At 45.3% G+C, this 72,089-nt stretch overlaps 2 protein-coding genes and 2 long non-coding RNA genes across 4 annotated transcripts; all 4 read right to left on the bottom strand.

The window, feature by feature from the left end:
* Positions 1-19,905: 19,905 nt before the first annotated feature.
* LOC142897608 (uncharacterized) lies at positions 19,906-45,624 on the bottom strand. The gene is made up of 3 exons (XR_012928466.1): positions 45,574-45,624; positions 38,899-39,001; positions 19,906-20,243 (listed from the first exon to the last, which is right to left on the bottom strand). It is a non-coding gene; the product is annotated as an uncharacterized LOC142897608 (long non-coding RNA).
* An 8,657-nt stretch (positions 45,625-54,281) lies between these two features.
* On the bottom strand, positions 54,282-55,287 carry LOC142897492 (uncharacterized). The gene is made up of 2 exons (XR_012928460.1): positions 54,655-55,287; positions 54,282-54,486 (listed from the first exon to the last, which is right to left on the bottom strand). It is a non-coding gene; the product is annotated as an uncharacterized LOC142897492 (long non-coding RNA).
* A 1,382-nt stretch (positions 55,288-56,669) lies between these two features.
* Positions 56,670-63,895, bottom strand: hoxd3a (homeobox D3a). Its single transcript, XM_076039917.1, has 4 exons — positions 63,644-63,895; positions 61,651-61,710; positions 59,005-59,578; positions 56,670-58,499 (listed from the first exon to the last, which is right to left on the bottom strand). Exons 3-4 carry the CDS (start codon positions 59,468-59,470, stop codon positions 57,754-57,756), a joined length of 1,212 nt encoding a protein of 403 aa, XP_075896032.1. The 5' UTR covers positions 59,471-59,578; positions 61,651-61,710; positions 63,644-63,895; the 3' UTR covers positions 56,670-57,753.
* A 4,032-nt stretch (positions 63,896-67,927) lies between these two features.
* Positions 67,928-71,567, bottom strand: hoxd4a (homeobox D4a). The gene is made up of 2 exons (XM_076039918.1): positions 70,185-71,567; positions 67,928-69,783 (listed from the first exon to the last, which is right to left on the bottom strand). Exons 1-2 carry the CDS (start codon positions 70,666-70,668, stop codon positions 69,491-69,493), a joined length of 777 nt encoding a protein of 258 aa, XP_075896033.1. The 5' UTR covers positions 70,669-71,567; the 3' UTR covers positions 67,928-69,490.
* Positions 71,568-72,089: the final 522 nt, after the last annotated feature.

Genomic DNA, 72,089 nt, shown 5'->3' with positions numbered 1-72,089 from the left:
AATCATTTCTGACTACGGTAATATCCCAGTAACCTTTTGACATAGCCTGCATTCAGTGGGGGCTCACTAAATCACCGCGCTCGGCACTTTTCACTGTTTGCTAATGGCACTTGCTGAGTAGATATTAACACGTGAGGAGCGAGTGCACCGGCTGTAAAGAGGGTTGGGGTGGTGGGGGGGTTGGGAATCCCTGGACAGGACCTCCAGGTAGGCTTGCACTACATGGGCCACACTCCCTCTCTCCCCTCCACCCCCGACCCCCAACTACTACCAACTCTTCTCTCCTGGCCCCGGCTACATCTGCTCCTCATTAACACCGTTATAATGAGCCACTGCACCTGAGGTAAATAAACCTCTCATCTGGCTCGACTCGTTCGGGCACAGTAACGCCTCTGCCGTGGCCGACACTGGAACTACTGTTGTCAAACGGGCGATTCAGGTGGAGCCCTTCTTTCCAACCAGCCTGATATTTCTTTTTTGGGGGGGTTAGGGGGGTGCAGGTTGTGAAAGGGACATTAAATGTGGTCAGTGAAGGAGCTACTGGCTACAAATAACCCCACCTCACCCCTCCACACCCCCACAAGTTCTCCATTCACAGCCATGGCCACAAAGCGGATAATGAGTTCCATTAAACTGTCAGAGGGGGCGGGGTGGGGAGGAATGAATGCACATCGGATACACCGACCGTAATTCAGACGTGCCTCTAAGTAGCTGGAAGAATGATAAGGAATGGCTTTCTCTGGCATTGATCAGACCGGCCGCAGAAATATTAACGCGGTAAAGCCGCGGCAAGAGGCAGCAGTAAGTCTCCGACCTGAGGAGCGAGCGGTCTAGCGGCATTGCCTCCAGTGATCTGGACGCTGGCCAACTCTGGGCCTCGTTAATGCCAGGAGGTTAGATGCTCTCTCTCAACGCGGAGGTGTGTCCCAAAATCACGTGCTCCTGAATGAAGTAGTTAATATCTGAAGCGCATCAGTGCACCGAGTCACACTAAGGAGGACGTGGAAATTAAATGTAGGAAACACGCCCTCAAAATGATGCAAAAAAAAAAAAAAAATTCTATGAGTAACTATAAACACTTCGCACCCTCGATGAACACAACACTAGCTGCGTTTCCATTACAGTTTTTTGCAAAATAAAAGCGAAATTTCTAAAAATTTCAACAGTACAATTGTGATTTGCAGGTGTTTCAATTGAATGGCGTGAAGCACGTAAGTTTGTTTGCTGTCAATAATGGTTGCTATATTTTTCTCTTTGGTTACTTGCAAAAAAATAATCTGTCTCCTCCTCTGTCCAAATATAACGTGCCATTTTTACTTGAAGTGAACTGGTCACATGACCCCCGTACGTCACGTCCGGTATAAATGCGAAAAAAAAAGTACTTCCATTACACTTTCGTGATATACCTCTACATGGGTACGTCTAAAAAAAAAAAACGCCTCATGAGAGCGTCAAATACACCTTGCTTTAGTGGCACATTTTAATCAGGCTTTCCGTTTGGTTTATGTGTGATGAGCTCCACTCACTGTCTTCACTACCTCTTTGAAAAGCATACAACAAAGAACAGGAGTTGGTTCAAAAGCTGTCACTGTCACTTCCAGTAACTGCAAAACAGAAGCAGCGCAACTGTTTCCTTTGGACAAGTAAGTCAAATTGGCTTGATATACTTCATAATGCATTACTGTCCCGAAAAAGTCAAGCGCTCATTCTTGATGTTTGTCATCCAGCCACAAGTCCTGAGATCTGCTCAACCGCGCTCATGCTTGAATAAATGGAAAGCGGAATTCTTTGCGTTTTTGTTATTATTCTAACGTTGACATCCGAATAAAGGCGCTTGCCCAAATCTGATTTAGTTGGGCGTGAAGCGGCGGGCAACTTTGAAACAACGCTGTTTTGACAAATGAACATGACACGCGGGGGAAAATAATTTGACAGGTGACAAATGTTGAGCAGCGATACCATCTGAAAAGCAGGCCACCTGAAATATGACTCACTCTATTAAAATCATTCATGGAGGATATTGAATAGTTCTTTAAAGACTTATATATCTGATAAGATTCATTCTTATTTGATTAAATATTGTTATTATGCTTACAGTTCTCAGATTTGTGCTTACTGCTGCATTTTCTTCTTACTTTGCAATTATGGGGGTTCATCGTTGTAATAGAAAAGCGTGCTGCATTTTGGATTGATGCAGGAATTTTGTTTTCCTTGAATGTTTATTTTATGAAACTGGCTGTGATTAATTAACCAGACCCTGGATTTGAGTCTTAAGATGCGTCTCATCGCTGTTCTTCTGTTTCTAAGGGTCTGAAGGAAAAGAGGGAGAGAAGCATGAACTAAAGAAAAACATGTTAATAGCTGTTGCTTGTTTTTCCTCCCTCTGCCTCCTCATGAGTATAAGGAACCGAGATCATGCAAGCCTTTTGATTGGTTACGTATGTCCACCACCTAATTATAACCGCATCTTTTATGCATTAGCCTCTTCCTCCTTTTTCTCTTTGTTTTCCTCTCCTTTTTTTGCAGAAGTCAAGTGATTTACTGTTCATGAATTTATGCAACAAGGGGAAAGCAGCCAGCTCTGGAAGCCATAACTCACAGGCCAAAAGCCAGCCGTATTTACACTGTACACAATGCAAACCTGTGTCTGGTTTTGTTTTAAAGTCTTGTGTGTAAATCTTCACTTTGTAGCCGCCACCGAGGGACGTCGACTGTGCTTTCTCTAAGCTCCCGTCGCTATTAGAGCATTTGTAATGACATGCTGCACATTTGCTAAAGCAAGGATCAAATGGCAATTAAATTCATAATCATCATGGTCCCAATTTGAACACTGGAACTTTATCATAAATTGCAAAATCATCTCATTAGGCATAAAGTAATGTAGATGAGTCCCTAAAGTTTTTATTAGTGTTGTCTTTCAGTGACGTCGGTGGCACGGGAGTCTCAGTAAAAGACTCCTTCCTGAGGTTAATGGATAAGCTTCAGGTCTCTTTCACCCAAATGTTATTTTTATGGCCAACTTTTGGCAGCGGGCCTTTTGTTTTATTGCGCGGCGTCTTTATCATTTGTGCATTGATGGGAACACAAGGTTTTGGGGTTAGGGACATATTCTCCAAATGGGATTTCAGTCATTCAGCCACAGGGCAGGGCTAATAGTATCTGCTGTTCCCCTACTGTTTGGGAAGAGGGCGAGGCAGACAGCAGCCTCGGTTTTGTGGCAAAATCTGTGCACACGCATCGCCAGAAGAAATGCATTAAATATTTTACATTCAAACCCTTGATGGCTATCCATAAACCTTACAACAGCCTTCATAGATCCATAAAAGAATCTTTTAGTTTGTTTGCATTTTCATCCGGAATGAGCTCCAAGTTTCCACGGGCTATAAGAGAGAAGCGCGGATGTGTTATGTATTTTATATCGATTGGGCGGGCTTATTTAATTCAATTGCTGCATATCCTTACTTTGGAGGGGCCGGTGGAAATCGTTTGAGAATCAATGGGCGGAAGCAGGCAAGACAAAAATAATTGACTGCTTTCAAACTCCTGCGGGCGGCGGAATAACTAAGCAAAACAACTCCCAGGGATGTTTGAAATTGCTTTTTTGCAAATCCGTCAGCCGCGCATCCAAAAACCGAGAAGAATGGTAATACAGGAGGGAGGGAATCCATTTCAAACTCTGCGGAGCACATGAAGTTTACACACACACATTCAGCCGGAGAACGCCGCGGTCAGTGAGGTGTGGCTCTGCTGAGTGTGGTGGTGGTGGTGCTGGTGGGGGTGTTGGTGCAGTGTCTTGGCTGTGGTTGGGGGGTGCGGTGGGTGTGAGGTGCAGCTCTCCCCGAGGGGCTGCCCCTCCTGCGTGTCTGGAGGTCCACTTCCAATCTATTTGCTGTAATTGCCGTCAGAGCGAACACCTTGGAGTCCTCTAATTCCCTCTTTTATTTCAGCCACCATGAGGGAGACCATCTGTCCTCCCGCCCGCCTGCCCGCCTGCACTTCCAGCCCAGCCGGCCGCTGGCGTCAGGTCCTCTTCCCCCGGCTGCACGGAACATGAGCTCACACCAGCGCGTGTGCACGCAAAGACACAAACCCAGCATGGCCACATTCTTTTTCATTTTTTTTGCAAGTGGCTTTGATGCATCACACCTTTACCAAGCCAGGCACTGCATGACAGCGGCAGAGGACATGAGCACGAGAGGGCGAGATTTTTTTCTTTTTCATTTTTACGAGGTGCTGGTGACAATAAGCACGGCTCGGTGACTTAAAAGGTAAAAGATGTCAGGGATGAAAGAAAAGTGGCTTCAGTTTCCTTTGACCAAAAAACCTGGACCACCAGCACCAGCACCAGCACCAACACCAGCACCCACCACAGGCTGACATGGCCACACACCAGGCTGGCATTCTATCGTTTGATGGTACCCGTCATTTTTATTTCTCCCCAACCTCCTCCTCCACCCTCCCCCCCCAAGTCGCCTCCTGGGAGATCAGACCCAAGCTGTTCACTCTGCAGCGCTGACTCGTCTCTAGAGGTGGCCGGCCGCCACATCCTCTCTCTGTCTCTGGGAGGCGTTTTCCTCCAGACCTACATGGTGTGAGGCGCTTCTTGACCCCCGGGCGCCTCGATGGGACAAGGACAGGTGCTGTGCAGGTGAAAACCGAAAACCTTTACCTCAGCTTTTACATATGGCGTTTGTCCATCCAATTACTGTGAAAAACAAACCTTCTCTCTGCATCAGTTCCCGTTCCAAAGGCTCAGCGACAAACACTAATCAGCTTTTAGGCAAATAAGAGCAATAAGATGCCGCCGAGATGCTGGGAAGTAGAGCTTCCTGAATAATATGTGACATTTTCTCTGTCTGACTGCATCTGCGCTCCCTCGCCGTGTCTTTGTTTGTGATTTTTTTTTTTTTCTCCCCGAGACTGCAAAGCCACAGAGTCGGGGGTGCGACTGATTTAAATACCATCCCATCTCATTAACATGCACAGATAGAGCTGCGAGGGCCAATTACATTCATCTTGTCATGTGGCCGGGCTTCCGAGTCGTTAATATTTTATGGCAACATGCTCGCCCAGCCGCGGCAGCAACACGCCGGTGCTCTTACATTATTCTGCAGCCCAGGACGCCGGATCAGAAACATCCTCCTGAATACACACTCTCCCAGGTCGCCACGACGTAAGCATGAAAAATGAGGAGCAGAATCCAACGTGCAGTTATGTCACTTTTATTAAAACTGATTATTATCAACTTAACATTACGGAAAAAAGAATTCTATTAGAGACGACATGCGTGCACGTAAAGGAGTCTTTCTTTTCATGTGTCTACAGGTCAAGGAGTTGGATTTATTTATTTATTCTTCAATGTAAAGGTCCAACCTGAAAGAACGAGCTAATGTATAGGTAGATATTGGTGAGTTACAGTCTGCTTTCATACAATTAGAGGTCACTACATCTTACACACTGGGCGCACACTCTTGAATGTTTCATGCACGTAGTGCTGTGAGTGATTTGGTGACAATGTTCTCCAGACACTTTCATCAGTGACAATTTTTAAGCCGCGAATCCAATCTGGTGAAACAATCGTTTTCTGCCCGTGTGTTGGGAGATCTTCCAAAGTAAAGACACACCTTCCACAGAGAACAAATCTGAGGATTTGCAGTCACTGTGCGAGTCTGTCCTGTGAACAAGACGGTGCGTGCTGCCATTGAACATGCAGGGATCATCAAAGGGCAACTTTTGAATGAAGGCAGCAGTAATAAAAAGCTTCTTCTTTTTCCTTCATATTTGCCATACATATATATGTATGTATATGTTTTCTCCAATAAATATGAATGTATGGAAATTTTGAAGAAAAAGTACATATATACACATGCATGTACATACATACATATATGTGTGTATATATGTATATAGAAATATATACATATATGCACATATATATATACATATATATATTAATGTGTGTGTGTGTGTGTGTGTGTGTGTGTGTGTGCGTGTAGTGTACTGTATGCATGTTTCCTTTTTTGCAGGAAACATATCGGCGCTCTTCCTCTGAGGTCTAACTCAGCCTCTGGGGACCAGACTAAATTTAGCACACCGTTTCTTCAGCTTTCACTCCCAAGAACTTCAATTTTAGCCTTATATTCAAGAGACCACAAGGAAACCCTCAAACCACTGCTGCAAACAAACAAGACTAACAAAAAAAAAAAATAATAACAGAGGAATCAGGTTTCCCCTCTTTGATTCCAGTCGCTGCGTTTTCAGCGTTTCAGTTACACGCTTGACAAAATCCAAGCGCAGTAATCCCAGAATAATCTATAGCTGGGCCCCTGTAAATCCTTTAATGACTTTTCTAATGAAAGTGACCAGCCTTCAGAACGGCGACTGCAGTTTTTTTTTGCGGCTTTACTGCACAGAGCGCCGATGGCCTGAGGAGACAAACTCAACACATTTCTGAACAGCAGTCAGCAGCGACTCGCCTCCTGGCTCGGTGGCGACACGCGCCAAGATTGATGCGTGCTCTTGACAAATAGCCCGGACGGCCATTTATATGGGGGAGATGCTGCCTGGCAATGTGAGGGGAAGAGTCACTTAGCAGAACAATTTCCCCACACAGCATGCTCCTTTCGCTTCATCTTGCCAGAAGAAATTATATTCAGAGAAATTGCCTTGGCTTCAAACTACAGCGCTTCTGCACTGATACGGTCGCACGGATCTACAATGATATCAGCGGCGTGACGGGAAGCGCTGGCCCTGTGAGTTAATATAGCTTACAGTTATTAATAGCGTTTGAGAAAAGCAACATTTTGATTGTGAACTTTCAAGTTCATGACCTTAAAATACTACTTTCATCTCGAAAGCGATCAAATGTTTTCATCACTCCATCAAACGGAAAAGAAAACAAATGGCTTCTGAAATCTGGTGTCATGTGACACTGAGACCATACTGACATTCGGGCTGCAATTACATTGTGCAAACGCACAACAAAAGCATCAAATTGAATACATCATTGTTCATTGATGTCACAGCTGAATGCTGCAAAAGAATTTACGCTCCATCGAGCAGTGCAGTAAACATAACGTATTGCAACTCGATTGTCATCCCTCAATATATTTATTGTTGTCGATGGCACATGCGCAGAATGCTCATGGTTATTTATCGGTTTTAAGATTCAAATTCGATCCTTGATGCGACGAAATTATTTTCTCTAATAATCATTAAGAAATTTGGTTTACTGTGCGACGTTTACGTTGATCAACATTCTTTAAAACATACTAGCTCACATACAAATACAAAATTTACAATAATAAAGGGCAATAACAACCAAATCCTCTGGCCATAACTCACGTCTCTTATCAGTTGTATCGCAGCAATCTCATTTCTCAAACAGCCAGAAGAACTGAAGCGTGAGGTGGGAGCTACTCCACAGTTTGCATATCAACTATCTTGCTGCTGACAAATGTTAAGTTTAATTTAAAAAAAGAGAGAGAGAGAGAGAGGCAGCGAGGGAGAGAAATTGGCACGGGAAGAAAAGCCCACCAGGGCAGAACTACAGAGCTGAGACAATTTACCAGGAAATGAAAAAGGTTGAATTGTCGGCAGGAAATATCAAAATCATCATAATCATTTGTCAGGCACTGATCCTTATCGCCGACACAGCACAGAGTGTCTGCTGAACCCAGAGCTCATCTTCAAAACTTTTCAGACTGACTGTGCTCACAAAACACAACTGTTTTGGGTGTGTGTGTGTGTGTGTTTTTTATGACAAAAGAGTAGTTGAGCGAGTCCAAGACTGTAGTAGCAGATGCAAAGGTTTCAAATAGGTAAAGACTGAGCGATGGCAAGTTGTCAACGTCAGCATCAAAATCAGGTCTCCGCTCTCTTCCTTCTATTTACCGCTATGTCAATAATTGGGCATAAGGCTTGCTGCCAAGTGAGACAACAAGCGTGTCTATTCAGGAAAATAAATGCAGCTTGGCTTCTCCATTAAGCGAAAGATAATCAGGGCTGTCGCGAGTTACTGTAAATCCATCAGTCTGCACAAAACGCCCAAGACTTCTGCGCAGTTGAGAAAGCTGAGAAGACCAGCTCCCTTTCTAGCAAATCAAACATTTGGTAAATTCAAAGCTAAATTTTTAGTCTTCAAAATGACTGGTTGGATGATTTAGTTACTTTTTGTGGCTTGTCTACTGTTTTCACTGTATCTGGAGGCTTTGACAGGCAAATCTAAATGAATTTGGGGGGTAAAAAAAAGAAAAGAACTGCCGTTTGTTGTTCCCTCACCAGGGCTTGCTGACCAAATGGACGTCGACCGCACGGCACTGCACTGCACCGCCAAGCAGGCTCCCTTTCCATTTCTGCACACCAGGTCTTCTCCGTATAATTGCCATAATGGAATTAGGAGCTGAGTGTCTGTTGTGGGAGCCATCTGTGTTCCTGCTGCAGCCTCCGGTACGGAACACGAAAAAGGTAACTGATACCGTGCACAAAACAAATAACAATTTAACTGGCTGGGGGCATGTTTGTTGCAAAAAAAAACAAAGTTATAAAGAGAGAGATACTGAAATTGTGCTTTTTAAGGGGGGCGGAATATCTTTACCGGAATAAGAAAATAAGCAGGTTAAAAATCTTTGGGACGAGGAAAGCACGGAGCTGCGTGATGTTTATCAACTGAAAGGGTAATCCAATCAGAGAAGACACGAAGTGGGGTGAGGGAGGGGGAGGTTTGGTTTCAGTATTAATTATATCTTGATATCATCACCATCGCCACGGTCCCGACGCCTCCAGAGCCGAGCGAGCCGGACCCCAAGACCCCATGATGAGAGAGAAAATACAATTCCCCAACAACTCCCTCCTGCTGGCGCCTAGCCCCCTACACCACCCGCCGCCACTGAGCAAAGGACATGGTCTATTAGAGGGCAATATGCCAGGGGAGGCTGCTTCACTCTGATCTTTGATAGACATGGGAGAGAGAATTTCCCCATTTGGCAACAAGTGCACAGAAACCCCTGGAGTGATGTTGAGGGAGGAGCTGGATTTTCACTGCTACTGGAGCAGTCTGAGGTTTTCCAGAAAACATAATTCTGCCAAAAATATTGTCAGAAATAAAATAAAAGCTGCATTTTGACCTGGAGAACACGTCGTAGATAAAAATTTACCCAGCCAGAGGTTTCACTTTCGTAATGCACTTAAACCCAAATCCCTGGATGACACAGATATAGTGGCCATCGTTCCAACTCCTCTGGAAAGTCCACTCAAGCTTCCGAACTGGAATGTATTGGGGATTTTTTTTTACTCGCTACCGAGTATTCTTGGCTCGGAAAAGGTTATTGTTGGGACCGCCTCTGTCCGGTGTTTTCATGGGGACGATTTGACCCAGGATCCTTTCCAACATGCAGAACAATGCAGTGTGTGCTTTGGTTAAGGCAAGAAAAAGAAGAAAAAACACCCCCCAAAAAAAACCCTCCCAGACCAGATGAAGCCTGGCGCAGAGCTCCGAACAGACTGTTGTGTTTATGTGAAAGGATGTTTCCATCGCTGGCGTTTCATCTGGAATCCGTTCCCTCCGTACCTTCGTTCTGCTCCAAACCAATTAGCACTTGATGGTCTGTGTGAAGGTGGTTTCCAAGCCAGTGGAAAAGCCAATCAAAACAGTCAACACGTCCTCGGCTTTATGTACTTTTAAGTTGAATTCAACGTGAGACTGATCAACATTGCGGCATCAAGATGTTTGAAAGATTGCAGGCGTGTTTGCTCTGCGCAGACGGTAAATAAATCATCGATCAAATGCAACAACTGACGCACATCAGTGCAGGTTTATTTTCTCTCAATTTACTGTAGTTTGGTTTATTTTTTTTGCAAATATACACAAATTACTGGCAGGAGATCAATGGTGGACCATGACTATAAATGACTATGTATAGTAATTCGAGACTAGCATTTCTTCCCTTCATAAATAAATTACAGAATAAAAAAGGATAATTACATGCATACATACTGTGCAAATAAATGCATTTTCCAGGCAAACAAAAACCAAGGTGAGCCGTAGAGAATAAAACTGTTTCATCCACTGGCATCTCTTCTCGCCGGACAGCCGCTGATTTAGCGCGGGCGTCGATGGCTGCGGCGCGAACGACTTGATTATCGCCTCGTTTTGACAGGGCGAATGTATTATCGAAGGCAATTAAGGTGTCACCACTATTTGCGCCGAGAGATGGATGACGCTTTGATGATCATGATGAAAAGCAATATATTGACCCGGAAAAGAACTGTCATAGCAGTTATGTGACAAATATTCACGGGGCTGTTGCTGCCTCGTCCCTTATCGCCGGGAGGACGGAGGCCTTTTTTTTTTCTCTCTCTCTCTCTCTCTCTCTCTCTCTCTTCCATCGGGAGATAAGTAAACAACGCACGATGCGAACGCGCGATACGGCTGTTTACTGCGAGCCTCATTAACAATTAGGGGCCGCGGTTTTGACAAATGAGGGCTGCGTTACTGTACCAACAAGAACATTTCAAACAGCAACGGGGGCCTTTGGCAGGGGGCGCCGGGCACCAACTCGCAGCCTGATTGGATACAGACATGCACGCCCCAAATGTTCTTTCATGGGGGTGGGGGCTGGGGGTTGGTGGGGCACTTCCTCAAGACTCAGCCCCATGTAAATACAGCGTGTCTCCCATGACTTTATTTACAGTCAAAAACTCTTAAGCGTGTGCATTAGCGCGGGAGATTTATCACTGGAGAATGTTTCGTTTGAGAGGCGCTGTAACTCTTTCTCGGCCGGCTCTGTGATGCGAGCGGCGAAGGAAAGAGGGGGGAAAAAAAGAGCAGAAAACAAAAACGCATGGTAGCAGTGTAGTGTGGCGGTTCTAGAAGGAGGAGGAGGAGGTGAAGAAAGAGGAGGAGGAGGAGGAGGAGGAGGAGGTTCTGCGCCCTAATCCGGACATCTGTTGGTGGCTGATGCGGAAAGGGAAGTGTAGAGTAATGGCGCTGGTAATTGGGAAAATGGGTCACATGGGACACGAGGTGTTTGCAGGTGGAGCTAATGGGGAGGGACTGCGTTGGTTAGCAGCTAATACGAATCCACCCGTCATTTGTTCCAAATGCGCGTTCGGCGGTCCGGCTGGTCGCTCGAGCGGCCTGGGATTGATGGTTCTACACCGAAGTTGCGGTTCAACGCCAATAAAGCCCCTTCGCGTCCAAACGCCGGCTCGCCTCGCTTCTAAATCTCTCGCAGGAAACGAGACAAATTCATTCGTTTCTCGCTGGACCCTGCGTTGCGTTGCGCGTTGTGGTCAATTATTATTTCCACAGGAAATCCCTGTATCCAACTACCACTACCAAACCCCACACACACACACACACACACACGGAGGAGACATACACATATGCGGTATTGAATGCAGCTGCATCTCCCAGAGGGCGGGGGGTGAAGGGGGGTAATTTGTCCAGCTCAGAAATAAGGGTCTCCCCGTTTCTCTCAGCAGGATGATGAAAAACATGAAACCGTCGCCGCTAATGAAAAGAACACTCAGGATGTGTATTATTATTCCATCAGTCTCACCTAGCGAGCCCTGGCCCGTGTCCACTCTGGGTTGGTGGGGGGGCTGGAGGGGGTCACTGGCTTTCCCCACCCCTCTCTCTCTCTCTCTCTCTCTCTCTCCTCTCTGCTGCGACGGCTGCCACTCGCACGTTTCCTCTTCATTCGTCCATTCATTCCGCAGGAATTTGGCTGCCATTTCCTGCGCGCGGGAGAAGGTTTTCGAAAGCCGGGGCCCGGGTATTTATCTAACCGCACACTGGGATTGATTCATGTGAAACAAGCGCGCCCTGTAAACAGTCTCATTACTGAACTCCAACACTTCATTACTCAACGGGGCCGAGTCGCTGGCTTGGAGAAGGAGAAGGAGAAGGAGAAGGAGGAGAGGGAGGAGAGGGAAGAGAGGGAGGCCGCGGTTTTGAGCATGTTCAACCTCGATATGTCCGACAGGACACTGATGGATTTATCTCCGAGGTGGAACGATCTCAACGTGCCACGGATGTGTTTAACTGGAGGGCGGTGGGGTGTGAGGGGGCTGACCGCTCTCGGAGGGAATCGGGCAGGTCGGACGAGGCGTTTCGACTCGGACAGCGGGGATTTCGCTGCGCGGAGGTTAGCTGCGCGGAGGTTAGCTTTGAGACGATACCGCAGGGACTTTAATCCTGGAACCCCCGGGGTGCTGCGATGCGTAATGAAGGTGCTCAGACACAGAGCACTTAGCGCAGCGGCGCATTTGAACCTCCGATGAATCCGACCCCCACTCCCCACCCAACCCACCCCGCAGCAGCAGCAGCGCTAACCTTATATCCTCATTTGCCTTCCGCTCGCACCGTTGACACGACAATTTGCAGCCCTACAAATCAAAGTAATGTAATCCAATACTTAATAGGATTGAATCGTGACGAAAACAGACGTATTCATTGCTTCCTAACCGCGTTACGTTTATCACGGCGGGGGAATCACAAATTATTTCCTAATATCCTCTGTCGTTTAATCTCTCGCATTTTGCACAACAGGAGTCTGGGGGTGGGGTGAGGGGGTGTGGTGTTGTGTGGGGGGGTGATCGCAGCCCCCTCTAAATCTATTTGTCCCACCTTTCAAACTCACAGCTCGCCTCACGGCGGGTCACCTGTAATTTGTAATGTTAAATAAAGGGCAATTCATTTCCTGCGGGGCTGAGCAGTCGCCCAGACTAATACTGGATCAGCCTCGGATGTGAAGTCATTACACTGGAAGGCGCGGGCTGTTTGTGTCTCCTGTGCAGCTATGAATACAGCCAGGGCTTTTTTTCAGGCAGGCTCCATTCAAGAAGGTGAATGACGGCGTCAGCAAAGAGCTGCTGAGCGGGAAAACATCGCCGCCGACGCCTCCAGTGGCATTTACAGCTCCTGACTTTGACCATTGGCACAGTTTTGATTTTGACATTTACAGATGCTCATGAACATTTTTTTTTCCTCTACTACTTCTTTCTTCCTAAATAGAGGAACTTATAATACTGAGGTGAACTGAGAAATAATGCACTCAACACTTTAATTAGGGGCAGACTGCAAAAGCATTACAAGATGCTTTTTTAACAACTGCTACAAACATTTTTCCGAGTCAGCTTTGAGACAAGTGACCCTCTTTGTAACAATGGTCTTATATTTCTGGTAAGTATAACACTTTAGGATATAGAAATATCTATTCTCTATCAAGTAGTAATTAACGCAGATAACATATTAGAATATTGTATTTTTATCTGATTTTTGATTTCTTTTTTTTTTTTTTTCCATAAGGGGTTTTTGTTGTGAATCTCTCTTTAGTAAATTGTGCCTACAGTAACACATGAAGAAACATCTTGAACACATACTTCATGTGAGATTTTTTTTTTAATTAAATAAATGTCTACATGTTTTTTAAAAAGTGTCTTAGCAGGAAGCAGGAAGATAAAGCATATTTGTCACTGCTAATACAGAACCATCTGACATCTCTAAATTTAAATAACCTACTCATTGTTTTTTTTGGTTTGTTTTTACAGTCCAAACTGTAAATACAAGAGAACAAATGCGCTTCGGAACGGTGCAGTTTTGGGTGTTTATGTGCCGAGCTCTTACAGCCTCTTTGAGGAATGAGTGTCCAGTCGGACCTGGCCACAGCCCGAGCCTGGCCGCAGAGCGCCGGGGGGGGGGGGACCGTGTTGCTGTCTGGGTGTATTCACCTGAGCCAAACAAATGGCGATGTCAAGCTATCTCTGTTCATATACCCCTGCAGACGAGAGAGCTCCATTTTTCAGTCGCAAGCGGCTGGCAAACGACTACGCAGGGAGGTGAGTGACCCTGATGACTTCAGTGGCACGGCAACCAACTGTGAGACAGAAATTGATTTTGAAAATACATGCCGGGTGCCGGGAAACCTGCGGGGTGGTTTCAGGGGGCTCTGCAATCAGATCTACAAGAGGCAGACTCCGATGAATATCTTGAGTTTCTGAAGGCACGGGGGGAGGAGGGAGGGGAGAGGGGGGGGTGGGTTGGGATAGCAGGCATTTCAGATTCCAGAACAGAAAGCTGATTTGAGCCGAGAAATACTGCAAACTCCCGTTTTAGGACACAACGGAGAGAAATAAACTCGGCACGACTGTAATGTGAAACCATTTGAACTCACACAGACAGTAAACTGTTATATTGGTGTGGGAGTTCATAGATGCTCGAGGCCGTACCGCCAACACTTGCAACGCCAAGGCAAACTTCAGTACTTCCTTTGTTAATGAAGCATAAAAATTATTATTACAGACTTTTAGAGACTGGGGCCGCTAATCTCCCCGACCCCCCAAAAAAGGCTGAATTAAGCGTAAACACAGCTGTAGCATTTGACAGACACGGTGGAAGGTGGAATTTATCAGATGAAATGAAATCACTTATCCTGGATTAAATTAACAAATTATGTTAATTGCGCAATTTTTAGACATTTTGCATTTGACATCAATTTCATTTTTTTTGTCACTGAACTATAGGCAAATTACGCTTGATTCTTAACTGCTAAAGAGACTCTCAGTGTTGCCCATAGAATGTAAACACTAGGTTTCTTCCTGGACCTGATACTGTGAGCTCCCCCTGCCCGGCCAGCAGGCGGAGCACTTTCTGCATGACTCCAGCTTCATTGTCATGTCCAGCCTCCTGTCTGGGCTCTGCTGCTGCCTCTTGGCCTCTGTGACAGCTCTAAATCACATGAAAAGATGGTCAGGGAACCATTTGCATTCCACAAAAGTCCAACACTCCTGCTGCAGCCGTGCCAAATGCTCCAAAGCAAAGTTATGCACAGGATAGTCACGTGCGTTAAGAGACAAGAATAAACACCGTTTGATATGAAAATAAGAAAAATAAAAGCAGTAAAAACTCTCTGTGGCACCAAATGAAAGTTTCAGATTAGGGGTTTTCATTTTGCTGGAGAATTTTTTTGCATTAAGGTTCTTGCACAAAATTAATTATAGTGGATTTTAGAATGACATCTTTAAAATCATTACCTACATTTCTACAAGCTGAAATACGGTTGAAAGACTAATACATTTTTCACGCTGCATTTATTAGGTCAACTAGAATAACTGCCCAGTGATATATAACAACGCATTTGTCTCAAATGTCAACGCTCTCAGATGTGGAGCAGGCGGGCGGCCGAGGGCGGCCACAAGGTGGTGCTGCAAGAGGAGAATTGGAAGATTTTCACCTACTGTTGAGACAGTGAAAATGTTTCTTTTGTATCTGCTGTGCTGTGCTGTGCTTGTGCTGATGACCAAGCTGCATGTAATCTGATGTGAGGCTGACTGATAAAGGCAGAATCGTAACTGACTTTATCTGCAATTTCAGTGGAATCTTTCTTTTTATCTGCAAGGGTCTCCTTTGGAAAAAAAAGCAGCAACCTGATTGTTTGGTGTTTGATGAGCAGCAGCAGCAGCAGCAGCAGCGTTTACAGCCTCTCCGAGGAAAGGATACGCCGAGCTCAGACAGTGAAACTGGGCTGGAATGGCGACCGTGAACAATGCACGAGGGCGGCTGCCAGGTTTTACGGTCTGAGATCCTGCCTCCCAACCCCCCACCACTGGCTGCCTCTTCCTTCCTGCCGTGTACTGTAGTTTACACTTGAGCCACTGTGGAGCACATTTGCCAAGCGAAACGAGGCAGAACAATGAAACAATAGACTGTGGAGCGGCGAGAGGGTTGCTGGTGTAAAGCCACCCCCTGGTCTGTCACACACAGTATGTCGCCTTTCCCTTTAATCCCGATCACCTCCAGAATTAGGAATCAGACCGTACATTGTTCTGTACGTGACAGATTCCTTCTGTTGTGCTTCATACGCAATGTTTTCAGACTATAACTTGCTGTCAATGCTTGCTTCATTATTTTCATTTTTACACTAAATTATATTTGTAGATGTTTGAACGTATTTCAGAGCATACAAATACTGTTTTATTTGTCACCCGCTGTGACATAAAGACCGTTTTCAGACCAAGAAAGAAAACCCAACAGCATCTATCAGTGGTGGGGTTGATGCTGGGTTTTCTGGCTCCCCGGTGGCTCACTGACACAGATGGCAAACCTGTCAGAAGGAGTTATAGAGCTGCCAATCCTGGCACTATGTGGCCAGCCAACACTCATCCAATCAAAAGCCAACTTAAGCTATCTTCAAGCAAGAAAGAAAAAAAAATCACTCACTTCCACTGATGTCTAAATACTGTGTTGTTGCAGGAAATGTTCGACCACATAAAGCCGTAATTCCAAAATGTTACTGATGTTCGGTTTGCAAAGTGGTTCAACACATAAAATAAAAAATGCGAAGGATTTCACGGGATATGCCAGCACGCAATCCGTGACCGTGAACATTCCTCTCCGGCTGGCGAGAGCGCCAAGCTCGCCACAACACAGGACAATGCACAGCCACACAGTCATTTACAACTCCGAACTATACGACGGCAATAAAATGCACAGCAAATGAGGCATTCTGGGAGCCCCGAGCCAGATGTGGAGGGAGTGGTGTGCGTAATAAGGGCTTAATGAAGGGTTGGAGTTACCAAAGTGTCTGGGGAAACGAGAGGGAATAAACACAACATAAACAAGTGCTAAAACAAAAAAAAAAATTAAAACTTGTGAAATCAGAAACATGTTCCTAGAAAATGTCCCAGACTGGCAAAAGACGATGATGCCGCTTTCAGACAAAGCTGTATTTTTATTTTTATTTTTAAATCTTGATCAACAATCAAAAATCCTTGTAGCCTTTGTTCCTCGGCTCCTGAGCGGGGTGTACTGAGGACCACCGTGTTTTCAAGGTGACTTTGCGCACAATGAAAAGGCACTTCCTGCGCTGGGAGCCTTGCTGGTTTACAACTTCCTTCTTGCGGTGACAAACCCACCAAAATATGTGTCAGGTTGTTGAGCAAGAGCGATGATGTCCTGAGCGCCGTGCTGCTTCCAAAGAAAAGCCCCTTGGTTTTTTTCTAGCAAGGCCGAAGAGGAACTGAAGGTTCTGTTACCATGCAGGGCTCGTATCAGATGGACCAGGGGTGGGCCCACCAGTCAAAAGGTTTGACTGGTGGGCCACAATATGTTCTGAACAGTGACAGAGGGGCCAAAGCAGGAGCAGATGGATGGAGTGCTTTGGTGACCCACGTCACCAAAGCACTCTGAATATATCATGGGGTATGTAGAAAACAAGTGCTTTACTGTCCATTGAAAATAAACAAAAGCGTTTCAACAAAATCAATGTCTTTGAAGCCCCACTGTATTTTGCTCTTTATTGAAATAACTTAAAACGCTGAAAAAATGAATGAAATGCAGCTATTCTATGACTTACTTGCTATTAATATAATTTCTTTAAGTTCGGAGGGCCGGATTAAAAAGTTTAACGGGCCACATATGGCCCCCGGGCCATAGTTTGCCCATGCCTGAGCTAGACACACTGGAGAAGCAGATCTGTTGTTACTCCTGGCACTCGTTGGTCAAGGTAACGCCAGAAAATGCCTCCGTGGAACCTCTTCCACGCCGGAGACGGGAGGGTGAACGCCTCCTTCGCGCCCAGATAACACTTCCTTATCGGGCCGGCTGGCATTCTGAGACTCTGTGTTTGATGTTTGCATGGCTGCAGAGGGGTGGCGGCAGTAAATCAAGTTGCAGTGACCCGTCCTCGGCTAAGCCCTCTGGTTTCCAGCGCGCTAACGACGGCGCCATGACAACAGGAAGCGGCACCTCGGGGGGTGCCAGAGGTCCGTGTTGCAACGCTTGCACTTCGAAAAAGAGATGAAAATGAGGGAGGAAACAGCTGCACGGTGGTCTAGCGAGTGGGTTAGAGGGGGGCAATGCGGCTGAATGGGACTCGGACTCGCAGTTTGGTCCTCTCAGACTGTCACAAACCACAATGTGGTCCACAGTTTGCTGCCGAGGGGAGACATCCAGCTCATAACAAGACAAGACAAATTAGGGAAGGTTAAGAGACGCCGGTTACAGCAGCAGAGGTCTTTTCACTTAAAGTGATGCATTGCAAAAAATTGCTTCCCTATTGGGCGGAACATTTATTTTGTGTGACGGGTGTGGGCTCGCGGTGTCAGCGAGCGGGATTGCGTTTTTGTGCGTGGGTGCTACCTGTACTTTAAAAGGTATTTGTCTTGCTGGAGATTTTAATACTTTGTTGACTGCCACAGACTTCAGTGGCCTGAGAGCAGGACTGCTTTATACCAGGGTTAGTCATTTTTTTTGGACACAAGTCACAGTGAACTGCTGCAATGCAAATGTGACTTTTGAGTGTTCTGCTAACATAAATATTTTGTTGTATAAATTAGAATTGGTAGAATAGAAGGGTTTAGTTGACTTGGATGACTGAGAACCTTCACAGACATAGAAATTGTAGAGTTTGGCCATATATGACATATATGACTTATCCAACATGTCTTTGGATAAGTAGTCTTATTTAAGTTTAACATAGTGAAAAGAAGAAAACCACCTGACTGAGGGAGTTGCTTTCATAATTTTGGTCCAAACTGTGTGAAAGATCAAGTTTGCAAGGACAGATTAAAGTCAAAGATGGTTAAAGGTGTAACAAAAACAGAATAGTCTGTGTTTTCGTGAGGAGTCGCTCACTGTCATTCACTTGTTCTTCACTCTCACACCTCAGCTACTTGGAAAAAAAAGAAAAGAAAACCCCAAGCAGCTGAATGCTGACCAGCGTCTGTCGACCCTGATCCCGTGCAACCGCGGCTGGCTGATCAAGTGGCTGGGTGTGAACTGACCAATGCTGTGTCGGAGAGATAAGCCAGAGTTGGACTTCAGGCCTGTCCAGTTGGTCTGGTCACGACACCCGAGTGAGACGTGTGGGCAAATGGCACGCGGTCTGTCTCGCATTACCACTGTCAGGGAGGGGGGCGAGGAACTCTTCACCAACACCAATGCCAATTTCAGTGGGGGCTCCGCACACACAGGAAGTACCTCATCACCGCACCGTTGTTCCACTTCCCCCCAGCTGAAACGGCGGGAGTCTCTCCTCCCGAATTAACTCAAATTTGAGGGTGAATAAAACGTCTCTGTCTTAGCCACACGCACAGCAGCAGAAAATTTATCGGTGGAATTAACACAGGGTTTGTCTGATTTTTAATCTGCTCGATGTCACGAGCTCTGGGAACTCGTCCACCGCAAAGTTTTTCTCTCCGCCGATGGATCTTCAGATCACAACAAACCGTAAAAACGATAAATCACTGGGCCATGCGGCCAGGTTCTGCACACCGTCGCTCTTTCCCCCGGACCAAACCACAGTGTGTCACTAATGCGCAAGTCAGCCCGAGCTGGAGGGCCTTTGCCAGGTTTTTTAGTAGCCTTGTAAATATTAAAGTCTCCTTGTAAAGTTTCATAAAGTGCTGAAATCTCTAACGGCTAATTTCATTTACTGTCAGACTGCGAGAATTCTCGAAGCTGCAGCCGCTGATGTGACATCTTATGCAGACTGACAAGTCCTCTTATTACCTGTTCAAAGGCTCTGACTGTGGGCTGCGGCTTTTTTTTTTTTTTTTTACACCGGCTGCCTGCTTGCTCATGTGTCAGTGAGGAGGGGAGGGAGGACTCGGGAGCTGCCACGGCTCCGACACAGCGAGTCGCCACTAGAGGGCAAAGCAGCTTCAAAAATCTCTCAAGACCCCACATCGCCCTCAGTCGACTCAGAATGCTGAGCTACTGGGGATGAAAAAAGAGGACATTTGGCAGATCACTCATTCACTGCAGTGTAAATTATTAATTTCGGCTTGTAATTACATGTGTATAACAAATAAATCCTGCAGAAAATCAATGTCTGCTGCAAGGAACGAACGAGCCAATGCTTTTTCACTTAGGGACACTTAAAGCCGACAAATGCATTTAATTGACCGACAGTTTATTATTTTAAATTCACCTGCAAATGTAAATGGCTTTCTATTTTTAGACTGCCGCTGCTCTGGCCGCTGCACTCTCTTGTGTTTACTAACACGGAGGAAGTGGAATGAAGACTTGGCTGCAGACCCACAAATAGGCCAACACATGAGCTTCACTGACACACATGCAGGGCGCTGGGATGTATCGCATTAAGGGCTTTGTTGCTGTGAAGTTAGTTTCCACTGGACTGCAGCTGCTCTCATTGGCTGCGCTGCGCTCCTCAGAGAGGGAGAGACCGCCGCTCTGCTCCTGAGAGTCCGGGGCCTCGGGCCCCCGCCGCCACCTGGGCCTACAGGGGGAAGGAATGCGGTGACTTAATGATGCGCCGTAAATCAGAGGAGCCACACAGGCGATCCCGCCGCTCGCCATTGGACGGCCGCCCTGCCTCCGGAAGAAAAAAAGCAGAAGAAGAAGAAAAAAAGCAGGCCGGCCCACTCCGACCCTCCGGCCCGCCTGCGAAAGCCCGCTGTGTGCCATCCACTCGCAGTTTGCTACGGGGGAAGACGTGGTGCACGGCCTGGCCCGGCGGTCCAACTTCTTCAGTCACCTCTGCAGAGGGCGAGGAGGGCGAGGAGGGCGAGGAGGGCGAGAGTCCCAGCGAGGCAAGGCAAAGGAGCGGGGAGGGTTGAGACAGAGTGCAAGGAGATCTTCCACCCCCCCAAGGGCTGATGGGAAACTAGTCGGGGGCACTCGGGGGTTGAGGCACTGCCGGGGCAGACTGCCGTAAGTGATTGCAGCTGCCGGGGGAGGCCTTGAAGTTGGCTACAATAACATCCAGCCATGCAGGGCAGCCAGATGACAAGGTGTGAGAGAGGATCCTGTTTGTTGGGATTCCTGCCGTAGGTACCATCCAAGAGTGAGATGGTGGGGGAGCCAACAGAAACAAGGGGGCCATCCAGGGTGTGTTTCATCTGGAGACAACTGGGATCTTACTTTCTTTTTCTCTCTTTTTTTGAAAGAGTCTTCTCTTATTTTATATAAAGATTTTGGCAAACAGGCCTTGGACCTTTCTGTGTGGAGTTGCATGTTCTCGCTGAGTCTGTGCGGGTTCTCTCCGGGTTCTCCGGCTTCCTCCCACACTCCAAATAAATGCATGTGAGGTGAATTGGAAACTCTAAATTGCCTTTAGGTGTGCATGTGAGTGCAAAGGGTTGTTGTTGTTGTGATGAACTGGTGGCTTGTCTGGGGTGTCACCCTGCCTTCGCCCTGCCTGGCTCCAGCAGACCCCCGTGACCCTGAGCTCAGCAAGAAGCGGGTACTGAAAATGGATGGATAAAAGGATGGATTTTAAATGATAATTTTACATGTCTCACATCTGCCGTCAAGAAGTAAAAAGATGTTTACACAATTTACAGATGATTTCTGTTCTAAATAAAGTCTAGTTACTGTGTGCCGCATCTCTACGTTGCTCCAAATTGAGTGTCTGCCTCTCGGAGGGCATCTGCCGCACAAATGATGCATCTCACAGGGAGTTATTTTAATTCAGCACGCCGAACCCCTGCCTCTTCTCCTCAGGCAGCCCATTTCCCATCAAGTCCGACCAAATGTTGGAGCCCCACAGTTGCAGGAACTGCAGCGGCGGCGGCGGCGGCGGCAGAGATGCTGGTGGTGAGCGCGATGCTTCATTTTTCTCCCCGGGACTCTAACTTCCTCCACGCAGCGCGGGACAGGACTAATGACAGCCATGTTAATGATGTTGACACTCCCACCAGCGCCAGCCAGCGTACAGTAATGAGGGGAAGTAAATAGCAGGTAGCTGACAAGACGGCTGACTTCCGCCGCCGCACGACTAATGATCCCTTTCACACCTTTGCCAGCGCACATTGTAAAGATGACACCGTTCAAAGTGGGAATCCCCGCTCCTCCCGGGCCTCCAGCTCAACTCGTCAGCAGACGACGGCTCTGTTAAAAAACGCAACGCCGCACCGTCCGCTTTCCCAGCGTGGATGAACTACGTGCGTCTCCATGGCAGAGTTTCTCAGAGGGGCAGAAAAATGAGACGCGGTGAAACCACAACGCGGCTTTGTGGAGGTCGGATCTGTCATTTGGGATTTGCTGTGCGGAGACAGCGGGCCGTAACACTGCAACCTTAGAGGTTGGGTTACCACCGCCGGCCGCCTGTGACCACTGACAGAGAGCTTTGTCTGAAAAATATACTTTTTCCAAAAACCTAAAAAAAAAAAGGAACCACAAGAGAAAAATGACTCCTTTTGGAGTCCTTTTGTTTTCCTGCTGTGCGTCTCTCGTGCGCGTCTTCTCCGTGACCCGGCTCTGAACTCCAAAGTGAAACATTCGTTCACCTCGGAGCGTCCGCGCGGCCCAGCGATGATTGATGCTCGTGGCAGGATCCATGAGTGATGGTGTCAACAGCCATCTCGGCGGCGGCGGCGGCGGCCGTTATTATCGTCCCTGGCACCGAATGACACGGGGCCTAATCTCATCCCCAAACAACCCCCTCCGCCACCATCACCGCCGCGCAAAAATAATTTACATACTGAAATCAGTGGGAGCAGGAGATCCGCAGAATTAATGGCTCCGCTGAACGAAAATGATCTCCGCGTGGCGCGTTTGCATATCTCACGCAAAGGACGTGGTGGATGTCGCGCCGAGCAGCATGTGATCTCTCACGCGACCAGCGCCGAACCCATTTGCCGAGCGCCGTGAAAACGCGGGAATCCGCGCCAGCTGCCGAGCACCTGAACGCCACGCGGTGACACCCAGTGTAAACGGGGCCCATAGATCACCGTGTCACGGCGCCACGGGCCCCCCGTTCTTAAGACGACGGCTGAAATCCGATTTTATTCATGTGATAAAATGAAATGGAAACAATTTGCGCCAGCATTTGTTAGTTTGTGGTCATTTTAGCATTCAACTCCATTATAACCAGTTTTCAGAAATAATCACTTTAGATAATCTGCGATCATTACGAGTGCACGAAATTCAGTCAAGATGTGCTCAACAAGTATGGGAACATTTTATTGTTGAATGAAAACCTTTTCCAACGTGTAATTAAAAGTGATTGAGAAAATTCCAAGTGTGCAAAACTCTGTGCGAACACACTAAAAGCAGGCTGCTTTAAAGAGCCTAAAATTTAAACCATGATGCTTTGTTGACTCTTTTATGGTTTAGGACACAACGAAGTGTTATTGTGATCCAAGTTCTTTTTTTAATGTTTAGAGTTTTTAGCTATTTCAAAAGCTTGATGAAACTTCTGTAATGATGGCCGCATATTACAAACTTGACATTCATTCTCTAAAACCACATTCAATTACACAGTCAAGGCAACAACGGTCAAAGCCATCTCATATGTGTTGTGCACATCCTGGTGGATTTTCGTGCACTAGCAGATTATTTCATGAAGCTGTGGTTGGAATAGGGTTCAATGCAAAAGTCACAATCAGCGACCACAAACTTTTGAACGTGAGTGTAATTCCGCCGCGTCTCTGCAATACACTGATATTTCTGGGGCTATTGACACACAGCGTTGGAGCAGCAGCTTTTTTTTTCTTTTTTTTTCCTGAGCCCCGTTTCTCACGTCGTGACCGGGTTGTGTTTGTTTGTGTCTGTCTGAAACAGGCAGAGCCACTGACAGGCAGGGGCTGCGTGAGAGCAGGCGGGGGAGGGGCTAGAGCCTCCATCAACACAGTGTCCATGGAGGAGGCGCATGGACCCTCTGACCCTACTGTGAACTTTCGGGGGGGTTGCAGAGGCCGCGGCGAGAGGCCGGAGGTCAGCATTCATGCTCATGACAAACAATGCGAGCGCTTTGCCCGCAGCACAGAGAGAAGACAGTCACCGCAGGCTGCTCACATGAGCCCTGCAACGCACTCCACAAACAGTCCCGTTGTTCCAGGCGCTTTACTGTGTCTCACCCACATAAGGAAAATTGTGTACAGTTAATTAACTATGCTTTCAAGAGAACAAACGAGAAAAATGCAATTATCCGACTCGCGAAAGACAACGGCCGCAGTATTCACGTCCTATTTATAGACAAATCAGCCTGGAGGAAGCACAACGTCAGATGTGTCTGTTTATCTGAGATTATTTGCATGTGCATGTACGTCTCTAGCCTCACACTGAAGTCCAGCTTTTACTTTTTTGTTTGCTTACTCCTATTTTTAACACAGTGTTCTGGAAATGCAGCATGTGTGATGTCACAAAGGGCAGTGGAACCATCCCCGGGTTTGAGACGAGTGACAGGTGTTTGTTCCACCCTCGGCGACCGTGCCACAGACCCACTGCTCTTCATCGCCCTCTAAACACACGGAAGGTCCGACAAAGCATCAGATTTAGTGGGAAGCTTAAAGCCGTTATTTCTGCAGAAGACTGTCATCCAAGGCCAAACATGCAGTCAGATAATTGTGCGAGGCTGCCCCACTGGAGTGAAATAGATGGTATAATGCGGGGCCTGCAACGTGGAAATTAAACACGCTGTCCGAATGTTTTCACATTTCATCTCCTTTACCTTTATTTTACCTCCTTAAAGCGCTCGCTCACCCAGCAACCCCCGACCGCCCCACCAATAAATCACAGCACGGCCGTGTTAATGCTACAGAGCCAAACACAGACTGGAGCTACTGGGCGGTAAACTGTTATGTCGGCGCAGGGCGCGTGAACGTCCACGTTGCCCTTGTGGCTAAGCACGTGCACCTGCCCCGCGGTCGTCGGCTCTGACACGCGAGGCGTCAGAAACTGCAGACTAACGGGTGGCTGGGGTGGGGTGGGGGGTGGGGGGTGGCATCCGGCTCGCTGCCACGTCGTGCTGAGAGTGAGGGAGGGAGACAGAAGGACAGCAAAGTGATGCGTCTGCTGCAGAACGGTGTGAGCGACTAGCTCAGCTCCACACGGCCCAGTCATACCCCCCACCCCCACAACCCATCTCTGTACCACCCGACACCCACCCTAGAGGGCCCAGTCTGCAAAATGCTGAGAGGCAGGAAACCACCGCACCAGAACAGACCGACAGGGGCCCAGCGGTGTCCAGGCGACACCCTATTCAGCAGCATTTCCACTGACAAACATCTGCTCGGAGGAGAAAAAAAAGCTCCTTTCGCTGCAGCAGAAACTTCCTGAAATAGCTGCCAGGATGCCGTCTTCTCCAAAAAAGTCCAGTCATTGTTGAGTATTTTACCACTTTTTTTTGTTGTTGCAGTAATCAGCAATTAAACACTCCACACTGTGTATTAAAAGCAAACCAGGCGTGCATTACTCCCTGGAGCCACTAGGGGGTAAAGCTCCCCACGGTAGACGGCCGCAGGTCTGACTGCAACTAACCCCAATCCCCCCTGAACCAGACCTCCTTCGCCGTGCCGCCTTATCCAGCCGTCTAAATGAACCAGTCCACCTCCGCCAAGATTATCGTGATGTAAGGCCGCCCTAATTGGATCCTCCGCAGAGTAAGGACCTGTTACTGTAATGCGTTATCTATTCCTCTAGATTTCTCTCCGCGGCATCTGGGAGATGTTGTCATTCCGATGATAAACACCATTTTCACTTGAGCCTTTATTACGAGACATCGCGCCCGCGAGAAATGGAGATAAATGAGGGCAAAATCCCCCTTCCACCCTACCCCGAGCTCCGATAGGCCGCCGCCGCCGCCGCCGCCGTGAGCCCCTCACCTCCCGCGCACCCCGACACTGCCAGCAGGGCCCGGCCTCTGCAACAGAAGAGACGCACACCGGCTAACAAATGGTGAGAGGGATTACACACTTTGAGCCGGGGGAGGGGGATGTGGGGGGTTGGGTGGGAAATTGTTTTGTAAGTGCGGATTGAGGAAACACTTCAGGAAAAACGCGTTCGGCTGATCTTTATGCAAAAACTGTCCGGACGGGATTTTGTGCGAGAAACTACCACGTTTCTCCGATCGTATATTATAATAATGGCACGCACGCGCTGCTCAGACTTCACGACGAGCTCTTAAAGAGGATATTCATCTTCCGGGTCGGGCAAAAATGAACAACGGATTCCCCCACCTGGCCCCTCCCCCCTGCTTTCTGGAAGGCAGAAGGACGATGATGCAGTGCAGGAGATATGAGAAAACAGGGGACCTGGCGCGACCTTCGCCGTGATTGATCGTATTTGAATAAAGTTCACATGTGTTCTGCCGGTGAAGGAGTGTTGGAATAACACTCAGTTATGTCCCGGCGTGACTCCTGACCCAGTGCCCTGGTGACTTCAAACCACTGACAGCAGCAAAACACGGTTGCAACCGGCTACGTAAAAATGACTATCCAGACCCACCGCGGCCAGAGGAGGGGAAAAAAACCAACGTAATCTCTTTACATCTTGAGTCATATCAGAATCTAATAAGACCACCAATTTTTGGCCCACCTTAACCGGGTGCTGAACTCTGTAGTTAATACGCGCCGCTTATTATTTTACCATCAATCAATGGCGAGGCAGGGCCAGGCTGCTCTCTCACCTCACAGCGCTGCCTTGCAATCTAATTGTGCCCGGGCTTCATCAGTTTCCAGAACAATCAATTCCTCCTCTAGCTGGACCCCGGCCCGCTGCGGAGCCTTTAATATGAGGCTCCGTCGTCCAGGCCTCCTTACCAGAGGAGCCATGAGGCATCCAGGCACCCCTGCTGGCCTGACAGGCCCCCAGCTCCAAACCTGTCTTCCATCTTTTCTGTCTTCTTTTTCTTTCGGGTGTTGGTATCTTTCCTGACAGGCCGCGTCTCTGCGCCGGGCTTTGAGAAGCCAAGATGTGGCGAGAATGCGATGAGACCCTTGAGGTAGTGGCTGAACTTTTGAACCGACGTGCGGGGACGGCCGAGACTCGGCCGACGACATTAAGTGGCCTCCTGCCTCGGAGCTGTCACTAATGGGGTAAACATTGACATACGAGCGCCGTCTGAAGCGGCCATTCATCTCGGCAACTTGGCCAACCTTGAGAGGAAGCCGCAGCCTCCCGCCTGTGACCATCCAAAACAAATAGACAATAGATTATTTTCATAAACACATTTCCCGCAGGAATCGAGGCCTGACAAAGATCCATGGCCTCCCAGGACCACATGCCGTCGCCTCACCGTGTAAAAAGTTATAAGTGTATTACGATATTGTATTTATCATGGCGCAGCAATCAAACACCTGTCTGATAAGACACTCATTTCAATAACAAACTTTTCCCTCTCTTTTTTTTATGGATGTGCTTGTCAAGAAAATGCTTTATATTCATTCATTTCACTAATTCATGCGAGAATCTCGCTATAATGACGCGAGACGTAATGAAGTAACCCTGCGATGTGCATCAGAACCTCAAAATGTCCCCTTTGGGTTTTCGGCACTCACAGTGTGCTAAACTTATTTGTTATACGTGCGTCACAGCGGAAGATGAAGACATATGGCTCTTTTAAAGCTGCTAACAATACCAATCAATAATCATGAGTGTCTCCGTATTGTCATAATTCATAAATCAGCTCCATTGTTTCGCAGCGAGAGTGATAATTCTCCGCGGGGATGCGGCGCCGACGCATACAAATAATTCTCATCTTGATCACAGTCAGGACTGACCACTGTGACATCGTCTCCGCAAAAGATTTAGGGGAGCCGCAGCCCACTTGGTTTGAATAATCCCCCGCAACAGGCGACGGCAATTAGACTCACACCGGGCTGAAAACATCTCAGATTAACACGCGTGTAAGAAACATGTTTGAACCGTTTTGCAGATCTATTTAGCCCCCCTTTTTTACCTCAATTAACACCAGTTTAACATCTTAAGTGTTTTCCCTTCGCATTCAGGCTCCTCTGACTAACTAGCGTGCGTGTCGAGGGGTTGCTATTAAAAGTAGATTTATGTCGAGGAGCCCAGCGGGAAAACCTGCCTGGCAAAAAATGTTCTGGTTCCCGGCCAAACGCATTTTTGCCAGAGAGATTGTCGCAAAAAAACACTGGTTTGTGGGTTTGTTTTTCGCCCGGTAAACGAAGGAAACACTCACGCGGATACAAACTGGGCCCCTGCGAGGCATGAGAGCCGGGGGTTGGGGGGGGGGCTTCCTCTTAAATACAGTAGGTGTCGACGGACGCGAGCAAAAATGAATAGGCCTGTCGCCAACGCGTAACACCTCTCGGACACATTCATACACCAAAAAATAACAGGAGGGCTCTTCCTCATGCTGTGCGAGCGAGAGAGAGGAAAAAAAGAGGCAGCACAATTGAGAGTGATGTGTGCTGCACTCGGGCGAAAGGGTGAAGTACGTGGGAAAAAAGAAAAGGCACGTAAAGAGCCGAGAGGCAATCCGGCGTGGAGGGCGATCAGTCACCAGACTTTTCTCGCAGCGCTATGTGACAGAGCGGCTAAGAATGACAATCTAATAGCCGCGGATGACATTTTGTTTAAAAAACGTGATGACAGAATGATCCGGTGTCTCTGTAACTGTAGCTGCTGGCCGGCCAGGAGTCGGCCATTATTCTCTACTTAGCCTCCGTCTGTCCGTCTGTCTGTCTCTGTGTGTCGGCGGCCACCGAGAGCGCCGCTCACGATGGCTTCGAATGACTTACGCTAGGATCTTCCCCCCACTGTCAGCCCGTGTCATGCAAATATTTATGTCAAGTAGGAACACTTGGGTATGCTAGCGCACCACCCTGATAGATGGGACCCCCCCACACACACACACACCCCACCATTGGCGCTAGAATGATAGAGCAGCGGTCCACTTCCCCCTCCCTGCCCAGGCCTGGCCAGCATTGACCATGTCAGGGCACCGCCCCCCTCCCCCCCACAACCCCCCCCCCCATCCGTCTTCCTCTGAGAGATCCTGTGATTGAGAGCGCTCAACATGCTGTTTACGTTGGCCCCACCTCAGAAAGAGGCAGATGGAGGGAGGAGGAGAGGACAGAGAGAGATGGCAGAGAAGCGCTCAAAATCGCTTGTTTATGCCTCAGTGTGGCTGCGAAACTACAGGCAAACAGCCAGGGGCGTTAATAGAAAGACATGAAGTGATAAAACACGGCATCAAGCGCAGTTCGCCCAGGCTCACTCCGCTGAGCGGTGCTTAACGGGCGGGATTTGAGGCGCGGGGGAGCCGATAAATACTAGTTGCGCCCCTCTTGTTTGTGAGGGAGCGGCCTAAGTGGTGAACTCTCTCTTTCATCCCCTTCCATTGCCTGTGGCTTTCTCAAGAGTCAACATTCTTACCACTTATCTTTACAGCCATTAGCGCTGTCAGCCTCCCCGCATCTCTGCTCAAACTCACAGGCGAAGCACAGCGCCCAATTCTGCGAACATGTCCGTCGACGAGCGGCGATGCCTCAAAAAAAAGGAGCTCGCGAAAACAAATCGAGTTGTTTGCGTTTCTCAAGGAGGAAACAATGACGAGTGCGCTGGCCTTTGGTTGCACCTCTGGTCCGGTTGCAAGAACAACAACAGGACAGCCTAAGAATGGAAATCACTAATGTGATGTAATGCAACTGGGAAATGCGTGTCTTCTTGCACTGTAGGCCCCCTGCATTCATTTTAAAAAGTTGAGAAGTTTGAGTGAGTGTGCAAATTAATTCTTGTGACATATAGTAGTGAAGTAGTGATAGCGAAGATTCAATCTGGATCTTATATTGAAATATTTTATTCTGCATGAAAATACCATTTAGTGTTGAACCTTTGTGTTAAATATAGAGTTAAATACTTATAGCTTAAACTGGTATTGTTCATACACTACTGTTACAATGTTCAGGTTTTGACCATGAATTTATGGTGCAGTGTTATACTAAAATTGTCCTCAATAAATTCTCCTTATTATTCAGCATTCATACCAGTAAATATAAAATTAACAGAATGCAAAAACTAAAGGAATCAAAAGAATGAACTTTCAGTTAAATACAGTGCAAACTGAATCTTATAAAGTTTAGTTTGTGCCTCTTAAAATAATGAAAAGCAATTTGAGCTTGGCCACTAAACTGTCTGTGTTTTCATATCTGTACTCTGTGAAGATTTAAATCATCCATCAGAACAAAACGTGTTATTCTTCTGTGTCACAAAATGTGCCGTGACTTAATGAGAGACAAGTTTGCAGCACTGAAACTGACGCAGCCACAAGAGACATTCCAGTCAGTAGTTGTGACAGGGCTGCCTCTTGGAATGAAGTACTCTTAGATTCCTATAGGGGGAGTCTGGCATCGTCTGAGTCTGTGTGGAGGATAGGCACACACATAAAGACCACAAGAGACCACACAGTGGACTGACTGTGTAATTCTGTCATCAGCTTGTAATCAGACACTTTATCCAATAAAATGAAATGTTCTGAGCTAAAAAAAAATAGAAATGGTTTCCTTCCACATACGCCCCAGTGTTCTAATATCAGGACAAAGTGGCTTGGGCTCTATTGTTGAAGAGTTCTTTGCATAGAAAAAAGCGAGCAGTGCTCCAAAACATCACCCTCTTCACCAGCTGTCTTCAGTGCTGATAGTCTAATCCCTGCGTGGAACAGAACTTGAGGCGGGCGACATGAGGATTTGGCTAATCCCCTATTAAGGACCTGAGTAATCCCCTTGAAAATCCTTTGTATACACACCGGGTTAAATACTGTAGGAACAGCAAGGGTCAAAAGGATTAACTTCACAGAAAGTGATCTGTTGTTGCTTTCAAGAAAAGGGAAGATTTAGCTTTTTTGACAGATTCAAATTTGACTGCATGTAAAATAATTAATAGATTTATAGGATGATCGATTCGAAATATTTTCTGTTTGTTTTATTCGAGTTTGCACTACATTGTACTCATGTGAAGATTAACATCCTTTAATTGATTGGTTTTGGAAAAATAAAATAATCCAGGTAATGAGATTTATTTGGACATTATTTTTTAATGTCTTATCGTCGCAAAATGAGTAAATCCCATTACATAACTTGATATGACCGACTAATCACGTTATCATGGGAATTATTCTTTTAAAATTTCACTAATACCACTCCCTGAGCGACGGTTAAAGTCCTTGAGAATTCCTCCGTGGGCGGAAAACGCATACGCTCCACATGCTCTCTGGCTACTGTTGTCAAGGCAGAGTGATTAGGTGGAAGTGGAGTTTGTGTAAGCAATGGACGAGCGCAAATCAGCCCCAGATCTCCCCGCAATGCAAGATGCTCAACACTCAGCGAGCCAGGCTGAGCTCCACGAGGAGCGCCAAGACACGCCGTGTCAAGCTGACGGCCATAAAGCCTCGTCTGGACACGTTGCGGTCAGCTACATACAAGCAAAAACGGTGGAATATATATTCAAGTTTTCAATAAAAGCTTTGGCGAAAGTGTTATGATGTTAAAGTGCTGTCAGGGGATTCTCAGACTGATGTTTTATTGGCTGTTTATTCTATTTCGAGTGGCCGGACATGAATCTAGGTGGCCATCAGTAATGCTGCCACAGTGTGGTCGAGCCTCCTGAGTCTGCATGAGAGATTTTATTCGCTAAACATTTGTTTCGATATACTCCGAGCCCTGTCGACTACAGTGTGTCTTTCCACTTCAGTGGCGAAAATCACAACCAGATGTGCGCTCGAGTCTGCGACGTGCTGTCAATGTCAGTGTGTTGCTGCAATCATGCCGTTTGTAATTTATTTACAGTAAAATGCGAGTACTTTTGTATTAGACCAGAAGGTACGTTGTTGATTTTTGCTGCAAAGCTGTTTACGACAAAGAAATCAGCTAAATAAAATGCTTCCTGGTGGGTCTTGCGCCACAGGCTTAGGTTATAATCAGAGTGCTAATAATTCAAAAGGAGTAAGTGTCCTTGACTCAAAAGCGGAGTTTTTTTTGCTTATGAAAAGCAATGTGATTGCAAGCGAGTCTTTAAAAACCTTTGGGATAAAACAGCCATTTTCACCCCGATGCCAAATGCCTCGTTCCATAAACACGGATGGGCCATTTCTGCTTCATTTTCTCAGCTCACTAACTGTTGGCTACACCGCAATGTTGCAATAACCGCGCCACTTATATTTGGTCTATGGGCCTAAACCCATTACAATGAGCATTTGCATAATACGGCGGTGTCGCTGAGCAAATAAGGAATACGTAACGATCCAATCTGCGCGGGGACAGGATGAACGCTGCGCGTAAACACGTAATGATTTCCACATGGCTGCGCATCTGATGAGAGGAACAAAAGCCCTCAGTGTGCCTTACGACTGACCCTGATCGTGCACACGCATCAGTCTGGTCAGCACTAAATGCATCAGCGACCTCACTGCAACTCCTGGCAGGAGGCGGGTGGGTGAAAAAAAGCTATGAATAAGGTGAGCATCAGGTGGGTATATCGCATAAAAGGAACCACTGTTCATATGTAATCGGTAGAATAAAAAACTTAGTGGTGGTTTGGGCCGAGTGACAGGCTGGTGAGCGATGTAGTTGCGAGAGCGTGGGTTTGGAGCTGGCGTGGGCAAACAACGGCCCGGGGGCCATATGCGGCCCGTTAAGCTTTTCAATCCAGCTCGCCGAACTTGGAGAAATTATATTAATAGTAAGTAAGTCATAAAATAGCTGTATTTCATCAATTTTCCCAGTGTTTTAAGGGACATTTCAATAAAGAGTTAAATATTGTGGGGCTTCAACACTTTTGCAACGCTTTTGTTTATTTTCAATAGGCATTAAAGCACATGTTTTCCACATATCCCATCATATATTTTTTCTACTATGAGGTGCATCACCAAAACACTTCATCCATCCTCCATGCCCACCTTTGGCTTGGAGGGACAGGAGGGATCAGGCCCAATGAGGTCAGATTGTCCGACTGCTCTCCAATTAAACAGGGCATTGACATAACGCAACACAGCAGAGCACACGAGTCACCTTCTGGATCAGCAGCCAGGACACGTGCGTCACCGACACCCTCTTGGATTTCACCGCAAGCCTGCGACGGGGAGTGGGGGCCAAAAAAAAAAAAAGAACTCTGTGTGCCGCAATGATTTCACCTAATTTCGTCTTTCTGCTCAGACAAAGCCACTGGAAGCTCGGAGGAGGTTCATCCACACGGCTCTTCACGTCAGGTACATGATCTAGTTTCCACGCCGGTCTCCCTGAGGGAAGGCAGCCCGTTCAATCCCTACGCCGGCTCACAGCCTCGCTATCACGTTTCTGGTCTCAAAAAACAAAACAAAACAAAAAACCAAACAGTGAATCTCCCTCAGTCCATGCGTCTACGACTATTATCTATCAATTAATACATCTGTCTCCATCGCAGAGGTCCGCTGCCCTGCTAGCGGCCTGACCAGGCGGTGAACTCTCGCATTCCTCAAAAACACGGTCATCCAGCCTCTGTAATTTGTCATGTTGGGAGCTGACAGTAAAAGGTCATCCACTCCCATCGCCGTAGGCAAGGAAAAAAAAAACCCACCGGGATGAAAGTGCACGTTCAGACGCTGCCTATTGCTCGGCTCTCCCTATTTGTGTAAGAGAGACACACACAGCTTTTTCTAATCTAGACCACCTATCTGTCTTTGACTTCCGTGACCATCTGAAATAAGAAGCCGCGGTGAGTCTGTTCCGGGGCAGACCAGAGCTTCAGAATGTGTCAACGTGTCGTATTACTCAGTCTTCGCAATTAAATTCGCTGCAGACATTTTTAAGACATAAAATGTATATATGGTTAAAAATTAACATTATTAACTGCCTTCCAATTTTCCTAATGTCCCTGCAGACTCCCTGGTCTACCAACAAACTAATGCAATTTTGCACCGGCACTATGTTTAATGTTTCAGTGTAGTTTTAGGTTCATTTCTAAAGCCGACAACGCTATCCCCTACATTGACTGTGACTTTGCTCCAAACAGAGGGCAGGTGGGGCCAGCAGCTCCTCCATTCCACAATATCAACTGTGCACCAAAGTTAAACAACACATCTTTGATATGACTAACCGTCGAATCAGATTGTCATCGTTTTCAAGTCTGTTTTAACCACATTGTTACAAGTGATTCCATTCTACACTGGTACGTCACCGCAAGGGACTGACTTAATTATACGAGTAGGTCTTGCACTTGTATCCCAGTATTCCAGAGAGCACCGCTTTTATAGTCAGCATCTGCTTCATCCAGCCCTGGATGGCCATTATGTCCGCGCTCAGCCGACCAAAGGGTCCAACGCTCGTACGTTAAGGCTGCCCAGCGTCACTCAATTGATAATCCTCCTTAACACGAAATGGAGAAATGACGCTACGCCACACTGAAATATTATCAATTATCGTGTTTTAATTTTCACCCAAGCGGCTCCCCCATCTCCGCTTACATCGCTCTGCTCCGCTCTGCTCTGCACTTCACTTCCATGCAGCATTAGCGAGGCGTCATTAGCGAGGACCGGAGGGAAAGCAGTCCACGGCGGAGCAAAATGGAAGTCAAAAAGCAGCGCTCCCCCCATGCACGGACGCTGCACACTGACCCGGCCGATCCCTCAGTCCCTGCAAATTGGCAGACGGATGCGGCAACGTGAACCACAAGCTTTTCAAACCCCATCTGGTTTGCCGTTAATTACTCCTCCAAGTATTCAACTGCCCCCTTCTTAATACCGAGGCGCGCATACTGCAGCGCACTTATGAACACGATGACAGAGAGCCCATATGATGTCAGCATAACGGCGGCTGAAACGCAGCCCGCCTGGTGTATCAGAGTGCGTCAGAGAAACGCTCCCGTGGTTCCACATCAGAGCGAGATTGGAGGTTTTTTTGATGACTGCAACAACAAATAGCATTTTCCTAAAACCCCACTCGCCGCCGTGCGAGGAACTAGCGTGCCTCCGTGTCCATCTATATCTCAATACGCCGGACAAAAATGAATTACCCATGGTGGTAAATTGAATTTGTCGAAGCACAGCCTCAAGTCCTCAGAATGTTTTGTGCCATAAGTGGATTAAACTCTCTCTCTGTGATGTAAAAATATTCAATACAGCCAGTGGCTTGCTCGGTTTCAGGGAAATACCGCACTGCTGATGCATTTTAGTCCTGTCATCTGAAGGTGAGAAGGGTTCTTTTTTTTTTCCTTTTTCTTTCTTTCTTTGGTTTTGCCTTTGGGCATGTTTGTCTGTTTGAACCTTTGGCCTTTGGTCCCGAGTTCAAAGGTACAAACTCTGCACCATCCCTGACGCTCTATAACACTGTGTGCAAAATGAATGACTGTGAGTTTTAACTGTCTGTCACACTGAAATTGCAATTATACTGATAGTCAGGATTCCTCTAAGTCGCTTAAGAAATGTGTTGTTGTGACACTCCTTCCAGCTTTGCAAAGGTGTTATTAATAGCGCAATGTAACCAGTTCTCAATGCCCAATCACTGTAAGAGTTTGGCACGATAGCACAGGAGCACCAGCACCGACATCGCCTGCCCAAACAAGAGGCTTCCAAAGCTTCAACCAATGTTTGAACTAAAACTTGTACTTGTTTCTCAGTTGACTTTGGGCAAACACTCAACGTTTCTGGTGAGACATTTGCTGCTAGTCAATCAATCTGTCACAAATCTCTGTCTACCGGCTGACATTATGTCAGTACGTGATGGAGAAACTATTCTAACTGGAACAAATTGTCAGTTCTTCTGACATGTGATGTGTAAGAGGGCATTTGACTCATTCTGCACACAACTAGAGTTGCCACTGTCAGCCGGTAATAACCAACAGTGCAAAAAACCGAATTAGCCTTTAATAACATTTTTCAAATCCTTTGGGTCTTGGTAAATTATCTGCCAAGCTTCATTTAAGTCTTGCTGCATTGCAATATTGACTTACTTACACACAGCTAATTGCAAAAAGGGCTGTTACAGTAATGCCAGTCCCTGTCACTTCCAATATGTGCACGCCTGTCAAGGCCAATCTGGGATTTCTCAATCAGCCAATGGCCGCAATAATAATAATGGGTACTACAACTTTATTATTATTCTTTAGGTTGCTTCATAGTTTAATGTAAAATATCACAACTGTGACAGATGCAACATTGAACAACTATCTGGTTATACAATAATGAATTCATGGTTTTTAAAATGAGTCTACCCACCAATCAGAAGCTGTGCTCCAACATGCAACAACATCCTAACTGGACATCTTCACCTGCACTGGTCCATTCTGCTTCCGGCATGCAGTATACCGGGGAGAATTCCATCTAAATAAGGTGGAAACGAGACCAGAGATCCATTTCTTTCCATTCCATCTGTGGGGAGTCCAATTATTCCATAAATGTGCAGGGCTTGTGACATTCAATGCTGATAGAGGACATCATTTCACAGGAGACCACACACAGCAGCTAGACCAGGAACAATGTGGCCAGCTGGAACTGGGCTGAATTTCTCCCGACATTTCCCCGTCGACTTAGCCAGCCAGGCGGGGTTTTTTTACGCCGTGGCTAGATTTTAACATTCAGGTGGCGAATACATAGACGCATGCAAACGTCTTCCCAGAAAAAAAGGCACTAAATCCAAAATACAAAGTGAGTACACAGAGCCTCCTGAGTGTGTTGTGTGAGAGGGAGAGGACAAAGGTGAGGGCTGGCTGTAATAAAGCCGTATGCCTGCCGTTACAAAATGAAATGTAAAGCCATCACCGTGATCCATCTTCATTAAACAATTTCCCCTCTCGCTTGCTTGCGAGGATATCAGTTTCAAGGGGTCAGGTGCTATTCCTCCTCCTCGTGGGTGTCGCCATGTGTTTAAATATACTGTAGAGTGCAGCGCCAGTGCAGCGCGCTGAAGGAAGAGGAATGGGAGGCCATTGGTCCCGTGCCGATTGGCTGCCATTCAAGGTTACTTTCTTGGAGGGCTTCCCTTGCCCCCCCTCCACGTGATACATTGCAATCTGACAAATGCAAACTGTGACATTTAGCAAAGCACTGGGAGAATAACTGCTGCTATGTTGTTAATGCGGGCTCCTCGCTGCCAGGCTAGATTGTTCGAAAGGCAGCATTGCGGGCGTGATGCCCGTTACACAGCCGGATCACTCTGTAATTATACTGCAGATTTTTTTTTTTTTTTTTCTCCCCCCCCCCAGCCTGCTTTCCTCAAATGTTTTAATAGTTTATAGCAAAGGACTTAGAAAGACGACATTAAATTACGCTCTGCGCATATTGGATTCTGTTATTTTCCATCACATCACAATGCATGTGTGGGCGTCTTTCTTTATTGTTTGCAAAAAAAGAAAAAGAAAAATCGATGGTCACGAATGTAAAGATGCATTTTTTTTTTTTAATCTGAGTGTTTTAAAATTCAGCAGGCGATGCAAGTGGGAGTCTATAGGAAAAGAATAATTAAGGGAGGGTTAAAAACAAAGTCTAGATGTTGTTTTGACAACATAATTAGTTGATTTATGCTCTTTTTTTTCCAATCTAAGTCAAGGATGGCCTCTATGTTTTTGCTGATTCATAGGGAAAACGCACCAGGACAGATCAGATGAATTGCCTTTTTCTCAAAGTAGAGTTTGTCTAAATAAGGACGCTGTGATCAATCTTCAGTCTCCAGGTTACGCTCATCGCCTGGGCTGGCTTCTTGTTGTCTGAGTAAACACTTGGCGGTTTCTGAACAGCTCGTTTCCTCGTCACAACTAGGAAGATCTGTTATCATTTGAGCGTACGAGTGAGTATCCCGCTACATTTTGTGGTCAAACACAAATTTCTTTGTTTTGGTCTATGATAAAAACATGGAGCCATTTTTCGCAACATGCAAAATATGCTGATGATTTTATAGCAATAAAAAGAAACGTTGGTGCTTCAAGGTAGAAATCCTGCCTTTGCTTCCCAAAAGCACTAAGTTGTTCCCTGCATATGGTTGCAAGGCATACATTATTATTAGTGCTTACCCGAATTGCTCCGCTGCCATTTCTGGCAGAATTACTGCCTCTCAGCGCTGAATTGGCTTTCTCTTCTTTAATGTTCACTTTAATGCAGTTTTCTCCTAATCCAGTTCATAGTTAGAGGTGAATGGAAATGGTGCTGTGTGTGTTTTATGCAAATTGCCGAGATGAGGTGATTAATTCATAATGGGTTTCGGTGCAATTGAAGGCAGCAGGAGCTGATCAAGGGCAAAGACATTATAGAATGGTACAGGCTGCATAGGGGTGGCGCTGCTTGTTCTGCACTGTACCACAGCATGACAGTATCTCATTACATCCAGACAAAACACCTCCCCCATTGATAATGAGCATTTTTCATGTGCAGGGACCGTTTTCATCTCTTGTTGTATTTTCCTCTGTACTGAGCTACACATCATTCTTCATCTAGCTAAATCACGTATTGATCCGGCACTGCGATATCCATGCGCTATAATGCGTTGTGTGTACTGTGCATGCAGCGCGCACAAGCCTATTTTGAAAATCAAGCCACTTGGAGATTCGCTTGTTTACTGTGGATCCAAGGAATGAATCACGATGCATCACAATAAGAGCGGCACTCTTTAAATGGGCTAACGAAAATGTATTTCATAGCAACACTGGAGAGCTCTTTGAGAATAAGTGAAACACTCATGCACAAAAACATTTTTTCCCTCTGTCTCCCTCTCCCTCTCCCCATCCCTCTCTCTCTCTCTCTCTCTCTTAGATGCATGCAGCCGCTGCTAATGGAACCGCACTGGCTGCTAAATATAATTCCATTGCTTGGGGAAATGAAACTGGAAAACTCAGTGAACATTTCAGATGTCGATCGAACCCAGCAAGGCTGGACAGAAGATGATTTATCAGTTGAGGCTTTAGCTTCTTTTTTTTTTTTTATTCAAGTGCTGTAAAATATTATTTTTGGCACAACCTGTTAAATCTAGTTAGAACATTTACATGGACGGCGACATTCTGATATTAACTCAATTAAGGTCAAGTAAGACACTGGCAAGTAAACAGCAATTTGTGCATTTAAATGCGCTAATGATTTCTGAGGCATTTCTGGCCAGTCTCAATGTACTTTTTATTGAAGAAAAGGTTAACTGTCACATTGACTGGTTTCTTACACATGGAAGCCATTATGTGTTATTTATTTCAATCGGAACCACTTTGGCCAAAGAATATCAGACATGACTCACCATTGCACTGCCGTATTCTGAGTTATCGCTGAGGGCAGGAAGGCTTTGTCTTTACTTGCGCCTACACGGGATGGTTAATCATGGAGCTGAGATCCATTGGCGCCTTGGGTAGAGGGATGAAGCAGGGATCAACAGCAATGAAATTGTAATAGACATGGAGATGATTGAAATAGACATGACGAAGCATTTCAAAACAGCCTTAGTGGAAGTAGGGAGCCAATATCAGGGACTAAACAGTTAAAAAGTAAAATCAAAGCCATTTTATAAGTTGCAACACTGTGGGGGCGGTAAAGATGCTCTGCCATTGGGACAATTAAAAACAAAAGGTTATTCTAATATCACCTGGAACCAGTTGGCTGTCTGACCTTCTGCCTCTTATGCATCCATGGTATTAAGTATCTACTGCTGCTTCAACCTCAGTGAGAGAACATCATTCCAAAAGTGTGACTCAAAAAAACACATAATCCGATTGGGTAAATGGATTCGGTTACATTCGCTACTATTATTACTGCGCTGACCTTCTGCTTTTGCACATATGCAAATGCTAAATGCAGAAGAAGCTCTACAATTTAACAGGCTGATTGTGATTCATCCCTGCCCGAAGCTGCGGGGACAGGCGCACTGTGTATCTCTTACCAAGAGGAGCAGGAGCAGAATCCCACCCCCCTCCAGAAACAGCCCGAGAAGTTTAGCAGAGAGGCGCAAAGCAGCAGTGGCACCGTTCATACCTTCAGGTGACAGAGTGCTGATGATTATAGCAAGGACAATGCCCTGCATGTGTCAAACAATTGGCAAATAATTTATGTCATCTTTTCCACTGTTATTTCCGTGGAGGGCACTAACTGCGTTGCCAATATCAAACCTCCTGCAGAGGAGAGGCAGGCAGGCGGTGGGGGGGATTGGGGGGGGGGGGTGAAAAAGAAGAAAAAACGGGATGTGCTATAAAAGACTGATGGAGGGAGGGAAGAATAGGGAGCGGGAAGAGTGGATTGGGGGAGGGGAAGAAGTGCCAGGCTCAGCTTTTTTTCCTTTTACCCCCCCCGCCAGTGAAGATGCACGGCCATCTGTGAGGGAGACAAACACGCGAGCGGCCATCATTTGTCCAACATCTTACGTGATGCGAAGGCTTTTCACTCGCCACGCCAACCTGTGTGGCAGATGATGTATGTGTTTCTTCAGTCCCGTGATTACTAGCATGCGAGCTGCAGAGCAATGCTCTTCACCTCATCAGTTCCACAGGCTGCGCTCCAAGGTGGGTGAGGAATTCGCCGCGAGATGGCTCCTGACACGCAGCACAACCGGGGCGTACCGGCGTGAATATTATACAGTGCATTTTCACCGCGGCCGCCCACTGTGAACAGATCAATCGGGGCGGATGAGGTGAATTAGAATTTTAATAGAGTGCCGAGGTGCAGTAATTAAAAAGAATGATTATATTTTCCCCTAAATGTATCAAAAAGTGGACGCTCTGCTGGGCAGGCGTCGGCTGCTTCAACCGCACTCATTACGCTTATTTGTTTATTCAGGGTTTTTTTTTTTTAAATCTCTTGAGATCCACCTGAATTTTCTGCTTTTCTCGGTTTTACTCCAACGTGATGCCGGCTAATGCTCGCATTTCGACGGAGGCATTCTGAAAGGAGCTACGCTTTGTTTAGCCGGTGGACGTTTCTGCCCAGCCGCCCCGCGAGGCCATTCATCACTGCCAAGATTTAGGCGAGAATTATTAAGTTTCACTTAATTTGGAAAATTAAGTCCATTGCTCCTTTGCTTCCGTAATTATCATTCAGGGTGGCCGACGCATAACAGGTTTATACGCGGAGCCGGAGAGCGAAAAAAAGAGAGTAAAGTAATGCAAATAAAAAGAGGAGAGACACACCGGGACACGGGCGGTGTCGTCACACCAGGCCGTGGGACGAGCGGGTGATAATTGTTGTGGGAGCCGTGGGAGCGATCGGCTGGGAGAGGCTTTGAGGGAAAGGTAACAAAGCAAAACAATGGAGACGGATCGCAGAGGCCGTCTATCCTCCACCGAGGCCCTATTAGAGTCACCTCACGAGTTTTATTGTGTGCGTTTCGGCAGCACGGACTTCTGGCAACAGCCTTAAACCTGCTGAAACAGGTATTTTTGAGACAAACCCCCGCTTTAAAAGTTTAACCGGATCCTAGTTAAAAACTACAACTTATCTCGGCCATAACGAACTTAAAGGCGCTCGTCAGATGCGAAAAATAATAGATCACCGGAGATGATGCGACCCGACACATCCTCTAACGGAGCAAAGTCTCCTGCCACGCCGAACAGCAGGACGGGGATGTTATTACTTTAAAGTTCACGGCAAGATTTTTCTCGGCGAGACAACGGAGCTTAATCTCAATTAGAGCACCATGGGGCTGTCTGTCACCCAAAATATCTCCATTGTTCGCTGTCTTCGTCTAAAAGGAGAGAGAGGGAGAGAGCGAGAGAGAGAGACGTGTTTTTGTAGGATGACCTGGGCGACTCTGCTGTGTCAACTGGTGTCAGGCTACAAGTGCCATATAACTGCTTGCCTGGAGGCCAGAGGGCCCAAAGCGAGGCCCCTTGTGTCCCAAACAACACAACCAAAAGACAAGGCCCAGAGTCTCCTCCATGACAAATATCTTCTGGTTGAAAGGGCCAAAGTGGGGGTGAGGTGGAGGTGACATAACCAAAGGCGGCGACACAGGAAGCCGGCCAGCCAACCTCTGTTTGGTATGTCAGCAGACTGCCATTGACCTGGAGAGCAGGTGCATTCACATCGACGCAGAGAAACCCTCAACAAATGCTTGAATGGGTTCCCTCGATGTCTCCAGAAAAGGAGTGGCTGGTGGTCGACCAGGAATATTGGTGGAAGATGGGTCACATGGTATTTTTGTGTACTCAGTGTCTCAATTTTGATTTTTAATGGAGGCTACGAATGCCCTTTTTTTTCAATGCAAAAGGAAAACAGGAACTCATTATCCAAAAAGGGTTGAGTATGTTTGTCTTTGTCATACTTTCATAAATTCAGCTGCAATCCTCCAGAGGTAGAAGCCAACCAATCCCACAGAATGCCACACTCGAAAGGAGAAACACCAGGCCCGAGGTTTTGCCATTATGTTCGACCATTACGGAGGTTCAGGGCTCGACTCTAATGGGGCTTTTTTTGGGCCACAGAGGAAGCCTTGTCTCTCATCAAAGAGGAGGAAGTCCTCGTCCGCTGTGAATACGTCGTGCCTCCCAGTCGCACGTCGCAGAAACGTTCCAGTGAACAGGAAGGGAAACAAGTGAACAGCCCGACCTTTAACCCTCACGTGACTTCCAAAGGACGTGGTGATTTGTCTAAAGTTTGAGACCCTCCGAAATGGCGGCCAATCGCTCGTCGGCCGTGATAGATTTCTTTTCTTTGAACCGAGCATTCGGGTTGATTTTCAGTGGGGGGGAAGGTGGTGGGGGGGGGGGGGGTTGGGGGGGTACTTTAATTAATTTCCCATGAACAATCACAAGTTTGCCTTTCGGATACAAACCAGGCCATCCAGTTCAGTGGTTCTCAAAATGGGATGCAAGAAAAACTCATTAGGTTTCCTCTCACCTCCCTCGGCTGCGGTTGAGCTACAGCAGGTTAAGTGTCACTCAGAAATTAGCGTTCTCCTGGTAGAGCAGTGGACGCCACATCAGCTGCTACCATTTTTGTAACTACATTAAACAAACCCTCTGAAGGCCTCAATGATGCATGCAATCTTAATTTTTATTACGGCAATTTATTATACACTCCCTGAGCTTATGACAGCCCCGACTGTCATTAACAGATTAATTATAATTTCCCCCTGCGCTCAGAGTTAAAGAGAAACGTGGACGCATGCGGGTGCCCCTAAAAACAATGTGAGTTGGGTAACGGCACGTCATCCTTGCAGTGACTTTACCCTTCACCCGTCTGGAAAGTAAATGAAATGAGGGAAACCAGGGGTCCGCAGCAGGGGTCCTCGCTGCAGCCACAATGCAGAGGAAAAAGATTCAGATACACGACTGATGGACCGAAAAAATCAGAGGGTCTGCTCTTTGGTCATTATGCGCCAGAAAATCTCTAATACAAGCAAACTCTACTTTCACTTTCTGCTTTGTACTATTTGGGCACACAGTCTTTCTCAATTGATATAAATAAATGATGAAACATACAAGAAGAGAATAGACACATTGTCCGTCACATTAAGCCTCATTGGTGAATTAATAAATACCTTAATCGTGAAACCAGTTTTGTGTCAATGTAGGGAACCACAGACCACCTGCTTTTGATAAATTAAAAGCTCCAATGAGATTCCATCTATTCCATCAAAATGTATTGAAATTATTTTTATCTCTTTTATGAATTTTACCCAGATCTTACAGCGAAATGGGCTTTGGAACACATGTGGTAACTGGTAACATATCAGTTCAGGTTTCCAATCACGTGGACACAATTCGAGAGTCACCAGTGCCAATCAATTCTGACATATTCCAAATGCTTAGCAATAGATAGTGTTTTAACTGGCCAATTCCAACAGAATGAGGAAACTCTGTGCCATGAAAGCAACCTTTCTACCGACAGAGACAGAAGTAGATGAATGGAATCTTAGTAATTTATCAATCCACAACATCGCAGCATCACAGCCAATGTCTTTCAAATAAGATCCATGGGAAATGCTATGTGGAGGAGACCCATATCACTGGTGACATATACAAAGTTGAAAGGGAAAACCAGGTAGCCATGACATGCCACACAAAGCTTCATGAAACAGCATGACACCGAAAGCTTGTAGCCGACAAATTAATGCAAGCACACCAAGATATTGAGGTCAGGGAACGTTTAGCTGATACGTGTTAAAGGCTGTAAGGCAAGACCATTAAAAAGCTACTTGGAAGGAAGGTAATAGCCCAATATTAGACAAAGGTGGGGATTAAACTCATTAGATCACCCTTAATCATATTTAATGACCCTCACCTGTAATGTGCACCTCATAAAAGTTCCTCCACCTCAGAATACATCATCTCTGGGCTTCACCAACGGATTAACAAACACAGTACGAATGGGAGAGTCCCCTGCAGTCTATGACAAACATATATCAAATAAAAGAGAATGGTGATTAAAATACTATAAATTATATATTTATCTGCAGAAATATTCTCAATGCTTAGGTAGCACACACGAGACAAAAAGGTATATTGCTAAAAGTTAAAGTAAAAGCTTATTTAGAGGTAAAAATGTATGCTCCATATAGTTTCATTATAGGCACATTAAAACTCTATGAATGTCTACACTTTTGTTATTTTTGTTCCAATAAAGGAGAACATTATGTGTGCAAGAAATAAAAGCACTCATATTATCATTATTACTGCTTTTCTGAAAGTATAAGAGTATTGTCACATTTCATTTGAGTATCATAATAACATTATTCTGCCCCACCCAAAAAAAAAAGCTAATTCTGCAACCTCAGTCTATCAAATGCCACATAGTCACATGCTGAAACTCTGAAGTGACCAGCAGTGTTTCCACAGGTACCGGCTGAGACTTCACACTCCTGCACTGCCTTTACCATTTGTTGCAGCGGACATAAATAAACAATGCATGGTGCACTTTGTGAGTAATGCTACAAAGTACCATGTTTCATTTATGAGCTCCAAGACACTGTAGCAGAGAGAGAGCCACATTCCATGAAAGTTTAATTAAGACAAATGATCTGAGAGGGAGCGTCGTGTCTTCGGTGGCTCTCTCACATCATGTGACAAGCAGCCGGACAGCGAGAGGGCACCGCGGGAGAAGGAGGAAGTGACGGTGGTCGGCTAATGGACGACGATACATTTGTACTGAAATGCACGTAGACGTGCACCTCGAACTGAAACAGCAAAAAACGTGTGTGGTTGTAATAGTTCCTTGTAGAGCAGCATCGCGCTGGCAGGTGGTGTGATTTATAGCGGGGTATATGTTACCAGAAAAGGTTAGCAACATGACCTTAATGAGGTTTCACAGCTCTACAGTAAAAAAGGAAACTTCCTTTACCGCTGATAGTATAGTATTGTCTTTTTTTTCTTTTTTCTTTTTTTTTGGGGGGGGGGGGATCATTATCTACAATGTGTCTGCAGCAGATGACTCCAGTCTGCCTCATTCAAAAATAATATGTAGAACAATTTGCAGATCTGCATTGCCATATTACTGCAAGTTGTTGGCATTGCTGTCACGGTGATCATGTGATGGTACTGAAATGCATAGTCAATGACAGTGTTGAATGCCAGTTGGAAATGTAAGTCATGAGCTTCATAGAAACTAATTGAAATGAATAATAATAATAAACTTTTATTTGTACAGCGCTAAATCACAACCAAAGGCGTCTCAAAGCGCTTTATACAATCAGAGAGAACCAACCGGGATGAATAAATCAACAACACATGTTGGTTTTATTTAAAGTGGTCATGGGTATAGCTGGTATATATGGTGTACGTGACTATGCTAATGGAAGTAGCCACCATGAAAATCAGCATTAAATAGTGCATAGGGATGAGATAGGGGTCCTCCAGAGGAATCCCTGTTCCTTATTTTCTTATTTGATTATATCATCACTGAAGCGAAGGACAGACAGTTGTGATAGAAATAGTCACTTTTCATGAGTGATACTTCATAGACTTAACTGGCAAGAAGGAAGATTACTCACAGGTTCTTGCTCTGATCCAGGCTTTAACGTGCTGCTCCAGGACAATGGTCTACAACATTGTGTGGAAGGATTTTTAGTGTGTGACTTTGCAATCAGACGGTTTGTTCTGTAACTGTATTGCATTTAATGACTGTACAAATCCCAAAATAATTTCACAACTAAATGTATGAAGGGCGGAATTATCATTGTTATTATTATTAACACCTCTGAACACTGACCCCCTAACTACTGTCAAGTTGTTACGATTTAATAATTAGATTTGGTACGTGTGTGGTGGCACTAACGTCTTGGATAAGAAGATTTAAAATATTTTTGAAAGTAGTTTAACTATAGAGGCTTTTTACTGATCACAGGCCTTTGAGAAAGCAAACATTAGCTTGTTAGCGAGAACTAAATTGGGTCAATTCACTGCGCCTGCGCATCACAGTGGGTAAACTAATAAACTAGTCGTTAAGGGCTACAAATATAAGCTTACTCACAATGTCGCCATTTTCGAATGACACTCAACTGTTTGAGCGTTCACGTTTCCACGTCATATTGATTATACACGAGACTCACCTGCTGCTACTCAACTGCCTATGTATCCTTTCAAAATAAACTTCCGCTTTGACAGGAAACGGCTAAATATAATTAATATGCACATTAGGCTCTTTTATACATAAAAAAAATAAAATAAAATAAAATAAAATAAAAAGGGCAGGTACACAAGATAATTATTTGTAATACTTTTCCCTTTTAAAACATTTTCTTTTCTTTCTTCCTCTTATTTTTTTCAAATGGGTCTCTTGCCCCTCAGCATTTTGTGTGAAATGGACAAGATGGCTGGCTAATGTATGCAGACGTTAGAGGCAGTGAAGAACAGAGGGAGACTGATGGAATTGTGCTGCACCGTGCAGGCAGCGCTGCGTGGTCAAAGCAAAGCCAGCTCCTCGCAGTGCTTTCCCCTGGGCTACCCAGACTATTGGTCGAAGTTCAGATATAACTTCATTTTCTATGTGGATGAAATGCACCTTAAGGGCAGAAACACTGAGGAGAGGAGGGGAGGGAGTCGAGCACACACTGTGTTTCTAGCACACACAAATGCTCTGCCAGAGTCAAGGGCATTAAAGAAATCCATTGTGGGTGTGCAGTCTGACTGCTGACAGAAATTAAATTGTGTCCACTGAATTTTCATATAACAAGCCAGTTCTGTGTCAATAGTGCCAGCGTTTCAGAGCTATTACTGAGCAAGCAAAAGTCTTTTTGTTTGCTTTCCAAAAGCCAGTTTCTTGCGTTTCTCATATGTTGTTGGGGGGGTTCAGACACAACGTGATTTTTGTCTCTCACAGTAACGTTGACATAGAGGAATGTTCAAACAGTGACATGCTTTCACTAATAAGGATTCCAGTTGCCAGTGCAAACCACAGGTGCCAGCAGGTCAAAGCTAGTCTTGGCAACTAATGGGTTTTACAGAAAATCAATGCACAGATATTTGAATTAAACTGTAATGCAAATGGTGAAGGTATAGCTACAATGAAAGTAGTATATTTTGAGAGGATCTTTCGTTGTATGGTGACAAGCTGGGGTTGTCACTCTTGTTTCAATATTGATTATTTTTCCTCTAAATAGCCACATTTCCCTTTTGAGAAAGACTGAGTGGCAAAGCTAAAACATAAATTGCAAAAGTAATCATTAGTAATATTAGCAAAGCATCAAGGTCAATTATTTTGGCACCTATCAACATTATAAAAACCACAGCGTCCGTGCATCCAACACATCTCTACAGAGTGTGCAGTAAAATCTAGATTCAACAAGACAAGGTAGTCACAGAATTCCCCACTTGCTCGCGGTCTTCCCCCAGATTGAATCTTTGGAGACAGATATAGTGCTCGTACAAATATCAGATTGACAGATTGATACATGAGGATGCTGAGCGTGTGGATAGCAGTAATCTGTATGAAACACAGGCCAGAGCAGTGAGGAGAAATTACTTATTTTTTGATGCATGGATCCTGCCGCGGAGCCTAGTTCAGGGAAAGTTCAGGCGAGCAGCAGTCTCTGCCCTGATCCTTTTGAATGGATTCACTCTGTGCTATCTCCCTGGCAGGCCCGGGGTAATGGATGAGGTGCAAGGTTCCAGCGACAAAAAAAGAGAAACATCTGCATCCACACGATAAAGGGCTCCACAAAGGAGCTGTGGGTTTCTTTGAATGGGAATCCTCTTTCCCACACATGGTCCTCATAAACAGTTGAACTCCAGATTATTGGAAATAGGAGCAATTTCAAGTAAAAAAAAAAAAAAAAGAAGAAGAAGAAGAAGATTTTATCAGGGTTCTGATAAAGTAAAACGGTTTCTCTTTTGGAAAAAACACATCTACAAGATATTGTTTCTTCCATATTTTGCTGTCATTGGATCTTTTTTCATCATTAACAAAGTACTGCTACTGGCTCAGCATCAACAATGAAAGTCAATACTGTATTTGTTACAGGCAAAAGGGTATAAGGCACAAAACCAATGACAATACATTTAACTGATGTGCTAGATTATAAAACACAAAAATGTAAATTTTTGGATTTTCAATTCAATAACTTGGTAAAGAGAATATTTCATGACAACGGAGTTACTTGTGAAATGGATCCCTGGGGACATCAACTTCTTTTAAAGATTGTTGTTTTTCCAGGATTCTGTAAAATCCAAAGAGGACGCAGTTGTTTTCTCACAACATGTGCTGGAATGTAAATGTACCCTCCTGGTGAAACAACAGTACGAGCGATCCCATTTCCATCCGTTATTTGTTTACACTTTGCACACTGGGCACTGTAGCTCTTTAATCAAACACATTTTACTCCCTGATTTGCTGTCGGAGATTCATCCAAACTGGTTTCTAAGACCTCACTGGCGGAGGTGTCAGGGATTTCAATAAAAGGCAAGATAACAGCAGATATTGTGCTGGAAAATAAGTGAGTTACCACAACAAATCTGGTTCGGCAATGATGCGGCCAGAGGTGTAAACCGCAGTGGAGCTGCGCTTCCATTTTTTTCCTCGCCCGAGTTCTATTATTGAGCAAATGACATTGTTCAGGGCAGACAGTAAATGACTAGCTGGCCCTGAGGCAACTGGAGATGTTAGGCATCTCCAGTTGGTCACACCTCAGTGCCTCACAGTTGGCAAGGCCGGGCTCGCCACAAATCACACTCCTCTGACAGCCGCGCTCGTCTTCTCGCTGCTCGCATCCTGTGGAACTGCAGCAGCAGCAACAAATTTAGGAGTGCTGGGCAGCCGCGGTTAGCGCGCGTGAATATTAGTCAGCATCCCCCGGATCTACCCGGAGCTCTTTCTCTGTAAACAAGGTCGGGCTGAGTCTGCTCGGGAAACTGCGAGCCTCGAACCTTGGAGACGGTTTGCAAACCTCTGCTCCTGCAAATGGGGAAGGTCTGGTGGGGGTAGATGTATTGTCTGGGCACTCCTGAGAGAGAGATAACAGATGGGGACACGCTCCTGTTGTTAGGCCAGCAGGACATTTGAGCAGGCAGATTGCACATTCCCATTTATGCCTCGGAAGCGGAGCAAAGGAGGCTCTTCCTTGTTTCTTATAACGTGCACCACGGCCATTACAGATGAAATCGCATTTTGAAAAGAGTCCAAACAAAGAGAAATGCCATCTGTACCAAATCTTTTATTTTTTTCTGACGGAGACAAGAGGAAGACACGAGCACAAACAGTTGCCAGCTGGGAACACAAATGCAATAATAAGATGACGCATCGTGGTCGGAGCGCAATCCTCCAAAATCCTCTAGTTTGATTTTCGGCCCATCTATCATTATTCCTATTGGCAAACACAATGCCACTTACTCCCCAAAGAATTATAGGGCAAGCACTGCAGAAGACAAACAATTTACTGGCACTTTGCCTCACTGAACAGCACTGTCAGTCTGCCAGGGACCATCCATTTTAAACAATGTATGTGTTTTGCCGCACATTTCCTCCGCACTATAACTCACGGCATCCCAAACAGCCATTTGAGTCGAGCCAACAACTCGCAGGAATACGGGCCACACAAACACAAACGCCTCTCACACACACACACTCATTACGCCGCTTCCATTTTATGTTTAGTGAAGTTTCGATAAACAAATATTGGGTTGATCAAATGAGCAGGCAGGATGCGCCGGCAAAGAAAAATCCTATCAGCTCCGTTTGATATATTGTGCTCCAAACTGGAGCAGATAAGATTCTTCTTGTCAGACTTTTCTGCATTAACTCCCTCTCTTTCCGGATTGTAAATTAAGAGGGGAGCTGGTGCAGCGTGCCGAGGCGGGAATGTGGGCCTGAGGCAGAGCAGAGCAGAGCAGCGGGATGCTCATGGGAAGCCGGAGGCCAAATTTATTGCTGCAGCAGGGCCAGAGAGCTGGCTTGTCTGACAGCCCAGCGCCCTCAGCGGACACGCCAGGACCACTGCCACCGTATTCTCAGGACATTTACATTATTCAAAGATAAATGCATTGTCAATTTTGTGTCTCCCAGCACTGGATGCGCGTGCCGCTTCACTCCTTCCGCAGCCAAAAGGTGGCCTCACCTCCGCCCGCTGCAAGACACACTACAAATGAAATCAAATGTCTTTCTCAATGGTGCAGAATTACTTAACCCTGCACTGTGCCGCTGTGCTCTTGGACTGCAGATTGTGATGTAGGGGCGCGCCAGCACGGAGAACAATGGAAGGAGGAAATGTGCCGATGCATTCCGGTTTTTGTTCCGAATGTGGGATTCACTTCACGGCTTAGCACATAGATTTAACACTTGGAATAGGGCTCATTTTGGGGGGGATGGGAACAAGGGCATGTTCTCGTTATTCTTTGCAGATTTGATACAAGTCACTATAAAAAATCTCAAGCATATTCAGTCAAAGAGACTCTTTATGCTACGTTGTAGGTGAAAAGCGTTTTTGAAGCAAGTGCATTTATCCAGAATCAAGGAAATACATCAATCTCCATTGAAAGGTCCCACATTGTTGGTTTTCCAATAATAATTTGTTCCACAAATCTGTTTATGAACTCCTCAGAAATGAAAAAAGTCAATCCTTTTACTAATTTTGCTTGCTCTATGTTTAGAACATATGGAAAACATATGGACCTGAAAACAGCCTTCATTGATGTCACGAAAGGGCACTGATACTGAATCTCACCCAGAGCTCATCACATCGCTGTTTTGTATTTTGCAGGAAGCTGTGAACACAGGGCTAAATAGGCTATTACTCTTAGCTATTACTGGAGATGTACAAAGGGTTTGGGGTTGTCTTTTGGGGGGGGCGGCGTGATTTATCATGAAAGGCTTCGCCACTGGTGTCTGAAAATCCAAAATTAACCCTAGAAAGCGAATGTAGTACCTGGACCTTTAAACCGTCTCAAAGGGTTGTTAAAGGAAGATGAAGTAGATTGGAATTTTATCATGATGTCACATCAAGATGAACCCTCACAAAAAATACCAAAAGCCAAAGATAATATGGGGCTTAAAGGACTCTTTTTTTAACCATTAGGAACCATTTAATCTGAATATTTTACAATAATAGTGAGCTGAGATGGACATTTACTGGAAGTATTAAGTGAACGTTTGTAAGTGAGGTGAGGTGAGTACATAGAAATAATTCAAAGCTGTACAGATTGTCAACAGGATTAGACAACATGCTACAACATACTAAAAGAAAATACACAGGTCATTACAGCAAAAACTGCAAAGTATACAGAACATTTTCGCTGAGTTCATTGATATATTTGTCAACAATGGACAAGTACAAGGGCAAATCCAAGGACAGATGTAGCGGTGCAAGTGTAATTGGATCTTGTCTGTGATATTTCTTATTGCCCCATGACATGTAGCTGCATGAATGTAGTTTTATAAAGGTTATTCAATGTAACACAAAGCACGCTGCGACTGGAAATGTGCTAAAACAACAATTTTGTCTCAATCCGGTGCAAAAATTGGGCTGCAAGCACAACATTTTGCCGAGGCGCACAATGCCCCAGTGTTTTAGGAAATGCATGAAACGTGTTTATCCTGGCCACGCTAAGATTTATGCCGTCGGTAGAGAGGAAAAGGCTGAAAGCCACTGATGGAAAAGAGTGGACCCATTTGGAGGGCGAGACTAGCGAACGACTTTAAATATTTTGGCAAAAGAATGAGCCCCTATGCCGCAGTCTCAGCATGTCAGACATCAGTCATCTGCAGTGACTTTTCATCATTATTATGACCTCAGGTCCATCATGAGGTGGCACTGATGAAGACCTGCCTCCATAACGAGGCCCAAGCCGGTTTCTGTCCTCTAAAGCAGCACTTTGGCAGGATGCTGAAACTTCCCTACTGTGCATGAATTGCTAACTTTAACACTGAAACTTATGCATATAGTTATTCATTCAACAATCCATCTCTCATATCTAAAAGTCACAGACTATTTTACTGAAATAATGTGTCCGGGATTACAAATGAAAACCACGCGGGATCATTCTTTATTCAGCAGACAGATTAAATTCCAAACTCTGTTACTGTAATAGGCACACTTGTAGCTCGCCATGAATTAGAGCTCTAATTATATTAGGTACTATTTTAAACAAAATAACACATTTCTTATGATCCATAGGTGTAATTTATAGCGAAGCCAGGTTCATTTTCCCGGGCAATCAATTTCGTGGCGTAGCAGAGGACTAATATAATTATGTAAAGCGCTGAGAGCTGAGTATCGCAGTCAGCACAGAAGGGGTTCCTTTTTTTTCCGAAGATAAATGAAGACGCAATTTATTCACTCGTAATTTCATACGGAGGATGCCGCGGAAGAAATCCATACGAGCATCAGAAAAGAGCAGAGGCACTAATACTTTTTGATGAAGACTACCGGGAGCATTGTAGTCAAGGATGGGGGGTAATGTATGACTTAGCGCGGGTTTCCTCACATCACTGAGCTATCTCTCTCGCACGTGCGAGGAGGAGCAGCGCCTCTTGGCCGAGCCCTCTAAATCATAGCTGCAGGAGTGGGTCATTTATAACAGTTACAATTATATCAATATCACTAACACATAAGAGCTGCCATAAATCCAGCGGCATCAGTTTCTGCGACAACATGCATGATCAATGCACGGTAGGGTGGTGGTGGTGGTGGGGCGGGGGGGGTGTTCCTCGACCAGAGTTCCTCCAAGCGTGCTCAGAGGCCTGACGCTTGTCAAAGGGGTTTTTATGAATCAGCAGAGCAGGGCTGGGGAGAGGGAGGGGGGGGTTTAAGGTGCTGGATGTGGACTCTCAGGTCTCCAAGTCAGATGTCGTCCCCTGTCGCGGGTCCCTATGTAGCCGCCATTCGCCTGCTGTTGAGTGCGTGCACAACAAAGCACCACCCACACTGCGCTGGAGGCTGCTCCACTTGGATTATGCATCCTCAACGTCTGACCATATAGATCCTCAACTCTCTGGCCTCCAGTGCAGGAAATCTATTACCATAGACCAGACATTGGCAAACTGCGGCCCTTTGAGCCTTTTAATCCGGCCTGCCAAACTTGAAGAAATTCTATTAATAGTAAGTCATAAAATAGCTGTATTTCATCCATTTTACGGAGTCATTTCAATAAAGAGCTCAATATTGTTGGGCTTCAAAGAGACATATTTTTGTTGAAATGCTTTTGTTCATTTTCAATTGCCATTAAAGCATGTTTTCTACATATCCCATGATATTTTGGGGGGTCACCAAATCATCCATCTGCTCCTGCTCAGGCCCCCTCTATCAAATTTTTAGAACCCACTGTGGCCCACCCCTATTCTAGACTCTTCACTCTATGCTGTTTATTTACCCTCATTTAATTGTGAGACGTGTTCATGTGTGGGCACTCCTTCCGGGCAACACACTCTCTTTCAAGTATACACACGCTGTGGGGTTTGGGGAGTAGATGTTTACACGGTGCTATTTTTGTTTCCAAATTGTTTTGTCTGTTTACCTCCAGCTCGGGGGAAAAAAACTCAGTCGTGAAGTTATAAATGAGGAAATGATACGGATGTCACCACAGAGAGCAGAGGAGTCTGCCTTCTCCCATCTTTCATCATCCTCAGACTGGGTGGGGACTCCTCATTGGCTGCCAAGAGTGGAAAACAGGAAGGACAAGTGACGACAGATCACATCCTCTGCCGGATTGCAATGGAGGGCGATACTCATCGGTTTTTGTGGGCAATGCCGGCAGGAAAACCAACTATTTAAACCTTTGAGGCCGTGTAAAAATTGGCAATTTTATGCACTGGGACAAAAACTTTATAGAAAATAATGAGTTCACATGGATAAAGTTTGAAATGATAAACCAAACAGGAACGAAAAGGTTTCTTAAAAGTATGTTTATTGAGAAAAAGATACAATATTAACAGACATTATAATATATATACAAGTTAGTAACTTTAAATAATAATTGCGTCAAGTTACAGTTAAATTATTTGTAGGTGATACAAATGCATTGGTAAATGAGGTCATTTTCAACTACCCAGATTACACATTAAACATTAAAAAAAAAAAAAACTCCCTCTTGATTTTAAGACTAGAATTCATACCGATTTGTTTTGCACAAAGTGTTTCTTTAGTAAACTATTTAAAAAAAAAAAAAAAAAAAACGTTTTAAAGTCACTGGACATTAAGACAAGTGCAGGAGTTTGTAAAGTTATCTTTCAACTAAAACCATATCCACGTTTTAGTTTTTTTTTTGTTGTTGTTTTTTTGTTGTTTTTTTTTAAAGGTTTTAATTACAAAGAATAAAATCAACGCTGACTTCAGTTCCACTTTGCTGTTCTATTTTGGCAAGTCAACGCTGCGTGATGTCGATGAGTAAATCTCAGTAGCTCCTTCTATTTCCTGTCAGGTTTGTGATGAAAATCCGCTTGGTTCTTCTCAGAGCTCTTGGTCCGGTTTGAATTCGGGCTGACATTAAGACAAAACGGGTTTTAAAATAATGACACGTCTCCAAACGGCAACGTTGAGAAAACGGGAAACACTCGGGCGAAGGAGAGAAACGCTGCTCAAAGTTACCGAATCCCGTGTTTGCCAAACACCGACACGCGGAACTTTTCTTTGGAGATGAGATCTTACCAGGCTGCCCGCACAAAAGCAGCCGTCACTCTCCCTTTGACACCCGGCAACTTGGCGCACATGTGAAGAAAGGAGGTCCAACACGTCAGCTGCCGCCTTTTCTTCCCTCTTCTCCTCCTTCTGCCTCTTTTTTCTTCCGAGAAATGAAGCGTGCAGAGGCATTTTGACCCCTCGTCTCCAGTCGGGATGTCCTGAAGAGGAGCCTGTTGGCACCTCGTTAATAGTTAGCCATACAGTAGGTCTGTCTGCCTGCCTGCTGCATGGCTGCATGGCTGCCGACCCCCCGCCAGAGGTAAACATTAGCTTCTGCCGGGTGGGCGTGGCCCGTTCCGCTCTCGTCCAATCAGGGTGAGGGAGCCAGCAGCAAGCTGCACCAGGAGCGGCTGTAAAGGTTCAGTGACACTAGTGGCTGCACAGAGGCGGATGGATGCAGCAGTGATGGGACAAGACCTTAATATTACCTGCATATCTTTGTGCAGCAGCACAATGTAATAAAGGCGTGTGTTATTATAATATTTATATTAACTATTTTTTTATTAAGATCAGTAATTGTTGGTCTTTAAGTTAAAAAAACAGTTTAACTAGTATCCCTGTTTGCTGAATTCAAATCCGGCCCTTAGAGTTTACCCTGAAGCTTCCTGTTTGTAGGCCAGATTGTTGAGTGAGGTTGGCTTGCCGAATTCAATAATAATAATAACAATAACAATATATTTTCTTTTAAATTCTTTATTTTTCCAACTCCATTTATTACCGTCATTATATTAAATTAAATAATGCTCTAATAAATTGGTCTGTGTTGTTCTTTTGAACTCCTTGCGTGAAAACGATTTATCGCCCATTAAAAGAGCTGTGCCGTGCCGTGCCGTGCCGTGCAGGGCGCTGCAGCGGAGGGGGGGAGATGAAGAAAAGAAAGAGCTCATCTGAGGTTAAAATGGCCGCCATCCAGTACTTACTTGATTCCCAGCCCAACAGACCTGCAGCAGTGTAGCTGCAGCTTCCATCCATGAATGAACTGAGTGGAATCAACTGCTTGCTGGAAGGTTGATGGTGATTTCTTTTCACACACTCAAAAAAAAACAAAAAACCTCACATCACATTCACTGATGCTTTCTGGAGACCTCTGTGTCTGTAGAATTCTGAGGTGGGTGCATCATATATCTTTTTTCCTCTCCACTCGTGGCTGCATCATTACAGAGAATGTGAACAGAATGTATCCCTTTCTCTTTATTCCCACTGTGGGCAACCCTCTCCCACCATTACAGATCGGCCTGCTTGCTTTGAAACGCGTTACTTGGATTTGGAATGCAAATGCTTTGTTCAGGAGGAGGAGGGATCAGCGAGGAGTCTGAAAGCGACGAGTTTTTGATTAATGAGCTTTGAAATGGCTCTCCAGGAGCAATAAAGGATGAACTGCTCTCCATCTCTCCCTCCTCTTTCTCTATCTCTCTCTCTTTCCCTCAAATGCACGCAAACATACCCATAAGAACATGTGGGAAATATAAATGGACGCGCACATACAAATATATTTGGATGCATGTATGGCCATGGGTACAAGCATTAATCAATGATGATGGCCACTGATTAGGGGTTGAGCTTCAGGAAAATGAAGCTTGTTTTCTCTTTTATCAGCATATAATAACGTCTCCCAGTCTCTGCAGCGATAAGTGACATGCGGTAGATGCAAAGGAGTCACGACTCCCTTCCCTCACAAGCAATAAAGCATCGATATCAACCCCACAGCCTTTTATCCTGCTGAAATGCACTTTGCATTGGAGGCATAGAGCCGTCTGATGAGTTTCAGATATCCTGGTGTCTAATTATCGATCGGCTGTTTGGCCAGTACAGTGGAGCTGTGAAGTCAATAACCCTCCCCCGCACTGTTTCCTGACAGTTTCAAAATATGAGATTCAAATATCCATAAACAGGGGATGGCCAGGGCTGCTGCTGCTTCTTTCGTTTGTTTGTTTTGTTTTGAAAAAAAATCAATAAGATGAAAAGATGAAATAAAAAAAGTACAAGTTTGAGCACTTTATTTACAAAATGTTAAACACAATAAAATATAACATTTCAATATCATTAAGGGATTCATAAATTTATGGCAACTGAACGTAATAACAATGGCAGAGGGGGTAAAAATAGCAATGGACTACACAAAATGACATGCTGGTGCGCTTAATAATTCACTTCGATAGTCTACGTTTCGCTTAAGGTTTGACACAAGATTAACCATGGACATATAGTGGTGTTTATACACTATAAGATGCCCCATTTATCCCAGTTTTACAATGAATAATTCCTTTTTTTAACAACACGCTACGAGCCATGTAGCGTTATTTTTTTTTCCTCTCCAAACCCTGTTTTACCAACATTTCCAAGTGCACTGATCCGCCCACCTCGGAAACACACCTCCACACTCTATAAATACTCGTCTATAATTGATAAATAATGTGCAATACAAAAAGTTAAATAAATAATATGCTATATGCTAATACAGAAGATTATGTAAAAAAAAATATATGTAAAAAAAAAACAAAAATAATAATAAATAAATATGGCCGCAAAAGGGATGAGATGTGACGACCGAACGGATTTATTTTTTCTCCCTAAATTATTTTTTCCCTTCTAGAAATGAGTTTCTAATTTTGGGATCTACGAGACTTACCTTCAAGTAACGGCATGATATAGTGGAAAGGAGGGGGGGGGGGCAAAGTGGGGTAATGCGCATTGCACTTAAAAAAAAAAAAAAAAGAAAGTAAGAAAGAAAGAAAGAAATTCAAAAAGGGACAACCGTCAAACAGGCTCGTCTGCCTCCGCATTCTCAGAGAGTCAGGAGAGATGGACAAAAAGCTGCATCGTTTAGAAAATAATCACACAATAGCATTAATAGTAATATCAATAATACTGTAATAATACGCACGACTCGCTCGGAGTGTAGTTATTAGACTAGTGAGGTAATAAAAAAGAGGAGCGACATAATTTTGGCACACACGCACGCACGCACGCACGCACACACACACACACACACACACACACACACACACACACACACACACACACACACACACACACTACTCAGTCATCACTCGGGGAGACAACATATTACAAATGCGTGAGTTTAGGCGCTTCCTGAATCCTTCCCTGAGACGCTTGGTGAGAGGTGAGGTCTGTGTACGTGGGGTGGGGGTCACACGGTCCGTGGTGGTGGTTCCCGGGGATCTGGGCGGCGCAGCTGTAGTCCACACTGGTGGAGGAGGGGTGGGGGAGGTGGCCGAGGTTGAACATGGGGCCCGACGCTGGCATGGAATCAACGAAATTGCCGCCCACGTACACGGGGCTGCCCTGCAGGTTGGCGTTGGCGAAGCCGCCGTTGCCCTGCATGCCGTGGTGTTCGTACTCGGCGCCCGGGTAGCGCTTCTGTTGCGGGATGCAGCCGCCCAGCGGCGCCGTGTACGCGGCCAGACCGTACATGTTTTGCTGGGGCTTGGCGAAGGACGGGGGCGATGGCGCGTCGTAGCTGAGGCCGTTCTGGAGCTGGCCCGAGTATCCGATGTGGTTGGGCCCGCTGAGGGGCGGGCTCCGGTCGGGGGAGTGTCCCAGCGGGGAGTGCGCCAGCCCCTTGGACTTCTGGTCCTTCTTGTACTTCATCCTACGGTTCTGAAACCAGATCTTGATCTGGCGCTCGGTGAGGTTGAGCAGGTTGGCCATCTCCACCCGCCGCGGGCGGCACAGGTAGCGGTTGAAGTGAAACTCCTTCTCCAGCTCCACCAGTTGCGCGCTGGTGTAGGCAGTTCTGACCCGCTTGGAGGCGGGTCCCGGCGGGCTCTTCTCGTCGCTCACCTCCCCACCTGCGGGAGCAAAGGGGGCAACATGCACGATGCGTTAGCCCGGCCTCCTCATAGCAACAGCTACACACATACACGCACATAATAGTGGTGTAGTGTAGTTTATTGTAGTGGGTATACTCTGCCCCCACCCCCCAACAAACACACACACATCTGTCCAGCCACAGCTACTTCAAGACAACAACAACAACAACAACAACAACAACAACAACACAAGTTTCAGTAATCAAGTGGAAAAAGTGGGGGGAAAGCAAATAAATTCTACGTAAAACATCCTTTTAATCCCATTTTTAAACGGGAAAGAGAACGTTGTGCCGAAAAAACAATTTTATCTTTGTGTATTCTGTAGTGGTTTTACGGTAATTCACAACCATTTCAAGTGGTTATACGGCGTATACCTGCGTATCGCGTAGACCACACACACACACACACACACACACACACACACACACACACACACACACACACACACACAGAAAACGTGTTGCCTCCGTGACGTCATCCCTACCTGGGGCCGGGCAGCTGCTGTTGCCCTTCTGCTTGGCGTTCTGCCGGGTCTCCTTCATCCAGGGGAAGATCTGCTTGGTGAGGGTCGGCGTGCCGCTGTTGGAAGCCCCGCCGGATGGGGATTTTTTCTTCTGGGGCGTGGAACCGTTGGGGCTGGGGGAGGATGCAGACAGCGGGGGCGCCTGCTGCTCGGCGATGCTCGTGGCCTGGCTGCTGCTGTTGCTGCTGCCACTGCCGCCGCCTTGATTGCCGCCCTGACGCATGCAGTCTCCGTTCAGGTCGCCCTCCTTGAGGGTCGGGGGCCGGACGGCGGATGTCTGGATGGGACACACCGAGCCCTGGTAGTCACTCTCCAGGTTCGCGGTAGAGTAGGACTGGTGAGCGGGGCCATAGGTGTAAGAGTCTGGCTTGGGGTAGGTGTAGCCTCCAAAGAGTCCAGAGTTGTCGTAGTACGTTGCTTTCTGCATTTTGGGGGTTTGGGGAGGAAGCCGATAAACCGGTGCGACTTAATCCAATGGCATGGATGGTGTTTGTTCAAGTGATTGGTATTTCCCACGGTCGCTCCAGTCTGCGACCTATAAAAGAGAAGCATTTCACTCTATGGAAGGTGCAATTGTTTTACTTCCTTATGCATTTTCTTTTTTTTTCTTTCTTTCTTTCTTTTTTTTTTTTTTTTTTAAAAAAGCCCAGTATCTGAAACGTGTGAACTGGCACTAAGGACACAACGAATCAAACCTACAAGTGCCGGTATAAAATGATCATCCACAATGTGTCTGCAATGCTTCTGCAACATATATGCAATAAAGTGAGACAACTCCCCACCCCAGATTGGAGTCTCGACCGACCCTAGGACAAAACAGTTAAAGTTTAACTCTTGACTAAAAGGGCCTGCTGGGAAACTGGAGTCCCTCTGAAGTGCGCTGAATCAGCATTTGACACACGGACTCCGACAATAACCCCCCCTCTTTTCACTAATCACACGGCCTGACAGAGGCCGCCGTGTATTGTTCTCCCGCACGGCAGCAGAGGTGGCCGGGCCACCGGGACGGCGCGCAAAGAGGTGTTTACGCACCGCAAGGAGCTCAATATTAATCTGCCCCTGCTTGTTTGTTATCAATGTTAATATCAAAATGCGGGTGGTAGAGCCAAGCCTGTGTGAGTGAGAGTCAGTGTGTGTGTGTGTGTGTGTGTGTGTGTGTGTGTGTGTGTGTGTGTGTGTGTGTGTGTTGAGGGGGCAGTTAGGGAGGGAGTTAAATGACATTTTATTGGCCGTTATGCGCGCCTTAATTCATAGTTTGGCTGCTCTGCTGATTTTTATGTCTCTTAACCGTTTCAGCATTGTATATCTATAAATCTCTATCTACCTATGATTATATATACATACATATATATGTATATATATATACATATATATATATATATATATATATATATATATATATATATGTATACATGTACAGAAATATATATGAATATAGAAATAGAATATATATACATATACACAGACATATATAGGCTACACATATGCATATGCTCTATATATCTATATCTCTATCGATCTATGATAAATATATAGATATAGATATATCTATAAACATATGTAGAATCATATATATATATATATATATATATATATATATATATATATATATATATATATATATATATATATATATATATATATATATATATATCGATCTATCTATGATATAAAAATATAACATATATACATAAATATAATATGCATACATATATAGACAGAAAAATATACGTACACACATATATTCATATATACACAAATACACCTTCATGTATGTTTTAATTATTAAAATAAAATAGAAAAATAGAACATTCATCTCAGAATTCACAGCAAGTAAAAACAGGGGCAACAGAAACATCAAGTGGAGGGCTTCATGTTGGTGGTGTGAGGAGCAGCAGCAGCAGCAGCAGCAGCAACAGCAGCAGGCCCGCGCTGTGCATAACAATTGCACCTGTCAGTGTGGACCGCGGCAAAATTTATGACCACAAATGTTATGGTTGTAAACGGCCTCCGAGAGGCATGAAAAGCAAAAACACCCCTGAAGACTCGGACTCCTCACAAGTGTTAAAAAAAAAAAAAAAAAAAAAAAAAATAATGAGCGTGGGAGGAAGGCAAGCGAAAGAATTTCATAGACGGCCATGCATTTCTCTGGTTGCGAGTGCGAGGCCCCTCTTTATAAACGACGCCTGCTGCTGATGAGCGCGCACAGTTGCGAGTCTGCAGCCCAGCGCCGAGCAGGAAGCCCGGAGAGAGCCGGTGGTTTGGGAGGAGTTGGGAGATCTTGTGGGGAAAATATGGACATGGAGGAACGAGGTGGCCATCATCTTTTGTTTTTGACGAGCATTATTAATAATTTTACGCGTGTCGTGCGGATATAAAACAGCGCCTTGTGAGGCGTGTCGCGCTGCGAACTGGACCGTTTGGAATTCGCCCCGTGCAAATGATTACACGCACAGTACTGAGCTAAAGTCGTGTCTGTTTTTGCCATTCAAAGCTGCCGTCAAGCCGTGTGAGCGCTAATGCTTTAAAAACCGGAACCGCAGTTCCACCTTGTTTGCGGTGGCCTGTGCGCCAAACACTGCCCTCGATTAAAGAGACGCTACTCACCGAAATCTGCGTAAATCTCCTTTATGTGCCTCACGCATTCATCACTGCTCCCACCACGACCTGGAAGAGAAATAAAATAAATGTCTTTTAAGATTTGAGATATTTTTCAATTCACTGTGACTGTGTCTGATATACTATATAAATATATATACATATATATTTGTTTTTTGTTTTTTTGTTTGTTTAAAAAAAAAAAAGTTTATTTCTTTAAGAAAAAATATTCTTACTTTCACAAATATTTCTTTGTGAAAGTCTTTTCTTATTTTAACAGGGATTTTGTTTTGTTTTTTTGAAGAATTATTCATTATTATTGGTGTTATTTTAAATCACAGAAACAATACTTTTAACTCACTACATACAATAGTGGGGGCACATTTTAGGCAGCGCTGCTGGGGAGAGAAATGTCTTGCATCTGCACTTTTTACACAAAGGCCCAAACATTTAGCAGTCATAAGCTTTTTTGGGTGACCTTTGGGTCATTTAGCACTAAGTCAGAGTTTAATGAACAACGAGCACTTTGGCTTTAAGAAGGGCAAAAACTCTGGAGCAAATTCAGAAGCAGCTTCCCGGCGGTGAGTGAAGCAGAAGCTCCAGGGACATGAAATGAGACAGGAAACCTCGGTGGATTTTTATTTTATGTGATCACATTTGCACTATTCATACGTGAAGGATCTATATATATATTTTTTTTTTTTGCATTGCTGCAGGAGGACAGTTGAAATTCCTGCGTCGTGTGGAATATTTGTTCGAGCTGCGTGGTCAATAGTAGAATGCGCCTGGAGTGCTTTGGGGAGCACTGGGCTGCTAGTAGCAGACATGCTCCTCTTTTCACACAACAGTGTTATTCGCCTACGCGTTGTTACGGTAAGTTTGACTCACACAAAGGGCTGGAGTCGAGTGGAGAGGGTTATTATCTCGACCGCTACTCCTTGTTGGTCCTTCCAAAGCCGTTCAAAGTCAATGCTGGAATTTCATTTATTTCTTTGTTTTCAAAACATAATAAAATTTATTTTTTGAAAAAAACCCGCATATGATAATTATAAAATCTAGTTGTTCTAAAATTAAAAATGATCAAATTGTTAAAACGGTTGAAACCGGTTTACTTACGCAGAAAGCTACTGATGCAAAATCACAAATCGTAAAATTGTGTTTCGCCTTTAAAATCTGTGTAGAATTTCATGAGCGATTCCAGAAAAACGCACGAAATTCTTCAAAAGCTCAAAAAAGACAGAATAATAAATCCAAACGACAGCTGTCAGTGCGTCCCCATTTGCAAAATGGAAAATAATCCTGTTAGACATAAACCGTAACTGCTTTAGGACACAGGCCTCGTTCTTTATAATCACCATAAATAACAATTGTTAATCTTGATGACTTAAAACCATCAACTCCATCCAAACTAAATCCGGGAGAAAAAAGTCACAAAAACCCAAATATTTGCCTGTAATCCTCGTTAACTATCCGGCTTTGTAATCCTTGTGTGTGGTGGGGGGAGGAAAGAAAAAACATGAAATATGAATTCATGTATAATATAAGGTTGCAGGTTAACAAAGCCATACAGTTGAAACCACATAAATCACCGCAAACGTCATTGCGGGCGATAAGACAACAAATTAATGTGATTTACGATCCAAGAGCGAAAACGGAAAAAAAAAAAAAAAGTTCCTCTCCTACTTCTTCTTCTTCTTCTTCTTCCTCCTCCGAGACGCTTCACGTCGGGAAGTCGTAGGAAGTCGTGGCAGTCGAAAAGCGAAGGGGTTCGAATCTGTCGATAATATTTTGCAACGAGCCTTTCTCCAAAATAGAAGCGTATGAATGAACGTGCTCGGAGGTGCAGGTAGGGAGAGCCGCGCGCGCAGACCCCCCATCTGTGCGCGCCGTTTTGTCGCTGCATTGCTGCGAGCACGAGCAAGCGTCGTGGTATAAATCACATATTTCCTTGCATTATATTAACCCGTGGTTAAAGGTTGCTCTCCGCCGCGCAGTTCCTTACCTGCGAATCAATTTGTCATAAAGCAGCTTCCCCTCTCCTCCTCATCAGCAGCAGCAGCAGCTCCAGCTTCTCTCCATGCAGGAATAAATCCTTCACCCTTTGTCCGCAGACACAATGCTGTCCTAAACCTGATCTTGCTGTTTTTCAGACATTTCCATACACCAGCGGAGACAGTATTCCCGAAAGAACGGAAGGGACTCGCAATTCGGCTACCAATAAAAAGCCAACAAGGTATCTCCCCTTATTCCAGAGTGAAAAAAAAAAGTGGCTGGCAATCAATCAAGCCGGTGAAATATACAGAAATACAGAACAGAGGGGGAGTGAAAGAAAGGGCCCGAGCTACAACATTGGTGAGATTTATATTTTTGGTGTGTGTGTGTGTGTATATATATATATATATATATATATATATATATATATATATATATATATATATATATATATATATATATATATATGTGTGTGTGTGTGTGTGTGTGTGTGTGTGTGTGTGTGTGTTTCAGGAGCTTTGCGATGACAAATAAAGGCGCAGGTCTTATAAGATACAGGCATATTTGTTCACGTGATTGTCCCCCTCTTCCAATCCACTCTGATAAAAGGCTGGCGTTTATTTCCTCGTCTGGGCTGCGTCAAATGTCCCACTGCCTCTTTCTTTTCATCAAGGGCTCGATGAGGTTCAGCATTTTATGCCATCATATCACAGCCATTTACAGACACACACAACGGGCTGCAGCGTGTTGATTGTGCACCTTTGGTTGTCCAAACATTGGCTGTTTTTCTTTGCAGCTTTTTGAAACACAAAAAGTGTGTTGTGGATTTTTTTTAAACATTTTTTTTAATTAATTAATTTTTATTTTTTTTTAAATTCTCGAATTTCCTCCTCCGAAAAGGAAACTTGCACTATTTATCTATGTTTGCAGTGCATCCAATTGGCTTTGGAGCAAATATTTCAGTGCCTAAAAATGATACAGAACGCTACAAAACGAGGAATACTATCTTTTTGGAAGCCCTGTTTCTTCGACTCATTCATCAGCCGTGCGCATTATTTAAAAATGATTTATGAAAAAAACGACATGCTCCTTCTTTCTCTCCCTGCAGCGTTGGATTGTATTCAAATAAAGCACATTATCATCCTTTGTTTGCTGCGTCTCTGTCCTCGCACGCTGCACAAACACAGTGAACGAGGGTTCGTGTCTTCTCCCGCATTGTTTTTATTTTCAACTCTCGCAGAAAGGAGTGGGAAAATAGCAATGTTTAATACCTAATAAAACAAAATAGCAAAAAGGGGTAAACAGGTTGGGTTGCAAGAGGACGTATTTGCAGCCGCGGAGAGCATCGGCTGCTTTATCTTTCGCTGGTAGCGTCGCAGCATATGTTGAGAGGGTAATAAAAGTGAAAGATTTACAGTTTTCGCCCGGCGGCTCCCCCACCAACAGCCTCGCACCCTTTTTTTGGAATTACGACGAATGATTTACAAAGACGCAAAGGGGCTGTCAAAGCCTTGCGTGGCCCCCAAACTTCCAGCGACTTCTCTGAAATCAGAATCAAATCACCCCCCACTAACAATAAAAACACGCAGATATCAAAGCAAAGGGTAACGCACACAAGAAAAAAAAAAAAGAGAAGCAGGAGATAAATGGGCCGTTATCCCGTGCTGAAAACCCTCCGCTGTGGCAGATAAATCAAGATATGTTCATTTCCTGCCCGGGCAAACAAGGCTGCAGCATTACATGGATGTTAATGCTGCAGCCTTGTAACGAAATATTTAAACACACAGCCGGAATTAGACTCCGAGTGCACAGACTCCCCCGGCCCTGCCGTGGCAGGGGCCATGCACGCTGAGCTCAGTGCCTCCTCAAAGACCATTTATTTAGAGCGAGCGTCCATAAATACACGTCACTGCCCTTTAGTTTTTACCATTCATCCTCTCAGTCCAATTCAAGACAAATGCGCCAAAGCAGCCAGCTCCAGAAAACAAGTCCACACTCCTCTGATTGCTGATATTTAATACATAAAAGAAATAAAATAAAATAAAATAAAATAAAGACATGCATGCAATTCTAAACCGGAGCGCGGATCACATGAACGCGAGCAATTTCCCAAATATCACATTTGATGTTGTCATTTAGCAGCTCGACCAACGTGGAGGAGGAGGAGGAGGAGAGAGGGGAGAAAAGAAGAAATATTTACCTACCCAAGCATCCATCGGCTGGGATGTGTCGCTACACAACAGTGCGGGGGGCTACACGCTTGCGCCGGCTATCGGATATTATTTTCTTGGGGGGGGATCTCTTCAGTTTTCAAGTCTGATAGAGTCCTCGCGATTAATGACGACGCCGTGTTTCTAGGGGGACGTGCTGCATTAATTATTTAGACAATCACGTGGTCGGGGGGTAGTTGGTGGGGGGGAATGGATGGAGAAGCGGAGCGGTGGTATAGTCTCTGGATTACATCTCCGAATGCAGACGGCGCACTTTAATATATCTTAGAGGGCGGAGGGGGGGAGAGGAGAGATGTCTGGCCGCGGTAGAAAACAGCTGGGGAATCAAATATGGCCGGATGGTGGAGAACATCGAGGTGGTGGTGGTGGTGGTGGTGGTGGTGTGATGGTGGCGGTGTATCCCTGCCTGCAAGCCCCCGGTGCGGTGTCATTGAGAGCGGCGCTGCCTTTGGCTCCCCCATTTATTGCTGTTCACACATGTAGGTCAGTCAGCGCGGCTACACACGCGACACTGCTGTAACACTGTAGCGGTGTAGGCTTGCTCGCACGAGCCATGCACCGCTGCTGCTGCTGCTGCTGCTGCAAGTCAGCAGTACTGTATATAGCGAGTTTTTCCTACCGAACCGAACCGAGCCGAGTTTATTGGCGCAGAAAGAGGAGCTCTGAAAGATGTTTAAAGATGTGTAAAGTGGCAAAATTGCGCAGGTGTGCGTTTGAGATTATGCCCATTGTTTTGTACCCCACACCCCCCACCCCACCCCACCCCGCCTCCCCAACACACAGAGCACACCACCACCTCACCCCTCCCCTCAACTGCATCTATGCGCACATCATTTCTGGCAGGATGGTGGATCGGTAGCATCACTTTGTCTTAGCTTCTCGATACATGACACGGAGGACGGTGGTAGCGTCTTCTAGGCGCACGCGCATCCAAGTACACGCGCACGCGCGCACGGTGGCCGCCGCCGCAGCCACCAGCAGCAGCAAGCAGCAACAGCAACAGCAGCAATGAAATCACTGCTGAGAGGCCCCAACAATATACTGTTTTTCTCCGAGTGAATAATATGTCATTGTAGAGTGGACGGACACAGAGTCTGGGGGTCAGTGTTGCAGTGGGGGGGGGGGGGGGTTCACTAAAAGGTATAGAACTGTTGAAATATATTGATTTTTTTATGATCATATTAACGTCATGTGTGCAGTAGAATTGATAATGAATGCGATGGAAAGAGGTTTGGGAAGGGAAGAAGAGCGCCAACCTCGAAGGTGTTTTTTATTTGACAGTTTAAAACCATATGGACAGCAAGGCGCTTCACGTTTAGCTCTGTGTTATTTACTTTAAGTTGGGATATCGTCATAAATAATGAGGTCAAAGTGCATTCATGAAATAAAATGCACCCTAAAGAGACCTGGTTTGCGGTGCTGGCAGTTAGAAGGGAGCATTTTTTTTTTTTCTTTCAAATGAAGATGATTAAGACATCCTCAAAAAAGCTGCAGAATTTCACAGCATGTTTATGCTGCTGAAATGTGTCTTTGCGAAAGCACAGACTGAATTCACGCAGTTGCAGCACATTTGGCGCTTTTGAGGCTGTTTTGTAAAAGGGGGTTGCCAGCGCCCATATGGCTCCACATGTTTAAAGAAAACTCCCCCAACAAAATGGCCCTTTTGTGAACGACGCAGACCAAAACAAATCCACAGTGATGAAAAAAAATACACATTTTTTCAAAAAAATAAAGGAATCCTCCAAAATTCTGGGGTGATTTGTTTTCAGCAAACTGATTTTTGTAATAGTTATTCTCGAATTTTTGTTAGGAATCCCGACAAAGAGCACCGAGGAAAATCTTTAAATGCATACTCAGTAGAAATCTTTATTTTTTTCCAATATACTTCTCGCATCTCAATGCACAATACCAGGTAAAAAGCAAGTACAAAAATAAAACCGAAAAAGATTGCATATTGACACGAGGAGACCAATGCACAAACCAGAATCTGATATAAATACTGCAAAACGAGAAATGGAAATGTACGCACTGACTCTTCTGAATGCTTTGGCATTTTTTCCCCCCTTCCAAGACTTGAAAAAAGGCTCCAAACGGAGGAGAAACGGGCGCATGGGAGAGAAAATGCAGGCTGTCCGGCAGGTCACGGGTGTCGGGGTCAGTCCTTGCGGCTGAAACGTGTCCCCTGGATGAACCTGCTACCGCTGCTGCTGCTGCTTTTGTCGACCTTATACGCTTGAAATACCTTTTTCAGGGCTTCTGGTCGTGAAGGCTTGAGAGAGAGAGAGAAAGAGTGTGAGAGAGAGAGAGAAGACCCTATAGTGTAGGAGGAGAAGGAGAAGCTTCTGGGCTTTTTTTGTTGTGTGTTCCAAGACAATGACGGTATCAGACAACAAAAAAATATCTGTCTTAAGACGTGACGTGAAAGCCTTCCCCCCCATCGGACAGCTCGGTGTCAATGGAAAAACTCTTTAGATTCCCACATTAACTAAGACTAAAAAAAGAAAAAAAAGAAAGAAACGTCGCGTAAAGCCATGCTAATAATGCACAAAAGTTCGAACATATATATTTTTTCAGCTCAATAAAAAAAAAAGCTTAACGAATACTTTCAATTAAAAAAAAACGTGTGCGCTATACGAAAAATGTACAATTTTGAACAAATAAATAATGGGGTAATAATCCTATTACGCAAAAAACAAACAATTACACGCCTAAACATTCTGGGCCGGATGGTTTCCGATGGGAAACATCCAGGAAGAACTCGATGCCATGCAGGAACAAATGATCTTTCATATTGAGAGTTTCGAATGGCACGAAAGAGCCTCTGAAAATGTACACTGTTTACACACATGTCAGGGGAGATTTATTGGGCCACTCAGAATAGTACGCATCGCAGGAATGTTTTGCTGTTGGGAGGAGAAAAAAATATTTAGGCGGAAAAAAAAAATTCACCGCTTGTATTGTACAAAATAAGTTAAAACATCGAAATTACAAAGGAAAGAAATGGGAAGGATTGGCGGGATTATTGTCTGCAATTCGCGAAGAAGGTTTTTTTTTTTTTTTTCGTTAGGCGTGTTTTCCAATGGAAATAACGTTTCCTTCAAGTATATATTGTGCATTTAATGTGAATGTTCTAAAAAATGAGGGGAGGGGGTAAAAAAAAAAACAACGAACGACCTGCGGGGTTTTGCGTTGCGATTTTTTTAAACGATGGACTTGCCCGTTTTGGAACGAAGTAATTAAATCGCGTAAGCAGCGTGAATCCACGTGAGAAGGGCGCAAACACTTTGTTGGAACCCCCATGAAATCTGCCGAGGTCTCTCATCGGTGCGTGAAACATCCAACAGGGAAAAAAGAAAGAGAGAAAAAAAAACGTGCGAGTCCATTTGAGTTTCTTTGTGGAAATTAAAAGCAAAAAATGAAAAAGAAAGGGAAAAATGAGCAAAAAAAAAATGAGACTGGCTGTATTTTGTGAGTCAGCCTCAAGTCAACACTGCTGTGGTCATTTTTCTGTTGTTAAATAAAAATAAATGGCAAAAAACGACATCAGTCCATGCAAAAAAGACAGATGCAACCTTTGTCTTTTCTCATTATGTACAGTCATCCCTTTAAAAACGAAAGAGGAAGGCTTATAACGACGTGATATCAGTCTGGTTGTCCTTGTGCAGATGGCTGGAGGCTGGCGCCGTCGACCTGCCCTTCGTATTGGGCAGCTTGTGGTCCTTCTTCCACTTCATGCGCCGGTTCTGGAACCAGATTTTGATCTGCCTCTCGGACAGACACAGAGTGTGGGCGATCTCGATCCGCCGCCGCCTGGTCAGATACCTGTTAAAGTGGAACTCCTTCTCCAGCTCCAGGACCTGCTGCCGGGTGTAGGCTGTTCTGGACCGCTTGGGCTCGGGTCCCGTGTAATCCGGGTTAACTGGGAGAGAAAAGCAAGAGGGAGAAGTTAGGGGGAGAAAATGTGTAGTGGTAATGGTTTGGGTGCTGCCGACTCGAGAGAAACAGCGAGAGTTGCGCTCAAAACTTTGATCGAAAAAAACGAAAGAATGAAAGTAGGGAATTAACAGACTCCAAGTGTATAAAAGCTTATTTTAGCAGCAATATAAGCGGTCAATATGGGTTTTCACCAGCTTTCTAGTGCTCATAGCGGCCTATTTCCTGAGCTATAAAAATTTATGACTTGTGTAATTGGCGAGGCCTTTCAAAGACTCCCATAAATATTACGCTGAATGATTTCTAAAGTGCGGGTCTCAGCTGGCGCGTAAAACACGCGCGCACACACACACACACACACACACACACAAGAAGCGGATATCTTACCGGTAGTTACGTGGACTTTCTTCATCCAGGGGTAAACTACTGCAGGCTGCTTGGCTTGTGTCCCGTTCTGGCTCTTTGTGTTCTGCTGCTGCTGCCCAAGTGTCCGGGCTCCGGACACTTGCACCGGCCCCCCCGGCTCCGTCTGCGCGTCAAACGGACTCGAGTGTCCGGATCTGTCTTGCACATGACCCCGGGGCTGCACCGGCGCGGCGGAGTCCTGCTGCACGCCGGTGCAGTTGAAGGGCTGCTCCGTGTAGTTTGACCGCGGGTAGATCCCTGGATGCTGCTGAAAGTCTGCGTCCTGCGCCGGGCTGAAGTAGTCCGAGCCCTGCTCAGGTATATAGTCGCTTTGCGAATATTCCTCGCACGGAGGAAATTTGGGGTCCACATACTTAGAGTTCACCAAATACGAACTCATGGCCATTAATTTCTGAAGGTAGAAAATACTAATTTTTCTCGAGTTGTCTTTTTTTCCTCCCTCCATAAAGCCCTCCTACTTGGTGTCAACTGAATAAAGTTAGCGAACCATGTGACCAGATCGGCCAATGGAGGTGATGCTGGTCCATGAACGGGTAAACATACAACCAGAAGCGTCTAAATTGAGATGAACCTAAATCATACTCTGTCGAGGAGGGAAACATATCACATTTAACATCAGAATGATCATTTTGATTAGAAAAATGTCATAGTAGAAGATTAAGAAAATGATTTAAGTTCATTTCACTCAATTTTTTTAAAGAAAAAAAGAATGGATCAAAAATGCTGACTGCACATAATGTTTTATCATCACATACAGAAATAAAGCGGTTTTTGAGGTGTGACTTGAAGGCGCGGTGTTAAACAGGGAATCCAACAAAGGCTACAGAAAGCCCTGAGGCATAAAGGCAGGGAATAATGACAGAGGACAATTGATGAAGACTGTCTTTGTCAGGAAGGGGTCATCCAAAAGTTACACCAATCTCATCACTTCATCTGAACCCCCCCCCCACACTACATCACCCCATCCCATTCCTCCCTTTGGAAGAAAAAAAAGCGTCTCAGGAGCCTATTGGCCAGCAGCAGCAGCAGCAGCAGCAGCCTCTGGGAATCAATAATGCAGAGACACAAACGACTCACAGGAGGGCAAAGCTACAGCTGGAGTGAGCACCCGGTTTGTTTATTACAGCAAAAGCCACTCTGCTATTTTATCCAAATGCGGCGAAACAAATGTAGAAGCGCAGGGCTGGACTGTTCATTTGGGAAAATTCCTTTTGTGTTCCAACAAGCCCCGGCGAGTTTAGCCAGATTTATTCTCATTTACCGAGCAGCACCATCGAGCCTGACAAAGCACCTGATCAAGAAGGCAGTGTGTCAATACACCGAAGTCTTTTCATCGACCATATACTCCCCTAGAATCGAATCTGTGACTGCTCTTTCATCACACAAATTCGGTTCTACAGGGTATATATAGACGACGGCAAGCCCACTTTAAAGCCCTGCACTGGTTCTGTGGTGCTCTGACTAACCCTGTGCAGCGTGACACACTACACAGGGTTCATATAAGGTAGCAGGAGGTAAGCGCACCCCATTCTGACTGTGAGAGAGGAGGTTAGAACACAGTCAGACTGGCCTACACTCTGTCAAGTCTAAACTTCCGGCAGCCAAAGTCACGTCATGTTGGTCTTTCTTTGTTTGGACTGATAAATCTCAGCCCACTTACATAACACAAGCATCTCCACGTGTTAGGACATTTATTGTACGTTTGAGAAGAGAAAATGAAATTAAAGTTACGCCTACTCTTCCCCTGTCCAATTTAAGCAGTAAAGTATGAAAAGGCCACAGAATGATTTTTTTTTTAAAGTATAATTTTATGGCTCTTTGGGTCGGCCCAGGTTCCTTCACCACAATCCAAGCTCCCTAAAGTTC

The sequence above is a fragment of the Nelusetta ayraudi genome, unplaced genomic scaffold (genome assembly GCF_046127955.1).
Source record: "Nelusetta ayraudi isolate G7.1 ecotype Tasmania unplaced genomic scaffold, CSIRO-AGI_Nayr_v1 ptg000060l, whole genome shotgun sequence".
NCBI classification, from domain to species: domain Eukaryota; kingdom Metazoa; phylum Chordata; class Actinopteri; order Tetraodontiformes; family Monacanthidae; genus Nelusetta; species Nelusetta ayraudi.
This window is presented reverse-complemented; position numbering and strand designations above follow the sequence as displayed.

Bases quoted from the DNA above. Each gene is read 5' to 3' on its own strand.
- hoxd3a (XM_076039917.1), bottom strand. From the start codon at position 59,470: ATGCAGAAAGCAACGTACTACGACAACTCTGGACTCTTTGGAGGCTAC. The intron at 58,500-59,004 runs GTAGGGATGACG...TTGCTCCCGCAG, and splicing joins CAGCAGCTGCCCGGCCCCAG to GTGGGGAGGTGAGCGACGAG.
- hoxd4a (XM_076039918.1), bottom strand. From the start codon at position 70,668: ATGGAGGGAGGAAAAAAAGACAACTCGAGAAAAATTAGTATTTTCTAC. The intron at 69,784-70,184 runs GTAAGATATCCG...TTTCTCTCCCAG, and splicing joins GAAAGTCCACGTAACTACCG to TTAACCCGGATTACACGGGA.